The following is a 72089-nucleotide window of genomic DNA, read 5'->3' as shown; positions in this document are numbered from 1 at the left end:
AGACAAAGTAACTGAAACTGAAACCGAAACCGAGACTGTAACTGTAACTGTAATGGCAGGTGTAACTGAAGTGGCTAGTGAGTGGGTGGGGAAAGGTGGGCGCAAAGGTGGTCGATAAGGAGGAGGGATTCTGCTGCGGTTCTGCTCGACTGCAGATCCTGTGGCTACCGGTGAAGTGTGTTCCATGCTCGACTTCTCACCTGCTTACCACACCAATGGCAATAACAACAGCAGAGGGAAAAATCGAGAAAAGTGTGTTTCGGGGGGAGAAAGGGCGGTCAATCCTCTGACTCGCCTGGACATTCTCCTTATAGGGCAGTCACAGGAGTAGAGCTTCATTTTTATGCGCGTGTAAACAGTTATTATTATGTGCGGATGCTAATGTTTATATGACCCTTCCAATGGCCGCTAAATGTGGTGCGAACTCGATAAAATTATATTGGGTTTTATGAATATTAAATATGTCTCTCGCTTGAGCTCTTTTTTTATGGTTAAGAATGGGCAATAGTTAGACTGTTATTAAGCTATTAATAAAGAAGTTGGTTTGAAACCCGAAGAAAGAAAAATAACCAAGAAAATAAATAACCTTAATGATTATTTATTCAAAGCCAAAAAATTATTTATTTAAACCTATATCACTAAAAACTATTTTTTAATGAAATTCGATTGTTAGGTATTCTTGAAGAAAAGACTAACGTTTGCTGTTCAGCTTGGTCTTCTCTGTATTTTGAAAAAAATGGCAATTTGATGAAAGGCTTTCCTCAGCTCCCAACAGAAGAGCAGATGCGCAAACAAGAAACAAAACAATTTCTAAATTATTTCATCTTACACCTGCAGTGGCTTCATTCCCCATTCACCTTCACTGACTTTCCCCTCGCAACTCCACAGCTTTCACCCACAAGTGCCAGGCAGCTCCAGCCAGAACCACGCGTCAGAAAGTGCCAACCCAAAGACAAACCATAAAAATTAATTATTTCTTTTTGTTGGGCCAAAGCAAAGGAGAAATGTGTCCAGCTGGGGAAGAAAGCTAGCCACGTGGAGAAAGGATACCCGAGGAGTGAAGTGCAGCTAGGACGACTGATGCATGGGGAAATTGTGCTGAACTCACCAAGCGTTTATTGTTTAAATTTCCTACATTCTCTTCTGCGCTCAAAGAATCGCTCAGGCACAACTGCACGCAAAAAAATCAAAAAGCTTCTAATATATATAAATAGGTTTAAGTATTTTGAAGTATTCATATTATCATTTTAAAATGAGAACATTTTTTTTAATTCATCCTTAAATCACATTAGTTTGAGATTGGTAGTTTAATATAATAACTACATTTTGTACATATTACCTCGAATGTTATTTTGTATATAATAATGTTTATGATCTGAGAATGTGATTGTGTATATACTTAAAATGTAAAAAGAACAACAGTTCTTAAAATTAAAATAAATTGTTAGTCTAAGACTTATATAACTGGTCATAAGACGTAGCATTTATTTGATTTTTAGCGATCCTGATCATTTACAAATATCTTGTACTAAAACAAATTTGATTTTATTAAAACATTTTCTTGCGGACTTCTTTCAAAGAAAACGTTTTCACATAAAATCCAACGTCTACATTTTACCTTCAAAGATTTAAGTCTTTAATTCTATAGTTCTTTTTTATTTTTCTTCCTTATAAATAATTTGAAGGGAAGCTATATATATTTCTCTCTCTGCCGGGAAACTCCCCATGGGTTTGCCCTTTAGCTGGGTTCAGGCCAACGCAGCTGGTGGTTGCCGCTTCCGGTGAACTCATGCATTTTTCACCAGCAAAAGCAACAGCGTTGCAAGGCAAAAAATAAAAAACAAGAAGGGCGGTAACGGGTTAAACAACATTGTGCAACGGGCATGACAGTGGATTTATGCTTAATTGCCAACGACATGGAGACGTCTAACACATTCCTCTCCTTCAGCACCGTTTTCCCATGGAGCTCCATCCAATTGCCGGCGTATATCTCTGTCACTCGGTGCCCGTGCCCCATCGATCTGCTTTGAATATTCCAATCTACCGGACGCATTTCTTTCCAACTCGACTGGGAGTTAATAAAGTCCGTCAGTTGGGCGGCAGCAGTTCGCACTCCGTTGTTCCGGATCCGCAGCCACATGCTGATGGTGTTGTTATTTCCAGCTGCCAATAACGTTAATTACGGCCACGGCTGTTAATTAAGTTTTAAATGCGCAGACGACTAATTAACTCGAGGCCAAGGACGCGGCATTCAAATGCAGACTGGCAGCAGCGTCAAGGTTGCGATGGACGAGCTTTGAACTTAATATAAATTGCCTATCAATAACTAAGGAGGTGATTAGTTTTACGTGCCTGAAGCTCACTCTCTGGTTCGTGGCTCTTAAATCTGTGGAGGTACTTCTGTTATACTTAACACAAATTTGATGTAAAAATAACTAAACTTAATTCTAGAGATATGAAAAAATCAATATCTTTATCTTTCAGAATGAAATATGCAATGACTCAAGTTAGGTCATTAAAGTAAATGTTTTAAATTGTCAAGAGCCTCTTGTGACACCCCTGAGTAAAGAATATCCCAGTTATATAACAAATGGAAACCAATTCCCGAGGAAACCACAACGGACTGGCTTTGCCGACCCTCCACGAAAAAGGTTTAACCTCTTGATGATGATTACACCTTATATGTTGCAGGAAAAACCAGTCACGCCGCCAGCTGCAGACATCAACTAAACAATAAAGGATGCCTCGGCTCTAAAGTGGAATACCAAACATTTTTTCTTTGTATGCCTTTATTGAAAAATTGCTTCGCCCAAATCGATGCCGCAGTGGGTGTGGATGCAAATGACTGGAGACCAAAGGCGGGCAGTGCTGGCAAAAAAGATAAAATTAAATGAAATGCGAATACGAGGGATCTAGCCTAGTGCGGTGCTGAAAATCCATTAGCTGGAATTGATTTTTCGGTTTGCTTTTCAATCAAATTAAATCCTTGCGCCTGCTGAGGCCGCTGCTGCTGGAAAAATGCCGTGGACCCGTTTTGACCATCAATCATGATCCGAAGTCTTTTGTATGGAGAGGCAGCAACAATAATGAAACAATAAATTGAAACAAAATAAATCATTTAAATTAATGCCAAATTGGACAATGTATAATGGCAGACAATCAAAATGTGTAAGAAATTGTATGCAGCATACACATTTGACAACCTTTCAATGTCAATGCCCGGCGATATTTTTATCGGCGTACAAAAGGAAGCCAGTGGCACCACTTAAAGCCTTGAAAAAAGCTTTTAAAATGAAATTTACATTGCATCATTTCAGCCAACTCGCCTGAAAATTGCCACCGGCCCGGGAAACTCAACTAAATAAAAGGCTGTGAAAAGGAAATCTGCACATATTGGTCATTAATAAAAGTTTTTGCATATTGATACAAAAAGCAAATATTGATAAACAAAAAATGAATACGGCTTACAGCTGCATGGGTGGGGGAAAAACTGAAAGAGCCAAGCGGAACAGAGCATATAAATAAATAAATAAAGCGTGTGTGAAAAGGCAACAATAAAACACGTCCGACAGGTCCCACAAAACCAGGGATGTCCTCGTGTCGTGAATAAATCGCTGAAGGATGTCACGAGCTGTAGATTTATTCCTCACCCAGAATTTAAGCCACCAGGAAGGGAGTTCTGAGCAGTTTCTGATGTCAAAGCGATTTAATTTGACCTCATATGTCGAGTGCGTGCACCACTGACACATTTAACTGAATATAATGTATTACATCCATCCGAAGACAACACGCTCTCACATTCCAGCATCCCTTTCGCAGGGAGTGCGGTAAAAGCGGTCGCGATTTCAAGTCAATTGCGTCGTTATTTATCAGCCATGAATATATGGTCCTGAATGGGGTACAAAAAATACGCAACAGTGTCAGAACACCATGATGTTTTAAGCATTGTACAATTGCGCTGTATCCTTAACTTGGGAAAAATCTGATGGATGATTTCGTTTTTATAAGTCCCTTGTATTTGAGCAAAATAAAAAAAAAATTAAAATACATGTAGAGGAAAATCCAAACAAGTTGAGGTGTAGTGGCTTTTTAAAATACACCTGCCTATATGAAAAAGAATAACTGTTTTTTATTCATAATACAGTTTTAATTGAACATTTTTATATATAGGGATTTTATATTTTCCCATACCTTTTATCTTTACAACTCGTATGCACTTCTATCGCGTTTCAATTCTGGCTAAGAGCAATATCTAAAATCCATTTAATTGAAGCACTCAGAGCTTCTGAATATTAAATTCCATAAATTTTTTGCCTTTGTATACTTGATTTATTTTTATTGGAATTGTACTTTAATGGTCGCCAATTTCCGTTGTTCATTAAGGGCATTGTGCATAAACAACGAGATATTGTCCTGAATGGGCTTTGCGGTTGCCCTTTTATGGCTGTGATTATGTCTTTTGTGTTCAATGTATAAAATCCTGATACCTGTGGTAATTAATTGATAATATTTTTTGGCCTTGTAGGAGTTACTTTGTCAGGTTGATAACGCCCTTTATAACTTTGTATTGCCTTTAGGCACTTAAAGTACTTTGCTTGTTAAACTTAAAGGATGTACAAAGCACACACCAAAAAAATCATTTTGTCACTCTTTGATAAACGAACCAAGTGAATTATATGTTCGAAGTCTACTAGAGGTATTTTTTTCCTCTATCACTGTGGACGGCAGTACACGTAGTGGCGAAGCGCGCAAGAGAGCGTGCGAAGACAACTACTATATATAGCCGCAGAATTGAAAATCTGCCATTATGGTTCGATCGTAACGAGTGATACACCAATCGAAAGGCATCGCAAAAACTAAGATGCATACCAAGACTTTCGAAATATAGATTTGTTAGGGAGAAAAAGCGGTGAAAGTGTAAAAGTAAAAATTTAGAAAATTGGATATGCTGGATACGGTGGGGATAAAAGCAACCGGCTGTTTAGTTAGTTTTATTCTTACTGAGAATACGCGTCGAATGACACCTCTTTTGTTGAAATCCGATGTCCCGTTCAAAAGTAATTCAAAAACAAGATTATCTTCTTCTTCCCGATATGAAAATGTTTGTCCCATTCTTTGTGGGCTTGTATGCATCCCATCTTAGTTTTAGGGTTTTGGAAACCCTATGAGTGTATGAAGTAGCTTGAAATAGAAAACGTTTGTTCCACGACTTTTGGAAAAACCCGCTAGTTTAGCGGAAAATCCAAAAAAAAAGCCAGCTTTACAATGCTTATAGTATCTAAACAACTAATGCTACAGAAACGTGCTATATATCTCTGAAAAGATAATTTAATTGGCTAAATACCCTTTATATAGTAAAGATGTCTAAATATAATAGATTTAGAGTTATGACAAAAAGTTATTTTTTAAAACCACTTTTTGACTATTTTCCCAAAATTGAGTCGAACGATTTCTTTTTAAATATTAAATCATATAGCCCTTGAGATTCCTCAACTTTTGATCTTTAACACTTTTTGCCCTTAAAATTAGCGTTTGGAAGATATTAAGCGATAAAAAGTGCAACTCGTTTCAGCTCCGTATACGAAATATTTCATACTTATTTGAATAAACAAGAAAAAAACCAATTTGATGAAAAATATTCTTATTAGATTTTTTCAAATGGAAAATCTGTTATGGCTTAGGGTCCTTTACTTGCATTAAGCTAATTGAAATAGGAAACTTGATCTATTTGTTCTACCACTTTGGAAAAACCCTCTAGTTCGGCGGGAAATATAAGAAACGACAGGTTTCTCTTGGAATCTGAAACTATACAGCCCTTGAGATTCCAAACTTGTGCTATTAAAATAGGTAATTAAAGCGATAAAACTTGTTATTAAAAAATTTAATATTCATGTTGACGACTCCTAGTCATGGTATTGGGGTACTTAAACTCTTGTTCAAAAAAAAACTTCTGATATCAAACAAAAACACCTCTTAACGAGGTAAAAAGTAGTGGCGAACGCGCCTTTAACAAAAATGTCTGATATCAACAATTGTGACGAAACATGACATTACATTCGATAAAATAAATAAACTATATTAAATTTATGTATTCGGCACGCTACAACAGAAAATTAACGTGTAGGTAAATAAATATGTACTGCTGCGGGCCGAAATCATAAATTTAATATAGTTTATTTATTTTATCGAAAGTAATATCATTTTTCGTCACAATTGTTGATATCAGAAATTTTTGTTAACGGCGCGTTCGCCACTACTTTTTACCTTGTTAGGAGGTGTTTTTGTTTGATTTATATTAGACAGGATATGATGAGAAGGTTACTGTTTGTATCACTGATTGTTTCTACAGTATTTTTAATGGACGGAGATAACCTTATTGGCAGTTCGAAAAATGAGGAACGTGCTTTCTAAAATAACCAAAGGTACGCAAAAAACTTGGAGAGTTTTAAATATATCCTTACAAAACTTATTCGCCGCAAACAAAAATAATACTGCCCTCCTCAGTGTATCAAGTTTTCAGCGATCATGTCCAACACATGGTAATTCTAACAGCTATATGTATAATTTGTGGATGCATATTACTTATTCTTTTAAAGTTCCAAGCAGTAAGGATAAGAAATTCTTGATAAATTTAATGTTAAGATACCGAGACTCCTTAAAATGAGTCTCCACCAAAGAAGGCTGAAAGTAGTTCTCAAGCACTTTATTTCTTGGGCAGATGCATCAACGCCAACTATAGGCTTAAAAAAAAAAATACATCTTAATAGAACAAATTTATAAACTCTTTTGTATGGGATATGAAAACCCAATTTATTTAAAACTTTATAAACAAATAATTCTTGTTTTATTTTAATTAAAGTTAGCATTTAGGCGTAACCAATCCATTTGATTTAAAAATACGTCTTGTTAAATGCAGTTTAGAATTGGTCGATACGTTCCTTAAAAGAGAGTTGATTTACAAAGAAGTGGCGAATCATTGATGATATTATATTCCCAACGTAACCACCTAATTATGCCACGCTCATCAAACTATCCAACCAATTAAAGACATTATTTTAATGAATACATTTAATTTAATTTATAATAAAATATTTACATAAAGAAAACAAGTCAAGTCTTACCCAAGTGATACGCTAATAGCAGTTGAAAAGAATTGGTAATTTATTTACAACTAATTAATTGCATGTTTTATATAACAAGTTAAAGTGCTGCTATTGTTGCACAATCCAATAAGTGGGAGGTATTTGACAATTTTACATTTTCTCATTAAATCGCCCCGCTGCTCTTGGATTTAATTAAAGCTGACGGGTGGTATGAGTGACGTGGCATGAAATTTATCTGCAAAACTCATACGTCATGTCGGCCGGGACGCAGGGGGGATATCGTGGCCCCTCTTTGTCTGCGCCCGTGTCAGTTAGTGTGTCGTGCGGAGTCCTTTGTTTGCCGACTTGTGTGCATGTGTGGGTGGGGCAGCAGCTGCAGCTTAATGATTTTCACGCTTCTGTTGCACTTAAGTTGCAGTTTTCTCTATTTTTTGGCTTGAAACAGGCGTTAATGGCAAACAGAGGCGACAACAGCTGGCTTACAGAAAGTGATAGAGGGCAGGAGAAAGGGGGCCGTGCACACACGCTCATTTGGCCGGCGGGCAACAAATTCCAAGTCATTAGTCGTTGTCCCGTCTCCTCTAACTGGAAAAAACACACTGCAAACTAAATTACAAGGGCTGCCAAAAGCATTATACGAGATTAGAGAAACGAGGGTGAAAAAATGGCGACAACTTTTGCCGGAGGTGCGATTCTCAATTACGGTTTCCCCTCAACACTATTTAATTTTATTGAACGATTTTACATGCTCTTGCACTCGGAAAATTGTATTGTGACTTAGGTATTATAAAGAGTAGAACTCATTTTATATATACTAAATTATTATTTATTTATCAGCAGGAATTATAAATTTTTGGAATAGAATCTAAGAAAGCCATTATAGATTTAATAAATACATAATAAAACAACTTAAATATAACGTTAGAGATTCTCTTTTACTCAATTAAGGAAGATGCGTTATCTTTTATAATAAGTAGGGTGTGCCTTTTAATTAAATTTCTAACTAATAAAAAACTTAATAAAAAAGTGAAGTACGTAGGCCAAAATAAAGTACTTAGTAAAAACAAAAGGATTTCTCATTGAGTAGTAATCCTTAACCTTTAGGTAATCCTTTAAATCAAGCCAAGGTGATCAATAAATTTCGAACTAATTTTACAAATTGACAAAATAAGACCCTAAATAAGAACCAAATAATTTCTTTTTAATACCAATAATATTAATTTAAAGTACAAAAATAATTTAAAATTATAATAATTTGAAAAATTTTACACAGAGCTGTTGTATTTTTTCGTCAAACCCTTGCCCTGTGAGCCAAAAAAAATATTGTCAAAATGAAGCAACAAACCGTTCTGGGAATACTCGGGATAAGGGCCCTGTCCTGACAGCTTGTTCCGCACGCCCTACCCTGCTCAGCATATTTCATAAGTCAGGAATGTTTCCGGACGGGCTTCTTCCCCGGTCGTCAGTGGATCGGGATCGGGTCCGTGCCCGGCGAAAGCTGACTGTCAGCAGACGGCTGACATCTGCAGGATGTGTCCATGGTGTTGCCATCGCTGTCATTGCCCATCAGGCTCATATTGTTGCTGTCGCACGGGCACCTTTGGAGAACTTGGAGAGGGATGGGTGCCGGGACTCCGTTGCCAAGGTAAGCGATGTGGATTTAAGCCACAAAAAGAGCAGGCATGTGTGCTTGAGCCGGGGCACAATTAAAATGCGATGGCGAAATTAATATCCGCTTACTGAGGTATCTTCCTCGCCCTCCTAAAATGACATTTTTCAAAGCTGCTTTCATAATTATGCACTGACTTTGGTTATTATCGGGATTTATAAGCAGATTACCGCACATTTTGGAGATTATTTAATTTTCTTTCCGTTCCCCCCTTAATTATACGGATACTGGTCTCAGCTGAAATGGAGATTTGGAAATGAGTAGAGTTTTATAGATGTATTATTCAATTACCGCAATTAAATTTGACACGCAAATGAGCAAACTTAGTGCATTATTCTAATGGAATCTTAAATATTCATCAACACTCGGTTCCTAAATTAATTAATTTCCTCATTCTCTCGATGTTTATCTACCAAAGCCCCGACTCACATAATGAAGCAACTTGTCCGAGAGGAAGTTCCCCTGTTCCGGGTCAACAGGATCCGCATCCACCCGGTCCAATTCCTCCGAACTCATTTGCATGCGAGGTGCTATCAAAATAAAAATTTAACAATTCCAAATGAGGTTGGGAGGCCAACTTGGTATGCAAATTGAACAAACACAAACCGCAGCAAAGTTTGCGACGGGCCAAAAAACAAAAAGGTGAAGTTCAAAGTTTCCACTTCGGTTGATATGATATGTTGGAGTCTCGTACCCCCTGCTTTTGTTTAAAAAATCTGTTGAATATGCAAATTGCACTTAAACGATTGCGGCGACCATTTTTGTACATATTTCGGAGAACTTTTCGCTCTCTTAAGTAAATTTAATAATTTATCACATTACTTAAGGCTTTAAGCCGCTTTCAGATTTGCCCCCTTTTGGGGTCTTTTTACATATTTCTGTTCATAATAAACGATATTTTGTTCTTCGCACACAGACACGCAGGCATCTAAAATTTCAGCATTTTTTAAATTTGTAGCATCTTATACTTTGTAGGTAATAGTCAAACGAAACTTTCCTTTCCGCAATTTTCCCAGACTAGCTTGACAAAAAACAAATATTTTTTGTAATACCTAAAATATGAATTTGATAAGTCACTAGGGTAGGTTTACGAAACGGAATAAACCTTAATTATTGGTTTCGACAAAACCTTACAATTAGATTTGTCTTTACATTATTTACAGAGATTAACTGCATTTTACCAAGGCTGTCTTTTAGATTTGATACCAAACATGCTTAAAAAATGTCTGGAAATACCATTTTAGACATGTTTATCTATTATGCATTATTTATGTTAACATTTCGTTTAGCTGACTGGCAATCACAACCGAATCAACTTCCACCTCAACCACTTTCAGGGCATTTCAAATTCTGCTCAAAGGTTGGCATTCCACTTGCCTTGTTTTAGTGCCATTTGTGCGTTATTTTTATAAAGTTACCTCATGAATTATTCATAAACGGAGCAGACGTACCGTAACGTAAGAAAAAAAGCGAAAAAGAAAAAACCTTTAAGTTTTCTTTCTAGGAAAGGCTATGGAGTTGGCAGGACGAACTCTGCCGGCTGGCAGGCAGAGTTCGCTGGCAATTACGTAAATCTGATTAAATTATGGGAAACTTTCTAATTGGTTTGTTATTAAGACGGCGATTACCATAAATTACATTTGAAATAAGTAAGCCATTTGGCGGCTATGCAGCAATTGATAAAGCCGTTTCCGGAATGGTTTAGCAAATTATCTCAGTCGAGTGAGCCGGATCTCCGAAACAAAACAAAACAAAGCGAAACCCTTGCCTCATGTTTAATGCACTTGACAGGAACAGACCCGAAACCTTCAAGAAAGCCCCAATTTACAGGCCCAAAGTTATGACTTTTACGCACCATTATCGCCTTAATAATTTAGCCGGCCACGAAAAGGAAAACCGAAAGCTGAAATGGCTAGAAAAACAAGAAAACCTTGCATAACTTATGGCCAGCAAAATGAGCGGTGGTGTGAAGTGGAAAGAGCCTGAATTTGTAAAGAGCCAAATTAAGCGCAATTAGATTTATACAGAACATTTAATGAAAAAACACAAAAACGACCGCACTGATTACAATTTCGCGCTCCAGTGTGTGGAGTCCGAATAATCAAGTGGTTAGAATTAAGTAAGAAATCCACTCGGGCTGCCGAAATTAAAGGACTGCGACTACCGAAAACCCCCTCAAACAATCGTCCAACGCGGTGGCAAAAGGTAAACATTATTTTTTCATCCTGTCAATTTCGTGCTTTTAATTAAAATCCTGCGTGCCCAGGTACAGTGTAAACACGCCGACGCCCAAAGGGATAAGCAAAGCAAAAGGTTCGCTAATTAAAAAAATAGAATTTCGGTGCCCTTAAAGACGTCCGGGGATTCATCCCCATCCATCACTTGGTGATGCATGGCCATGAAGTGTGAAAAATTCGGCCTCATTTTTAAATAGACTTAAGTCGGTCCGCTGGTCTTTTTGCTTCGCTCTGAACTTGGGGCCAATGGCACCGCCTGCCATTTATTTGGCTCATTTCTCGAAATTAATTAAACACTTGCCGGGCGCAAGGTCAAAAGAGGAAATAGCCCCCCTTCATACACAGCTAGTGCCAACAATTAGCCTTTAAGGGGCCACAATCGGGTTGGATGTTTGGCCAAGAAAAAAGGGAAACTGAAATAGAAATTCTGTTGGTTCGGAGGAAGCGGAAATTTTAACTAACTAGGGCCTGCAAGGCCTTCCGCTTTCCCGCCCATCAAAAGCTACACAATTACCCGTTTTAATAAAGTTTCAGCGAACTCGGCGCATAAAATTAAACAATTAAGCAAATACATAGTTCTTGAGACTTCAAATGAGCAGCCTTCAGCTCTTTGAAGAATGCAGGGCAAGGAAAACTTAACAAAAAATGTACTCCGGTTCAAGACGGAGAAGTTAAAAATGTATTTAATTTTCAGTTTAAAATGTCTTCAGAAAAATCTGCAACATATTTATAAGAATCAACCAATCTACCCACTGATGCCATGGTAAAATACATTTTTATTTGCACACCATCCTAAATTTATTTGGTACTTAAGTATGTTTAGTTATATATCAAGGCAAATAAATTTCGCAAGAACCATTTCATAAATACAACATGTTGCTAATAAAAATAATGACTGACGCAATAATGGTTGTAATATTTTTTTTATTTTCCTTATAAATATCACAAATACTTATTCTTTTCCACAGGGAGGCTTACAAATTTGCAAATAGAAAGCGCACTAAAATATATTTACCCTTGTACACACTTGTAACACTTCGAATACATAATTAGTAAAATCAATATATTTGTTTAATTAAAAGTACGACCGTTGCAATAGAATGATATAAATAAATATAAATGGATCCATTTAGAATATTGACTAGTTAATTTTTTATCTTGTTTTTTTAGAGAAAAGCTAAGCCTGCAGCTTCCCAAAAACGGCCAAAACAAGAGGACCTCAAAGCAATGTGGGAGCTTAAGCGTGCCTGATTTGATTAGTCAATTAACAGTTCATTAGTTGTCAGTCGACGGCACTGTCAACGCTTTAATATCTTCACACTTTGTCACCCAATAATCCAATCTTAAATCATTTTCATGGCCTCCAGTGCCTGTTTGCGGGAATGGGGCAAATAAATCGAATATCCATTCACACGGCCACGCCCACACAATGTCAATGGTGAGCGGGCAAAAACAGACCAGAAAACAGAAGCCAGGACCAGAAATGAGATAGACTGCCGACAGAGACGGACTGGGGCCATAAATAAGGATACGGCCAGGACGAGTCGTAGCACGACGTATTCCGGTGTATTTTTAATGCCACAATTAAATGCAAATACAATACGGCGAGGACAGATAGGCAGAAAAAAGATGGAACTCGCAGGCTGACAACGGAGAGAGCAGGCAAATGTTGAAGGATGGCCCAGGGACAGCTGAAGGACACGCGGCCGGACGGATCTGTTCCCTATCAACAGCTTTTTCCTGCCTGCTACCCAATTTTTTTCCTCCTTTATTTTTTTGCGGCTGGGAAAATATTTTTGATGCTGACAACAAAAAACACTGGCGAGCAACAGCCTGCGGAAAATATATAGACAAGCGCCACGCCCCCACAACCAACACTGCCGCCCGCCCCCGGCAAAAACAATGCGCCAAAGTAGCTGGAAGACAAAGGGAAAGAAAAGGAGTGCAGTGTGGCAAGAGGTCCTCGATTGTGGATGAGCAAAAACTGCCCCACCCACACAAATGAGATATTCACTTAAATTTAATTTCCATTATTTTTATGAAAGCATATTTTAATTCGCTTTATTGGCAATTTTCGTCGAGCAGCAAGAACGCCAATATGGAAAAAGAGATCCATATAACATGTTAAGTCCCCCGGGCGGCTGTGGTCGTTAAGTATTTTTAATAATGTGATTTTGCAGAGATGAAAATAACAAAAGGGGAAACTCGTCGGCAGGTCGCAGTTAATTTTCTTTTATTTAAATACTTGAATAACGTTTTATCCTGCACTTTTGGCTAACAAATTAATTAAAGGCCAGATAAAAAAAGTTTATTGTTCAGATTTTTGCAGAGAAACTGTGATATATTCCTGCGCGCTTTCCCAATTATTTCATCAGCGGTTTCGATCGGAAAGACTGCACAATTAATTGAACTGCCACAAATACCGCGATGGTCGGGAAAAATACCCATAATTGTAGCAACCGCACTTTGACACTTTCAGCGATATACGTTCAAGTAAAGTTAAATAAAAGAAGAAACAAAATATCATGTTTCACTTACAGAGACCCAACCATCCCCGAACGATTTTCATACATTTTTATTTTGTTTTCATCCAGAGAAAATGGCAAAATATATTTTCTGACAGCCTGCTTCCGTAGCTCGTGTTTGGAAATGCTTTGTGTACTTTGTTTGCACTTTAATAAAAACAAAGGACGCACAAAAAGGAAATTTTCGCTTGGACAGTTTTTTGTAATAGGCGAGCCATTCGAGCAAAATTTTTGTGGGCTAAAGAAATATAAAAGGAAACAACATCTTCGAGCAAAATGCAATTAAGTTCAGCCACAGGCGCCTGAGGCAAACAAACTCTTCTTAATTACTCGCTTAGTTTCGATATTTCCTACTGTGATTTATAGATTTTCAGTAGCACTCAATCTTGCCATATTTTTTGGTCACGACGCCCTGGGCTCAAATGGTATTTGCAGTGGCCGAAACTGTGGCAAAACGTGACCTGCCAACAAAGGAGATTCGATTATTGCCGGCGAAAAACTTGGGCTGGAAAATTCAGTATGTGCAGGATGGTGGCAGCTCTCAAGCCAGTTTACCTGGACTCACAGCTCTTTGGCAATTCCGTTCAATTTCCCTTGCGCTCGCTCAAATTGCAGTTAATGTAAATGAATGAATATTCCATTAAAAGTCAACTCGGGGAGCGGGAAACTGGGCGCAACAGCAACAGGCAGACGCAGTCTTTAAGCTGCAAAAATGCAAATTGATTTCCCGGATCCCGCCTTATTGACGTAACGCGTAACACGTAAAGCGTCGCGCAGCTTAATTGGGATATTGAATTCGCCTGACGGGGGTTACGTAAAATATGCGCTGTTTATTTACAAAAGGGAGCCACCTCGACTGCACAGCCCCACTCCCTATGGCACTACTCAGTTTCGTCCTCCTTGACCAGCGTGGCATTCGGGTTGCTCAACAGTAGGGCCTCGTTATGCTGCCTCACGTTGTAGTGGAAGAAGAACGACTTGCTGTACTCGAAGGTGGAGATCATGATGGCGCAGGCGGGGGCCACCTTCAAAAGCCTAGGTCCGCATCCCGCAAATAGTCCCCGCACTCCGTGCATCCTGTAAATGGCTGTCAGCCTGCTGTAGGTCGATCTCTTTCCGAAGTCCCTAGCCGGGGAGTCCGTGAAGATGACCCTCTCTCCAAACTCGATCTGCTCGTGGGTCTTGACCACATCGAACGGAGTGGTTACGATGGCAGCCACAGATCCCGCCAAAACGCCGGCCAAAAAACTCAGACTGAACGAGGGCTGCGAGCTGTGGCCGAGATTCTGCTTGAGGTACTCGTAGATGGGCCAGTAAATTCCCGAAAAGGGCACGTCCCTGAGGATCGTGGGCCGCAGACCCCGCCACAGTCCCCAAACACCCTGAAGAGCCACCACGTTCCTGACGAACTGCGTCATCTGGGCGTAAGTTTGCCGCTGGGCTTGCATCTTGGTTCTCACGAGCTCAATGGGACTCACCACAGTAACTGCACAAATCCGGGCCGTGACCCCGGACATCATGGGAACCACCAGCGGCAGACTCGTCTTGGTGTCCCTAAAATAGGAAGGGCTTATTCTTAAAAGGTATCTAAAACAAATTATATTTTTATTTGTAAAAATAAGTCCCAAGTGAAAGCAATTAGAATGATTGTTAAGTATAAACTACATATTTCCCTCTACTTATTCTTCTTGATGTCCCTGAAATAAGTAATAAGTATTAAAAAAAATTATATTCAACGTTTTAGTGCATTATTTTGAAAAACATTTTATTATTTCATTTAATATAACTTTATAATACGAATTTATTGCCAATAACATTTTGTATTAAGTTCGCGATGGCTTATATAATTTAATCTGTTTCTCATCTTTTTATTCTCACAAAAAAATAATTCAATTTAAACATATATCATTCAACTTCGATTTATGGCATTACTGAATTCATTGGATATTTAAAGTTTACAAGGGTTTAAGTTCCATTGCATTTAATTTAATATTTTGCATTCCATTTAAGTAACAAATTGTTTTGCAATACATGTTTGCGCTTACTAAGCGGGAGGAGTGCATAAGAGGCGATTAAACGAGTTGAAAACAACAAGTAGATAATACCACATGATTGTGTTTAATACTGTTTGGCTTAAGGGATTATAGACCCACCTGAATTCCATATCCAGCTGCCGGGGATCCGGACCACTTTTCCAGTGCCTCTTGTACACCTCGAGGTACTTGGCCCTGAACTGCTCGTAGGCCACGAAGTAGATGATGGTGGAGGGCAGGGCGGAGACGAGGGTGGGTCCCAGGCCGGACCACAGGGCGCCCAATCCCTCGTGCCGACTGATCTTGATCAGGGCATCCCAGGTGCTGGTGAACTGTGGCCTCGGCCGCAAGCTGGCCAGCTCGGGCCCATTGGGACCGCTCGAAAAGAGGTGGTCCATCAGGCCGTTCGAGTAGAAGAAGCACTTGTGCGCCGGCGACTGCTGCGACTGCATGCGGGTCTTGATCACGTCCAGCGGGGTCATGAAGCAGGCCGTGATCATGGCCCCGGCGCAGGCCGAGATCACCTGCTGCAGTGGCCGGATCCGGAAGCGTGGATCGCTCATCAGTTTCCGGTGCGTTGAACTGGAATCCGTCGCCCGGTCGACTGCGTCATCTTCTCGCGAGCTCCGATCGGCTTTGTTGAAGCTGCCGCCGGAGACTCCACTTCCTCCACTCCCACCTGTACCACCCCCACCTGTACCGCCTCCACCTCCACCTCCTCCACCACCAATAAAGGACCTTGGACGCGGTCCGCGACCCATCGCAATCTCCGACTCGGCTGGACTCGCCTCCGCACTGGATGCGCCGGTGTCTTCCTTCGACATGGCTGCCTTCTCTGTTGTGCTTGAACAGTTGAGGGAGAGTCGATCTGGCTTCGAAATAGCATTTGTAAATTTACATTTCTAAATTTCACTTTGGGGCCAGAAGGAATATCCGAGAAATATGACGTTTACGGTGGCAACTCTATAGACGGCCAGGTATGAGGAGGAAAAAGTGTTTAAAACCGATTTCCCTTCTATGTTTTTACTAGATAAATAACCATATCTTTGGTGGGCCGTCATATCTAAAGTTATAATGTCTTGAAACATGACTGCAATCTTTTTTATACGCTTTCTTTTTATACTAAAAGCTATAATAAATTAATTTAACAAGAAAATTAATTGTAATTAAACTGAGTAATTTAAATAAAAACTTAGTTTTTATATTTTGATTAAATTTAAATTGAATTTAAGCTGACTAAAACTAAACCCTAATGTTTTTATATTCCAAATGAATGTAAATTGAATTTAAACTGACTAATTTAAACTAAACGTTGCCACTGGTTAATGTTTTTATTCAATTATTCGAGGAGATAGAAATTGTTCATTCACTTCACTTCGCTTCGTGTGATTATAAATTCCATTCAGAAAAATCCTCTTTATTTATATTATTTCCATTCCATCGTTAGCTGTTCGCTCCTCTCCCCAGCCAAAGCAATTAAAATACTTTTGTGCCAAAATGAAAAAAACGCAGCCATTGCGGAATTGTTGTCGCTCCTGCTTTACTTTATTTTTGGCAATTAACATGCAGTACTCTCATTGCTGATGGCATTCGCACCGACTGTATCTGTACTTCCGCCCCCTATTTCCCCGCCCCTGGCAGTTGGCGCCAGTTCGAGGGGGCCGGAGTGTTCATTATGCCAAAAGGGATCCACTCTGCAGCGGAAGTTCCATCCCACATCGACCGCACCTTCAAGTCATCCCGCTTCACAACTGAAAATGTGTCAAAGGTTTGACGTACTCGAAACGGGTTCGTGGGTTTTGGTTTGCCGCTGGGTCGATTTGGTATCTGCACTCGAAAAATAAACGACCATTAATAAATCAATTGATTTTTACATTTCAATTATGTACACTCCAGAAAAGATGAATGGTAGTGAAACATTTAAATTAAACTTGTCTAAAAAAAATACGTATTCAATAAAAAATACATTTTCAAGTGTTTTTTTACTTTAGGTGACCTTTCACAGCCCATTAAATAATAACGTGAGCCATAATTACTACAATTTTTTGTTGCTTATCCTGAAAAATCAACATATTATTGTTTTCCGTGTCACTACCAGCAAACCAAGTTGACTGTTGGTGGAAAAATAATTGACATCAAAATGATGTCACTGTAAGATACCTGTGTGCATCTGACACATGTGCCACAACCTGTCGCCAGTTTATTCCCACTCACATAAATGCACAGCCCAAAAAAACTAAAGTTATGGTAGAACATCATATTTCAAAAACAATAGAGATAATACTTGGCCTATTTAAATTATCTACCTTAAATAGGGACATAAAGGAACATTTGAATATGCGAATAAATCTTATTTTGTTCTGGCACTCTTTCAGAAAAAATTGTGAATTGGTGGTAGCAAAAGCGTTTGAATCGCGTGATTATCTCTTAAGCAGATTTCAGATTATTTTAAATTCAATTTTGGTTTTTTCATGAGTGGGTTAAGTTGTTTTCACAATCCTTTCTTGGCGGCATCAAGGCCAAGCCTAAGACAAGCACAGCATCAACAAGAGAGCCCGGAAGGACAAGATGTAGAGCTTCTGAAAAACACGAGAAAACACTCGCCGAAAGAAAATGGGGGTGGTGGAAGGAGGCAGTGGTTGCCAGAATGTTACCCTGATATGATTACGTTGCTATACAAGTTTGTTGCAAGGCCACGACGAAAAACAAAAATGAGTGGTTAACTACAAGAAACAATACTCTAATCGATTTGCTTCACCAGCCACTTCAAATTGGGTTTTAATACAAATATATACTATTTTAAGTTTGTTTTTATGAGTTAATTTTTTTTCTTCAAATGTAGTAGTGTTTAAAATGGTCCACATAATTTAAATTGTTATTAAAGATTAATAAGCATTATACACCTTTTTTTTACTTTTTAAGGACCACTATTATTTTGAGATACTAACACGCTTTTTACTCTGGCCCGCAAGAGGTGTACAAATTAGCAAAATTGAAAAAAGACAACACTATTTAAACTTGTACATAATGTGACGAGAAAATAAAAAATATCGTAATTGGCACTTAAAAAATAAACCAGCATAATTATTAAAATAAATATTTTCGGACCGTGTTTACTTTTTAGGTTTTGGCAAACTTTGTTGTTGATAAATCAAACTAGTCCTTAAATTTGTACTTTAAATTACAAAAATATTTAAAGTGCTACACAAAGTAAAGTGCACAAATACAGCATACGAAATAAGCCAACTTTTGGAATATTCTGGGAATAAGCTGTAGACACAACCCACAAGGGAAATAAGTTAGCCAGCAAGCGATACCCTCAGGAAGGGTAAAAAATGGTTCGAAAGGGAGACAATGGGAGGGTGGGTAGGCGGCCCTGGAGGTATGTCTCGAACGAAATATGCCAACATGCACATGACATACTAACTAGCGCTGCTTTGCATCACCTACACGTTTACCACCACCCCCTTGTCCCCGCCCATGCCCACCGTTACCAAGTTCCCTTCCGGAATCCCATTCGCCTGCGTGACAACGTACCCGTCATCACATCACACGCAGACATTGTCTTACAGTTATGACTGGCGTTGCTATTTGGAATTCGACACGTACGCGGGTGTCCCAGGACACGTAGGACGGTGTAATCCAGGGGCGTGGGCAAGAGTGGCAAGGGGGGTTCCAGGCGGTTCCAGGGGCAGCATGTGCCGGTGTCGATTTTGACACGTTGCCCGTGTGCGGGAGCTGGTAATTGTGGTGTAAAACTGTAGAATAACAGCACTTAGCTGGCTGCTAATACGAGCACGTGTCTGCTTTGTTGCACAACACGGCGTATGCGCAATGCTCATCCCGCACCCCGAATATTGAATAAAAACGGCACACCAAACACGAAACCAATCGAATTGAACTCGTTAGGCATTCAATTTGCCATTAGCATGCCTGATTAATTACGAGTCTCTGTTGTTAATCAACTTCTCGGGAAAACGACTTGTCGGTTGGAATTAGAGAAACATTTGGCCGCATTATTGTCTATCGACAGCATCATCTGCGCCAAATAGATAATAATTATAATCAGCTTAGGGCTGGGAGTTTTCCATTAGCTGCGCCAGTTCGTATGCATATTGTTATTTAATTAAAGTCGAGAATCAACAGCAGAGGAATGTTTACAGACGCCGGTGGAAAGCGATTGAAGGGACTTCGACTGGTGGATTCGACATATGGTGAGCCAAGGAAAATTCGCAGACACCAAAAGTCACAAAGGCCAAAAAAGGAAAGGATGGGAAAAAGGGAAAGCGGGGGCAAGACATGGGAACTGTGGCACGCGGCATTCACCGCACAATTCCATTACGTAAAGCAAACATCAGATGGCGATGGCTGCGCTGCATGATTGGGTTTGCTGCTTCTTGCGGCTCCCCACCGCCTCCTTTCCCGTGGATGTGGGCGTGGCGCCAGTAAAAGCAACATATTGAATATTGATGCGCATCGATTTCGACTTGAAAGCGGGAAAAGTTCAAGCCAACATCCCACGCACACACTCACAGGCGTGCTCTTTGTTTATAATAAAAACATTTGCAATTTCTTGCAGCCACGCACTGAATGGCATTCAACACTATTCAGCATAGTAATGGTTTAATTTAGTGGAAGCGAGATAAAAACTTGACTCGTTATTACAAAGTTAAGTAGGATAGCTGACTAGCAGGTGTCCGAATGGCTAATGTCCTTTCAATATTCTTCGTACAATCAAAGCCGCAAATTAAAGATTTTTGTTAATAATAGTACTTTGCTAATAAAAAACTATAATATTCAAAGTCACCAATAGTAACATTTACCAATATTAGATGGTTTTTCTGGTATCAAAATGCCCTGTTAAATAAATTTTGGTATGGCCTTCTAAAGTAAAACACAAGAAAATGCGAGCTAATGTAGACATATTAAAAATCGACCCAAAACTTACCAACGATACGATTTAAGTATATAACCAACTTTGCATTATTTTAAAATTGGAAATAATATTATATTTAAAACTAGAATCAAAATGGTATATATTAATATGACGATATGCATTTTTAGTAAGACCACTTCCATTTATAAACTATATCAAAGATTTCTATAAAGAATTACAAGTTAATGTATGCACTACTTTTGACATACAAATTGTTCTTTCATAAAAATATTTGTTTTGCGTGATCCTGATGATTGAACATTTTCTTTATATCCATAAGATTTCCTCAAAGAATTAAGAGGTGATGTAGACACTTATATTCCCCTCACGATTTTCCTTCCATAAAAACCCTTTTTGTATGCTTCTGGCAATTGAACCTTTATGCACTGACTTTCACAGAGATAACTCGATTCCGGTCAAACTTCTGACAGGCGAGTGTAAGTGCACTCAGCGCAGTTAACTGGCTGCGGCGTCTGCGAAGCAATTTGTGAACGCTCGTCGAGCATTTAAAACAATTGGTGCCAAACAATTACGCGGAGGGTGCACTTCCTGGGAAAAAGGGGGCGGAATGCGTGGAAGGAAGCCAAAGACTTCCGCGCCAAATTAGCGACAAATGTGTGGCAGCGGGATGGGGGCGTGGCCAGGGGCAGGGGCGGGGAGCGGTTCCAACTACGACCCAAATTGCAAATTGCAACAAACTTGAACGAAAGTGGGCCAACGATGGCGACAACGGGCGCGACGATGGCCGCTTTGTCTGCGTAAGTTGGTAATAAGCAAATTAAATGCCAAGGGAACCCGGCCCTGCAAAGTAGGCAACAATAAAAATCCAGCGGCTGCCAATGCGAACGGAGTGACTTGGCGCATTAACACCCCCATGACGCCACATGCCACATGCCGCCAGCGGCCAACAGCCACATGCAGTCGAAGCGCAATATCATGGGCGTTAATTGCCACTCAAAGTATGGGCAAGGGATGGGGCGTGGGAAAACTCTAAGGCCATGCCTGACTGGATAATCTGCACTAGCCGAAATTGACCAGAAATAACTGTGAGTAATCTCATTTCCCTAGCCGGTTATACATATGTATTTTTAATCATCAGTAATATATAAAAGAAATAAAAATGATTGAATAAGCTTCAAAAAATTGTTACCCCTCTGGTTTTTTGTTTTAAATGATTTATGGAATCAAAATTATTTAATGCCATTATTTGTAAATAAACTGTCCGACATTTATAGCCTGTCAATGATATTTTCACATTCCGAACGTTTAATTTTGAATTTAGAAAGTTTTCAGATATACATATATAAACCATAAATAAAATTTTCTAGATTTCGGTGTGCAACAATATTATTCGAAATCAAAACAATTTTTTTCAAGATTTAGTTAGGTCTTACGCATTTAGAATTAGGCCAAAATATCGATTTCCCATTTTTATCCTTGCCAACTTATTGATCTCGTAAGAATAACTGTTAAAATAGGAACGAGCAAAACTTAAATGTTTGTTTGCAATCTACGCCACCTAGATTACAATGAACTTTTTATCTAAGCCAATGGTACATATGAGTAATAAGCTTTAAAGACAAAACCCAGACACTTTAACCTATCTTTCTTAAAAAATTTATCTTGATGCGCCTCTTATGCCCACTATATAGGCCAATAAAAAAGTGATAAAATGTGAATGCATATGTTTTAAAATATATTTCAAAATTTTACTACAAATAAAAATCTAAAATAGGTCCCGTGGCCGTTTTTTCCACTGTAATCTGGTGCAAGTCACGTTCTACAAAGTTTCCTGCGCTTTTCTACACTTTTATTTACTTTTAAAGGATCTTATGCGCACTTTCCCCCCAGCTCTCACTATGATTCTCCCTGTAATTGCAGTTTTGCTTTCGCTTTCCCAGGCAAAATATTTATGATAGAGCAGAGGCGAGAGGAAAAATATGAAAACAACGAAAGTCATAAAATACATATAAATAAAATGCGCTCCCCCATAAATCGCAAACGTGTGAGTGTCCATGTGGGCGATGGTGTTTGTGCGGGGGGATTTTTCGGTTCGTGCGTGCTGACTTGCCAAAGATCCTGGCCGAGCAACAGCAAAAACGGCAGGAGCAGCAGCTATCCTGGCAGAAATTTATAAATTTAATAAAGGGAAAACTATGGCAGATGTAAATGCAAATGGGGCCCTTGTTTACATTTGAGCTCCATGCAGTGTGTTTCTGCAGATAGAATGGCATTTATGATATGCGCACAATTTTATTCATTTAAATATGTTTCTGATATACAAAGAGGGTGGTCTCCTTTGCTAACTCGCCCACGCCACCCGTGTAAATAAAAATATGCATATAAATGGAATCACTATTCAATGCTCATTAGCATATTTCACTGGGTTTTGGGGCGAAGGACTTCGGCTTCGCCCCTGTGCACTTGACCAATTTAAATCAATTGCTGGATATTATTTTATGCCACCGAAATTTCACGACCCATTGAACTCTCGACCGCAGAACAAACAAATAAACAATGGATAGGATTAATTAAAAAAAGGTTGTTCCAAAGGGCGTATGCAACAAAAATGTGTTTAATTAAATATTTATATTATTATTATTTTGCCCCATGCTAGGCGATTTCTGTTCACTTGCGAATTTATATTCATTGAGGTTTTCGATGCCAGTAATTTGCATTTAACACATGCGCACTCGCACTCAAACTCGACCACAAAATTACATTTAATTCTCGTAGCCCGAAATTATCAACCAGCAAATCCGTTTATGCACTTGATGTCCTTAATGACTTTTGTTGCTCCTATTGCTGTTGGTGTTTTCAGTTGTCTAGTCAGCCAATACAATTAATTAAACATTTTTCGTTTATGTAGAAAATTGCACTTTTATATCTCATTCGGCCAAAATTGATACTCGGAAACTGATAATATTTTCTGGTAAATTATTCTGTAAAATCAAATAAAATATTTGCATGTGCCATGCATGGAAAACCTGGCTAAATTTCAGTAACCCCAATCACGTTTTGAAAAATTAACTAAGTTAAACAATTTTCACAACCGCCAAACCTATATGATTCTTTTAGTTTTACTGTTTAGAGCCATGGTTTTTTGACAGAATTCCATAAAAACTAAGCTTCTGTAATTGTTGGGCTTTAAGTGATTTACCATTGTTCATCGCCGCATGCAGTTGTGTAATTTGGCACCTATTAAATTATTAAAATTTTCATTATAAAGTCAAACAAGCGACATGAATGAAAAAGGAAGGAAATAACGAAACATAATTTGCATATTTGTTTATTTGCCGTCGCGTTTTTGTTTCTGTTTGCATATACTTGCCGGTTGGGGACTCGTTTGCTCGCATTTGCATTGTTGTGGAATGTTTAACCAGTTTATTGTTCAGGGCTATTCAATCGAAGACCGGTGGCCAGTCGCTTTGTGGCAAATAAAATTGTAAAATTTATAAATAACCGTATAATAATAATAATAAAGTGCATTAATTAGTCACGAGGCACTTAAGCCGCTTAATTACAATCGAAAAAATCTTTTGCAATTAAAAATCGTTGTATAGCATATGCATTTTATGTTAGCCGTGTCGCTCTCAATTAGCTTCAATTAAAAAAGATTAAGTATGTACGCAGTAATCCGTTTGTATCCAATTTAAATTTAAGCCGATAAAAGGCCCACCGAAGTATATTGTTTTTGCCCAAGGCCTTGGGCTGTCATAACTAAGCATTTGTCTCGGTTGAAACCCTGTCCCTCTTTCGTCTTCTTGGCCTCCTGCGTTTAACCAGGAACTAGGGGAAAGTCCCCGAACAGTAAATCAAATCAGGGACCAGAACGCTATAGTAGTATTAATGCATGAATCGTTTCCCGTCTCCAGAAAGTCCCCCCAGCACTCGGCCCTACTTCTGCGTTATTTACGAGTCGCCCGCCCTCTACATATTTGACTTTAATATACTCTCGAGTTACTCTAATTTGTGGTTGTCAGCAAATTTTGGACCACAGTACTGCTGGGGGAAAATCTGCTTTTGGGAATTTAATTTTTCTTATTTCTGTTTTGCGTTTTGCTTGTGGCTGTGTTGCCTGGCAACTTTGATTTGTTGCACTAAACTATTCGGCTCTTGCGGTTTCTCATGGAAGGTTATGAATTATTCAAAATGGTGAAACCCAGTCAGGGGATAAAATGTGCTAAATTGATTCGAATGCTTAATATTTAATGGGGTATAAGTGTTTCCAGCATTCTGTGATGTGATTAAGAACAGACAGCAGATTTGTTGTCTTTCAATTGCCAATGTTCTGGCCAGAAATTCCATTACACGCATATCAAACTAACAGACTTCCATTTAGCACTTTACAACTCGCCACAAAAGTTGGGTTGAGTTTATTCAACTAAAGTACCATTTCATACACTTTGCACTTCACTGGCAGAACTAAAAGAGTGGGCACTAGGAACTTCCCCGGCGAAAGAAAAAACACCGACGATACATGGAATAAAGTTGAGCAAAGAAAGTGCCAGGGGAAAATTTAGAAATACTGGCCACAGCACTCTGATGATAGGCATGGAAAGCAGATGGAAAACTGGGAAAAACCAAGCATCGTGTTTCTCTTTTGAGCAGAAAACAAATGTCAAAACATTCTACACCATGTCAGGTCGTCCAGGCAGTCATTATCGCAATTTATGTGCTCCAGTTTGATCAAACGACTATGATAAAATTGTTTTCGCAGGGCTCTTGTGCTGCTCAATTAGTTCGCTCCGACAGGGTATTTTCTCATAATTACGGAACCTTTTGCCAACGAAATTAGTGCTTCGCACAAAGCAGGCCAAGTGAAATTCGAATTGAAAACTTGAGAACAATCCATTGGGTCAAGCAATTTAATTACAACACTTTTGGGGCGCTGCGGGGGAAAAAGATTTCTTTTGGACTGTTTATGACGGAGATTTTCAATTTCACCCGTAGTTCGCGACAAACTTTCTGCGTAACCTGCGTAAAAAGCAGAAACAACTCGAAGACAGAGCCATTTGCATAAGGGGCCAACGCAGAAACGACACAATAACTCAATTCGCAGCACAAAACCGAAAAAAGAAAATCAAATGTGCCACAAAGGGAATAAGGCATAAAAGCCGACGCAGAAAGTTTTCTGTCAAGGCAGTAAATCCTGCAGGATATGGCCCCAGGCTTAGCAACACAACGCACAACAATTCCTCGGTGTCGAGCGGAGCGACAACTTTGATGTCCTGGCAGAGGGTAAAATTTGAGAGGAGAAAAGCGGAGAAGAGTTAACAACTATGCACAAAACGCCAAATATTTGAAATATGTGTAGCAACAAAAATGTTGACATTTGAACTGATTTCCAGGAAGTCTCCACAGTTCAGACTGCATTTCCCTACTGAGAGTATTCCTCTGCCCTACATTTGGGAAAACTATGCAAGCCAAAGATACTGAAATATCAATCAGTGAATTTGAAAATAGGTTGATTTCAAATGTTGCATTTGGGTAAGTTGTATAGTTATAATTATGTTTACTAGTGTTGGTAATACCATCGATAGCCTATCGATACCATCGATTGCTTTAAAATTTAACGATGGTTTAGCCAACTATCTATAGTATCGATGATCAAAATACTATATCATTTAAATTAAATTGTGTTGTATATAATCTCAGATATTAAACCACTTCCGATGGTATAGATAACGAAGATGGTGCCCCCTATCGGTAGCCTAAACCTTCGATGATGCCGACTATCGATGTTTTTCTAATTCTTTTAGTTATTCAAAACAGCAGAACACTTCTTCTTATTATTTTGTCTTAGCAGAAAGTGTAATAAAAATATTTTAAATACCTTTTTAATATAAATATAACATATATAACAAACATATTTGCCCTAAGAAACTTATTTAGAAAGGGTGCTCTTACTTACCTCGGTCCTTATAAAACTTTCTCGATTTTCTTCTTCCAAAAAGGGTTAGTTTTTTACGAGTGACTCCACTAGCGAAATGTTGTGGCAAATTAAGTTGGCGGCAGTGCGAAATTGCTTTGCCCTGAGAGTATTGGCAACCAAAATGATAGAGAAAACAGAAGGCGAGACATAAAAGGGGAGAAGACATGTCGTAAGTAGCTTTTGTTTGGTAAATTGGCGGCAACAATAGTTGACACAACTTTTGGTGAGCGAGTGGCGAAATTCGAGGCATTGTTATTGGCAATTTCTGGTGCAGCTATTCAACTGTTGGTTGTCATGGGAATAAATGTAAAATCACCACAATAGAAACTGCTTTCATCGTTTGATTTTCTATTTCACTATATTTTCCAGTATATGTATATGTTGGCACGTTGGCTTGTGGTTAACCCTATTTGTTACATTAAGAGTACACATATTTATCTTATAATACTTGACATTGGGATTTTGGTAGAATTGTCCCTTGTTTCCTTCAGCTTATAATATCAGTAATATGAATTTCAATTTTCTTAAGACTATTTTGGTTTTCTTTTGATTATTACATAGTCTTTAAGATTTATTTTAAATACTGTGGCTAACGTTGATTGTTTCGGGTATTTCTATTAATCAATCTACAAGCCAAATAAAATATTCTCTGTGAACGAACTTTACCGTTTCAATGTTTTTAGAATTAACATTAATATTTTGAATTTGAAATGTTTTTTAATATATATATATATATAGAGAAATCCTTACGGCGTTACTCCTTTCATTCTATATACAAACTATCGTTATAAATATTTTTAAAATCTAACATCTAACTTGTGAATAAAATCAATAACTATCTCTAGTTTCCAAGTTATTAAACGTTCGATAAATTGGACCTCGAAGCAACTTGTTAAAGCGACTTTATCTATGCAACATTCTCCAGGAAATTAGTTTCCTTAACGGGAATCGCTGCTTATTTCGATACTGCGAGCCTTCGCTGCAATCTCCAGGGAAACCTCCAGTGCAATTTTCTTAACTAATTTACGACGGCAGAAAGTTTTCTCGCACAAAAACAAAAGCCAGAAGGCCAGCAGTCGGAGCTGAAACCAGTAACCACGAGCAATGCCGCCAAGTCAAAGATAAACTTTACACCAAAATGTATTATTAAATTTACGCAGGCCCCCATAAAATTCCAGACCAAAGGAAACCGGAGAGATGGGATGCCGACAAGGATTGGCGAGGATTTGGCAGGCAGCTGTCTGTCGCCGCATTGCGGGCACGGCGGGAAGTCCTGAAGGACTTCTTGGCAGCGCTCCCTGGTGTTTCTATATATTGGTCGTAATACCCCTCCCCGGCGGAGGCTGAAACTGCTGCAGCTCGGTGCGTACGGTTCCAGTGGACGAGGAGGAGGAGGAGGAGTAGGACTCCGCGGTGGAGCCATTGGATGCCGAGGAGCCCGATGATATTGTGGAATCGGTTCGCTGCTGGCAACCCAAGGGATTTGCGGTGTTCTCCGTTGCCGTTGCCATAGTTGTTCGCAAATCCTTGCCGGAAGACTGGCGCTGCAATTGAGGTATGCGGCTTGTTGTGGCCGACGCCGTTGCTCCAGGAGATTCCCCGGCCACTGCTCCTGGCGGGGATTGGCATTGGGCTTCCACCTGCTGCTTGGTGGGCCTGGGAATGAGCGAGGTCCTCGAAGGCGATTTCATGGGCTGCGCGTACAAATCGCCATTGGGCGCCGACCAGCTGCAGCTTCCAGGACTGGCCTTAATCGCGTAAATGCACTCGGTCCGCTCGCCCTGGGGGGGCGTGGTCTCGTGGGCCGGCGGCACCGACTCGAAGGACTGAAAGGATCCGCTGAGGGCCGTCATGGCCGCCGATTCGGGCATCCTCTTCACGCGCTTCAGGCTGGAAGCCGGTGATTTGGGAACAATGGGTCCCACAATGAGGGTGTTCTGCGAGATTTGGGGCTCCTTGAGCTCTTCATCGTCGGCTCCGCAGTCCCTGGCCACTTGGAGTGGCGAAGTGGTTATGTTGCTGCTGTCCCTTCGCCTCCTGCCCAAAGTATTGCTTATGGTCCTGGGCGGCGGCAGAGGAGCGTTGAAGTTCTGCGGCGGCAGCGAGTTCCTCTTATAGCTGGTGCTCATTAGATCCTGATCCGTGGGCAGGACCTTGGGATAATTACGCTGCCGCAGAAGCTCCAGTTGCTGGGCAGCTGTCAGGGGAATGACCTCCAGGCCATTCGAGTCGTCTCTACTCGTCACATTGATATCTACATCGTCGGCATGGACAAAACTGGTGACCTGCTCATCGGCTGCCAGGATCATGTCCACCGGATCCGAGTGGGTATGCGAGTGGTTCCTCGAGGGATATTGCTGCTGGAGGATGTCATCACTGGGTTCGGTTAGGGCTGAATGTTGTCGTTGCAGTAGCATCTCATAGTGCTGCGGTTCGTGCATATGTTGGGGGATCAGCAGAGCCGCATCGGCCACCTCTATATCCTGACATATTATCAGCCTGCCATCGGATAGAATCGGTTGCGGAGGTGGCGTGGCCGTGTTGAAACTACCCGACTTTGGGGCCTCCTGTCCCGACATCCACTCACAGACCTTGGTGTGGGTGTCCACCGTGGAGCAACTCAGTGATCTCTGACCCGTTTTGATGGCCTCGTAGGTGTTTGATTTCCTGGTCATTTCCAAAACGAAGCTTTCGTCTCCATCGCGGGACTTGCTGCACCTCTTCAGCTCATCGTCATTGGCCCCATCGTAGCTCAGGATGGTTCCGCCCAGCTTGGGAGCGGGAAAAGGCAAGGCCTTGGCCCTCCGACGACGCTGACGCAACAGAAAGGTTCCGTAAATTAGCAGATTGAGAGCTATTATAATGGCTATCAGGGCGATCAGGAGTTGCGTGGTGACCTCCGACTTGGCCACCGTCTCCGGCGGCGACTGCTGCTGATCCTCCCCGCTCTCCAGGGGATTTGTGGAGGTCACCATGTCCTCGAAGTCACCGCCACCCTGCATCTTGTGCACATGTCCGAAGGTTGGAGGGGCATTGTACATATTCTCCGCCGCCGTCTCCGTGGACTCGCCACTCTGACTCGGACCAGCCAGACTGGGTTCCTGGAGAAGCAGCTTCAACGTCCTCACTGGGTCCTCCGCTCCATGGTCCCGCGGTCCGTACTTGCTCATGTGACCAGTAATAACCTCTTGACCAGGTCCGTGCAGCTGCTCCTGAATGGTCGCAATTTGGTTCAGTTCGTCTGGCAGCTCCTTGTTCCAGAAATTCATGTAAATCTGACGGTACTTGTAGCCAACCGTTGGCGGAATGCCTGCAAAGATGAAAAATAAATAGTATACACTGCTAAAAAAACGCAGTAATTCAAAGGACTTAATATTCACTTTAAATATTATTCGCTTTGGTTTTCATTTTTCTCTCATTGTCATACAAAACACTTGTTTTAATGAATAAAGTATTATACCAAAAACGAATCTAAATAATAATTTAGTCCAGCCGAAAGTCTTAGCAACTATGGTCGATTCCTCTCTGTACCTTAAGTTTTAAAATTTTTGCAACAGTGTACAATAAATAAATAAAATTTATATTTGCATTTAAATATTTTTAAATTGAATGCAACAGTGTACAATAAATAAATAAAATTTATATTTGCATATAAATATTTTTAAATTGAATCATGCATTTAAATAGTCATTTTATGAAATACTACGTATTTGAATTTCATTTAAATGAGGGGTTGGCCGCTTCCCATTAAGCGGGCATGGTGGATAGCTCTGCTTTTCTCTGCCGCCACACGAACAGTGAACTGCTTGCCGACCGCTGATTCAAATATTAAATACTAGATTTGGAATACAACATTCAGACATTTATTTTTAATCAGCGTTGGATCCTATTCTGCATCATAAAATTTAAAGAAGGAAAGAATGAGTAGAGCAATGCTCTATAAAATTATATGCATTGTAATACCCTTGCAGAGGGTATATTGATTTCAGTCAGAAGTTTGCAACGCAGTGAAGGAGACGTATCCGACCCCATAAAGTATAAATATTCCTGATCAGCATGACTAGACGAGTCGATCTATCCATGTCCGTCTGTCCGTCTGTTTCTACGCAAACTAGTCTCTCAGTTTTAAAGCTATCGGGCTGAAACTTTCCTTAAAGTCTTATATCTTTGCAGGTAGTATATAAGTCGGAACCAGCCGGATCGGACAACTATATCTTATAGCTCCCATAGGAATAATCGGAAAAAAACTTTTTTTTTAATTATATCTTTGGTGTTTTTTAACATATAACCTCCTAAGCTTGGAAATAAAATTGGTGGGAAAATAATATGAAACAAATTATAGCTTCGGTGTTTTTTGACATATTATCTTATACTATTGGGAATATCATTTTTTGTATTTTTAAATTTAATAATTATAACTGCAAGGGTATACAAACTTCGGCTTGCCGAAGTTAACTTCTTTTATTGTTTTTAGATTAAACTAGATATTATTTTTTTATTCATATACGAATTATTTTATGATATGGCAATAACCTACCAATGTTTAGATACGCCTGAGCCCTCCTATTGAATTCCGGCCAGTCCAGATCGTAGCGGTCCCACTCGAGGGCGTGTGAGTTGAGGAAGCTGCCCTTCCACGGAGCCTTCGGGTTACTGCAAAAACATCAAGGCAACCGGATGGGTTATCTTCTAGTTCACATTCAAGCCCCGCTCCCCAGAAAAGAATCTCATTTTATCGACATAATCCGGCCATTCATTTGCTCATTTAAATGACATGGTTATGGCCAATAACCACACTCGCCGGCAGCCGAATGCCAAAACGTCCTGCTAACGATCTCTGATTTCAGTTCTGATTGCCGCACCCATTTCCATTTTTTTAGCCCAGCCTTTATTTTTATCCCAGAGCGGTGGCCACTTCAACTAATAATATTTGCATGTGCCGCCACCCAATCCGGCTGCTGTGGAATAACAATAAAGGCGGCAGTAAAAATTCTATTCATTTCGCTGTCCAAGCGTTGCAGATTGCGAAACGTGCCGCACTCGGAGGCGGAGCCAGTGCCAAACCAAAGCCACTGGTCGTTACCATTCCAGAACTCATGAATATCCCACACTGCATCCGCATTCGCATCCGCATCCGAATTCGCATCCGCATTTGCATGCAGAACTGTGACTCTTCGTGTTGATGTTGATGGCCCTCCATTCTCGGCCCTCAAGCCTTGCTAACTTTCCTCTGCTAACTTTCTCCAAATGCACTTTTCACATCCGCCTTGTGGACCGCAAGTCCAGCCAGACCAGTACTCACCCGGTCTTTACGAAATTCGTCCAATATGCCATTACCGCCTCGGAAAGCAGCTTTTCCTGCACCGTGTAGTTGCCGCTGGGAAAAGGACCGGCGGGGGCCAGGGGGGCCCCGAAGATAAACGCCAATTCCTCGCCCATAATGCTATGCGGTAACTGTAAGTGAAAAAGTATATATACTATATATCCAAGTGCAGCAGTGCCAGTAAATCAGACCGGCAGGGGAATACTCTAAAGCGCACACCATTAAGGCAGTTGGGGGAGCCATAAATAATAAAGCATTAGGGTAGGTAGTAAACGGTATAGGGATTGCATAAGATGAGTACTAAAAGGAACTTGAACTTAGGGAAACTTTAATAGTATTTATTTCCAATTCTTTAGGAATTTCATTAACCTGTTTCCCTAACTTTAACCTTGGCGTTTAATATAGATTCCTATATCAAATATTTATAAGAAGCTCTGGTAGTAAAGCTGAGTTAAGTCCCACATTTTATTAGCATACAAGCACTTTGATTTGGGGATGGAACCTCCAAGAAACCTCCCTCACAGAGTATGCATAAAACAGCCAAAATGTAAGGCGGTAAGGAACTCGGCGACTCGGAGATCGGTGTAAAATGTGCTCGGCAGTATTTTAACGGCTCTTTTTTGGCCATTGTGACCAACCGGCATCAATCTTCTTAGACGGCCTGCATAAATATTTAGCTAGCCGAAGACAGGGCAAAAACGTGGGAATCGAGGAAGAAACTGGGAACGGGACCGCCGGAGGCAGTCGCTGAATGTAAGAAGGTAATAAAGCCAAGTTTTTATTGTTGCCATGAAAAATGTAACAAAGTCACAAAGCATTTCTGTCTGAGGACATCAAAATGACACTGTCCCGGAGCTGCTGACTGTTCTTTTGGCCTCGGACGATGTCCTCTGCGGCGCTGAAATCTTTTATGGCATTTATGAATGATGAATTTCGCTTTTGATTTTCATCTGGCAATTGTGTGAGAATTTGATGAAACGAGCAAGCGGAATTCAATATTGCCTCCCTGGCAAGGCTTAGTGTAAGCTTTTTGTTGGGAGCTTGGTGATGAATACGCGGTTCAATGGCCCTGCGACAAAATCAAAGCGAATCTTTAAGGTTTTTATGATTGAAATTGATCCGGCAGAGTGGCGTATGTTTATTTTTACGGTTGACATTCTGTTGACATGCCAGGGAAATGGACAGGGGAATATTTTCGAATCAATCAAATTGAGTGCCTGCAAGTGCAAATATTATTCTAACATATTTTAAGCGGTTGAAAAATGTAAATTCCCCATAAATACACATTTTACTGCAAATGTTGACATAAAGCCTAGAAATTTTAATTAAACACTTCCGTTTAAAGGCTGCTCATTCAATATTAGTCCTCGATATGAATGCATAATCAAAGCGTGGCCAAATATTATTTATGGATTTATTCGATTGCCCGAAACGTGGGCACTTCCTGTAACAAATTATCGTTATTGGCCAACGATTCTTGCTTTAAAGTAGCAAATAAAAAATCACCGGAGCGGAGGCGGAAATTCAATTTGGAATAAATGCGTAACTTTCGTAATTTATGCCCCTCCGGTTTCCCACTCTAAAAATACCTCCTTGTGCCCACGGCAACGGAAGCAACAATTTGACTTAGCGCCATTTGTCGTAATAAACCTAATGGAGTTAATGGCACTCGCAGCGTGTAAAATTTCCAAAAATATTTTCCCTGAATTGGCTTAGAGAAAACGACTAAGGATCCGAAACCTGAGGCAATTGCCTGGGCGTGAATTTTCCGAGAGGCTGGGAATTCTTGCCGCACAATTTGCTCGCATCTTTTTATAATTTTATTGGATTACGCAAGAGTTGGGCGAGGCCAGGTCCCTTTAATTTGGTATTTTTGTGTCGGTAATTAAATATATTCCCCCACTGAATTTTTGGCAAAAAGTATGCTGTACATTAAGCGAAAACGGCACGTTTTTCAGTATTTGCCAAACACTCGAGTTTCGGAAACCTTTTTGCGGACTGCGGTCGCAAACTTTCAACCACGCACCAAAATAAAAACTTTAGTTTCAGTCATATTTATTTTATTTTCATAAATTTCTTTTCCTTCCTCGACCATTTCGCATTCTTATCAGAAGAGAAAGTCCATGAGCGAGGGGAAATGCCCAAATAGTCGACGAAAAAACTTTGCCAAGAAAAAAGAAACCGACCAGACGGGACATACTTCATATGTTTTTTATTTGTGGGGTTTTTGCGGAAAATTCTTGGGATGCTGACCGCGTTTAGAATGCGATGATAATGACGTTTGTCTACGTGGGTCTGTGTATGCGGGAAGCCCTTGGAAAATGCTAAATTTAATATGGAAAACTTATTAAACTGTCCTCGAGCCGAAGTCGTTTTCATCTCTTTTCCCTCGATTATGCCCAAATAAATTGGAACTTGTTTTGCCAAAGTTTTCGGCTCGCTGAGTTTATTGCTCAGCCTGGGAAATTAGAAAAAGGCGAATAGAAAAATCTCCAGAGCAGCAATTTTGTTAAATCCCCATGTTGTTTATTTGTGTGCGCATTTTGCGTTTGTCTTCGGGATTAAATTCAATTGGGATGTACTTACGCACAATTCCCATTTTGGTGGAAAATTGTGTTCTAAGAAAAGACTCATCGACTCTTAAGAATTTAGCAAGGCTTTAAGCCCTTCATTCGAGAGAAGTCGTTGGCATATTTTAAGGCTAATGATTCTAGCAATATATATTCAATTTGTTTCTATTATTGTTAAGTGTTAAGTATGTACAGCATTAAAATTACTTTAATATTTTGTATAATTTACATTTTAATCAAATTGGTATGCTAATATATTTGCCAAACCTAAACAATAATAGTTCTCAGATTCAAACAAAAAAGATAACTAAAATTGTTTTGTAAGAAATACATTTTTTTAATTTTACTAAATATTTCTTGTTTACTCAAAGAAGCTGCTAACTTTTTCCCATTACCACTCATAGTACAAATGGTGGATTGTGTAGACTTAATTCAGCTGTCTCTGGGATTTAATCAATTAAGCCTTCCCTTAAGCACAGCCTCCATTTCGCTGGAATTATCTATGCTTGGAATAATTTTCGCTATTTTTAACAATCGTCCTGAGGCGCAGCTTGGTCTCGGCGGAATGGAATGGTCGGACACTTCAAGCCAAGTACGTAAGTAGTCTCTTTGGCCCATTTCGGGGCTGGGGCTGGGCAAACAGGCAAGACATGTGCCAAAAAGTTTCACAATAAGCCCGCGGCCCATGGCAGATAGTCAAAGAAGCTGGCCTGCGAGACGAGGGCGGGGGCGGAAGAGTCTGCCGAGGGGGCGTGGTCGAAGTGAGTGGCTGACGCTCGAGATGGAGTGCAGAAGCGCAGTTTATGCACAAATTCATTCGCATTCAGGCGAGTTCTCTGGGCTTCGGCCCTGACAAACAGAGAATGCGGCAGCAGAAAGACGTTGGCATAAATAACAAATAAGAGCCGGAATGTTGTGCGATTGTGTGGGCCTTAAGTTGTCTGACTGTTTTCCTGTCTGGTCCCCCACAGCAAGGCAAAGAAAAAGTATCTGCAAGAGCGAGAAACGAGTAGGTTGCCTTGGCGACAGCCTGCGATAATTTGTAGGCACGCCCGAATATCCTTGGGATCCGCTTTTCATGTTAAGGCTTCCCGGGAGCAGCATGAAATATTTAAGTGAATTTTATTCCCGCAATTTATTCGCAACTAATGCGATGCCTGGCTGCTGAATCCGGCCATATATCAGGGGGCATAAACATGTTCTTTTGTGTGATTTGGCTACTTTCGGTCGATGGCAACCGTTGGCAATTTATCAGACTTATTTTCATACTTTAATTGCGGGCTATTAAAAAGTTGTTGCACCGCGCTCGCCACAAGCTGTTGCCGCATCCAAAAGGCCATGTCCCCGAGCTGTTCATCTTATTTGCAGTTGCAGTTCCCGTTTGTTTTATGGCCAACTACTATGACCATAAAAATTCGCTTAGCGCCGGGCTGAAGTTGCCAAAAATATAATACGAAATAATAACTTTCCGCTGGGAGGGAGTGTCTCTTTTGTTTTGGATCGCTGTTTGAGTTGTTTTCAAATTCATTATTTCTGTTTGGGTTGTTGTGGAAGTTCTGTCTCCGTCTGCTGAGCAATTTTGGTTTTGCCATCGCCTTTCTCTGAATTTCTGCGAAAGCATAGGCGAAGCTCCAAGGACCCTAACCAAGGGGAAATCGGTGGGAAGATGAAAGGATTTCCCGGGAAATGTTTACTTACTCCACGCGTCCAAACAGCACTCCCCATTTGCCTATCAATCCAATCATCTTAATTACAAATCAATATGCCCATTTAACTGTAGAGTAGCAGAGGTCCGAGGCCAAGACAGCTTCGCAGCAACACAAAGCTATCTCTGCGAGGCAATCAGTAACAAATCCATAAGCATGACAAAGCCATAAAACCAAGCCAAGTCGGTGGGACAAGGGCACAGATAACCATAACCATGGCCAGTCCCCTGCTCCGCCCCTGGAAAGTGACCCCTCCTCGGACACAAATGAACCCTGAGTCAAGAGGATGCCGCCTGCTTAGGAGAAGGACACGAGCTAAACTTGTCTGGCGGTGTTTTTGTTTTGGTTTCAGCGCCTTTTATATTTTTGGGTGCACTCGGAAAAATTGTAACCGGAAAGTTCTGTAACTTTTCTTAGTAACAAAACCAATATTTTAATAGTAATCTGTTTATAAGAGTACATAACTTTGTCAGTATCTAATTTAACTACAGGTTTCCAATTTTTAAGAACCCCGATTGTCTACGAATTTTGTACAAAACTGAAGTTAGATTATGTTCAAAATTAGTTTTTAATATGTCTGGAAATCTTAATTTAATAATATTTCAAAGGCATTTTCTTTTTTATATTTCATTGTTTATGACGTCTTTCAGTTTTTCTAACATTGAATAAATTGAAATGTTACTGGAATTTTTCCCAATGTACATATTTAGCCATTTTTGTTGCCTCGGGGTTCAATGGCTTCAATACTATTATTTCCCATTGGCAGCTGCAAACTTGCGAATTGTTTTGGCCAAAAAGCCAAAAACAAGCGCCGTCAGCCGCCTGTGATGAACTGAACTCAACGGCCCAGTGGCACAAACTTTTCAGCATTATTGTTCCATTATTGGACGGACACAATATGGGAGCGAATCGGAGGGAAAAGGGGACTGGAGTACATTATGGAAACTCATTAGATGCCAACTCATGCTGGGTCTATTCCGGCCGGACCGCGGGCGTTTAATTTAAATGCGCTGTAGAGTATGTAATTGGAATCGCCATTTGGGCATCGAGGAGGGCTAATACTTACGTGGGCAAACGGTCCCGTCGCGCTGTTGTGGCCGAATACGTACATATAATTGCGCCGATTGACATCCGCGTGGAACATCCCAGTCTGCAGCAGCGGACCCACCACTCGGGCGTCGGACAGAATGTCCAGGACCACGTCACGATGCTCCAAATTAGTGGCCTTAATCGGATTGTTGTACATGTCCTGGTATCTGCGAAGAGAGGAGAAGAGGGGCGGGCGGACCGTAAGTGTGGAGCCGAAACAAGCGGAACATCATCGCAACGTGGCGTATGCGTAATGTGCATTGTTAACATTTGGTGGCTCACTGTGGTTATGGGTGCGCGTGTGTTACCCGTTTTGTGTATTTACTCTCGGTGCGTAAAGCTTAATTACGCGGTTGGCTTTTGTGAGGAGCACCCCCGGTGGGACACTCCCAGCTAGCAATGGCCAACAATGGCAGACTAATGCCGAGAATCGCGAATAAACCAAGAACCCGCGCTGATTGCAATTGATTTTTGTGCAAGACTTGCACCTCTATCCCGGAACAATTAACACAAAGCCGGACGTTTTTGTTGACCTGGTCATTTTCACTTGTTACTAAAAGGTTTATCTACTTTCTGCAGACTTAAAACCTTTAAATTTCAGATAAATCATTTAAAACTGGAATACAATGTAATTTATCAACACACTTAACAGCTATATTTTTGTACTCCCCAGCTCAGCCATTTAAAAATTTAAATCACAAAGTGCCGCACCATTTTTAAAATGGCCCGCAATTACCAAGAACTGAATTATTTAAATTTCGTATCATTCTCATTCTTCTTATTGCAATACATACTTAACCAACAATATCGAGTTTGAAAAGAGAAAATTGAAGAGGAAACTTTTCCTTTGGCAAAACTTTTGTTAAGCTCTCAACGCTTCACAAATTCAGCACTTTCGGGAATGCTTTAAATGTGTCTTTAATTTGTTGTTAAATAGTTGGGTAAGTTCCAAGTTTTCCATTGTATGGCTTTTGCCATATTTATAACAGCTATTATTGTTAAATGACAGTATATAATCAGTTTATATTATTATATTTAACTATATACTAAAAACGTTAGAATAGGTAAAAATTTCATAAAGCAGCATACCTTATCCAACTTATGGTTTAAGTGGATCAAACAATTTGAATAATTCAGGTTAAAACAAAAAAAAAGATTTAAAAAAGAAGTCAATAATATGTTTTAGGAAAATATACCTTCAAGAAAGCATGTAAATCTGTTTTCAGAACACTTTATGCAAAATCGCTCCCACTTTTTCTTCAAAAATGTGCTACTCTCCCGTCTACCATTAGATAATTCGGCATGCCTCTGGTTAAGTCCAACACAGCTTGAAATTATTGTGGCGCAGCGGGAAAGACTCTGAGCCTGGGAAAAAATACAGAAATCCCGCTGTGCCGTCCTCTGTTCATGTCAAGCACAACACTTGGCCTTTTGCTAGCAGCTGTTGAAGCAGGTACAACATGCCACAGGACACACGAACAACACACTCACACTCACAACGGAGTGTGTGTGCGCCGAGTTTTTCAACGTCTTGACTTGGCCTAATGTACAAATAAATAGAGCCATATTTTCCACATTTTCGTACGGGTTGTACTTAGTCTCCTTTGCTGCCCGGCTTGTCTGTTTGTGTTCTTTGTGCCATGTTATGCATTTTATTGTCGGCTACTTAAGTTATGCACTTTGACCTCCATTCAGACAGCACAGTCGACCCCCGTGAAGAAGCCTCGAGGAGGAAAAGTCAGCTCACGGCGGGGCGTACGGTGCCACTCATGAGTGTATGGCCCAAGGTGGCTAGCAAGACGCCTTTCGTTTGCTCTACTTGCTGCTGTGTGTGCAGGACTCAAAGGACACACATACAGCAAAGGGCAAAACGCTGTACCAATATTTGGAAGACTAATGTAACGAATTCGCTTTTTTAAAGCTGCTATCTGAGTAAACAAATATGCATCACATATCCATATACTTAAATCTAAATTACAAAAAAACAATACATCCAGTTTTTAATTTCTTAACAATTTTATTCATTCTATTATTTTGACCGCACTTGTATATTTTGCCATCGTTGGAGACACATGTTTGCATTGGAATCGCAGCAGAATCAGAATCGAAGCAGCTCAGCATCGCTTTATATTTATTTGCGGTTTCTATTGTGAAATCCCATATAGTTGAGCAGACGCTGGGAGCATTCTGCTGGCGGTCTACGATGCGTATGCGCAATAAATAAAGTGTGAGCTCAAGAAATGGAGGCAACATCTTCTTCTGCTTATTGAGTTTAAAATCGTTTGCTTAAATTTCAAAATCTACATGTGCTGAGGATCCCGCAGCAGCTCAAAACTTTGATCTCATTACGCTCCGCACAGTGGCATTATTATAAGCTCATCGAAAAACCCGCACCAACCATCGACTTAATTAAAAATGCATGCAAGCCACGATAATTCCGTTTGAGGAGGGCGGACAAACTTTTTAGCCGTCCATTGAGGAAGCCATAAAAATGTGTCATTGCAAATATAATTTGGAAATCAAGCGAAACGCGTTGCAAAAACAAACAAAAAGTCGAGCAAACAAATTCCGAATGCCACCAGACCAGCACAAATGCTTAATTAAAAGTTGGACGAATGTGCATTGGGGAAATCCCATGAAAAACATGGAATATCCCAAAAGTGCGGTGCTGTTGGAGAGGAAATAAGATTAAAGTGCGCCACAAGCAAACAATAAGTGAAACCATTTCGAGACTAAAGCCAGTCGAAAGTTTCCTGAATGCGACCAGTGCCACCGACAATATAATTAAATATAGGTGTGCGTGTGTGTATTTAGACGACAGTTTTACGTAAAACATACACGCACCGCAAAACGACCCACAAAAGCGGCCAAACACACGAAAACACTCAAAAGTAACCGCAGAACTCTCGAAGCACCAATACACAGGCACTCGCACACACACAAACGCCCCCGACAAAATGGCCACCGGAAATATGCACAACAAACACTCGAAAGTATGCAGTGGAAAACACAGCCAGCAAAACCAGAAACAAATAGCAGGTGAAAAGGGGTTAGCAAAGGCGCTGGGCGTCATTTGCTTTGAGCCAGTGCCACGCCCACCTGGGCCCCAGCCCTCCTCTTTTGCACACCATAGGTGGAGACCAAGGAATGACCATTCTGGGAACACTCGAAGGAGCGATACAATTCGGCATCACATTCAAAATTCAATTTTTTTGTCCACTTGTTATTTAAAAGAAGAAAAATATTTGTACTTATTATTAAGCACTAAGCTTATTGTGAAGCACTTTATATAAGCTCCTTTGAATTTATTTTTGTTTCAATTTATAGATTTAAAAAAAAATCCACAATAAAGCATTTATATAACTATAGAATTTTATTAATAATAATATTTTTAATAGTATAATGGTAAATTGAAATGTAACCTGAAATGTAATTTAATCATAAAAAAGCTATTCTTTAACCGATAGGATGCCAAATAAATAAATACTATGTATGACAAAATTACTTATTCTTCATTGTGCCATATTATAATGGTTCCTATCAAAGAATTGTGATATGATATGTTGCTATTATTTTGCTCAATAAGAGCCTTTTAGTCCTGAAAAAATCACAATCTCCACAGGCCCACGAATTAAAATAAACGAGCAAATTAGCACCTAACCCTCCGTTCTTGCGGTCTACCATTCACAGATCGTCCCCTAACTTGGTTGCACTGTGTAGGTTGCTGACTTCCGCTGCTCGTTTCTGGAGCGTGAAGCAACACTCACATTTAATTTCCGAAGAGCGTATGTGACACTTTAAATATTTCCGCACTCAAACAAACACTTCTCCGCCAGAAACACACACTCGCAAACAGAGGCGGCGTCGGATGCGAATGCGGATGCGGAGGCACATACACAGATACAGATACAGATACAGCCTGGGACAGACGGAGGTGTTTGCCGTACTTCAGGCCGGAGTGTCTGGGGTCTGGGTGCAGAATTTTGCAGTGCCCTAGATTTTTGGCAGCTGCAAGGCTGTAATGAATTTGTTGAGGAGTTTGCTAATGAAGTACGACGCTTTCTTCAAATAAAAAGCAATTTGATTTGAAATTGCATTAAGCGGAAATTGCTGGGAACGCTCCTAATGGCATTCAAACGAGGGGACAAACGTTTGGTCTTTAAATCTGAATCTACCCCTGGTGAGAAAAGTTGAGTCGACTTTAAGAGGGCCAGACCTCAAACATTTAAGCCCCATCTCGAATCACAGTTTGCCCTGTGGCCTGGGAAAAAAGGGGAAAATCAAATCCATTTAATCACCCAGAATCCTCGCACCCGATACACCCGTAAACAAAACAAGCAAAGCGAAACAACTCGCATCTCATATATTCCCGTGCGCATATAGACACGGATGCGGACCACTAACTGGCGTTAATGCCCGACCTCTGCGGGGAATAGTGTGGGTTCATGAACCCCACTTAACGTGGCTGTGGAGGGTCGCCCATCAAGTGCTCAACCGCTGCCAGGCTAAACAGCCAAGACACTGGAGGATGTGGATGTGTCCTCGAACCGACACCACGACCTCCAATCAGAGCCTTAATGATAGAGCGAGTGTGCCGCTGAACAGAGACGGGAAAGGATAGCAGTCTGTATCTAGGCACACGACATGGCACCATTCAATAAATATTCAAAGGCCACATAAAAGAGGTACAGGCACATTAAGTTTATTACCCCATAAAGTGGGTACGGATATTTAAATTATTGATTAAAGTTGCTTTGGCTTAAATATAAGTTTAAAAGGGCATTGGCAAAATAAGTGTATCATCTTGTACGACGTAACCTGATTACTTAAAACTAAGAATATTTTGACTTTAAAATACAAAGATCTGTTTTATTCAAAAATTAAATATAATAATTTGTATTTAATAGCTTAACGTTGGCTTAAAGAGTAATCTCCATTTTAGGCAGGGATTTAGCTTTTTGCATTTATTCTCCAAAACAATGCTTATAGCATCGCCACAAATAGTTTTATTTCCATATAGACAATGCTGCTCCCAAAAACATTTAACTTTCCGTACACAAACTTACCACTAATGCACTGGTCGACATGACATGGCAATTGTTGAATTCAACAATTCACAGCATTCGGTAATATGCCAGATTTCAATTATTTATTGCGCCCGCGTGGGCTTACAACAATTTCTGGTCAGTGCGGAATATAATATAATGTATTGCGTATACGCCCCGTTCTGCCCAAAAAGCGTTTACCGAAATTGCTTTGCCGCATACTGCGGCCGCTCTGTGCGTTAGTATGGGTGGCCGCATGTTTGCTGTGGATAAGCACGTGTATACACACACGCCAGAGGCACACACACACAGAGAGCCCTCAGCGCTGACAAACGATTATGAATAACTGCAACACGCCGGGGAAATGCGACCACTCATAATGGCGGGCGGACGGGAAAGTATCTCGACGAGTGCCTCTGGGCTCGTGTGTGCGAATATTTATGCCGCTCACAATGCAATAAGCACCATTTTATTACACTTCAACTTCTACACTGAGCAGCAAAGTTGAGTCGCGTTGGGTAAGCAGCGGATGCAATAAGTTCTCTGTGTGTCTAACGCTCGGAAGTGTGGGGGAAAACATTGGAATGTTCAACTTGGCCTTTTGCATATTTTTGGAAATGTCGGAAATGTGAAAAAATAAATTCTAGTTTCTATATATTCTTGATTCGGAAATGTGAAAACTAAAGTAAAGAAAAGTACCTATGAAACATTTTCTATCAATTTTGAAAAATATTAAGAAAAATGTTCTTGCCTTTTAGCTCTGTTTTTTATGAAATAAAACTGTTTAGATCAAACAATTTTAATTAAATTCAAATCACATTTATAATATTGGTTAAACTGCATATATAAGTAACTAACAATGAAATTAAATTATAAAATCTATGGTACTTCATATTTTTAAATTGCTTGTAGAATTTTAATCTTTAACGAACTTAAATGATTTACGTCAATCCTTACTCTTAAAATACCTGAAACCTTACAAAAAGACTGAAGAGGCGTTTGCACTTCATGAATGAAATTTCCACTCAAAATGCTGGCAATTTCCATATTTACCCGGCAAAGAAAAACACTGAAATATGCAAAGTAAATAATTGCTTGGGTTTGAGAGCGGTGCTCCGGCCGGTTGCATAATCGAAAGTTCTTCAAAATGCATGTCAGCGGCAGATTGCCCCGCATCGGGGGCGTGGTCAGCGGGGGCGGGCTGCAGGAGAACATGTGCATGTGGGCCAGGCCGTCACAGGATGGCCCAAAACAATCGCTGAGCCGGATTGAGTTTGAGCTCGCGTACACACAAGGGGAGTGGCAAAAAGCACGCATGTAATTTATGATGTTTCAGCGTGTAAACAACACGTTCCGAGCAGTCGAAAAAAAGAAAGTAGAAAGTGGAAAGCGGAAAGCATGGGGAACGTACATCTGCACTAGCTGCAGCAGCGTGTAATTTACGAGGGAAGTTTGGCAAATAAAACGGGAGCAACTGGTTCAAGATGCTGCTGCTGGCGAATATATGGATATGGATATGGAACGAGAGCAGCTGGAAACCGAATGCATATTTAGCAGGCGTATTTAGCCAGCTTATTAAAGCGCAAAGCGTACAGGGTAACAGCAGACAGTGCCATTTAAAAGTTTATGGCTTTTGCATCGCCCACCCACGCCCTCTCCCCCCAAGGACACGCCCACATCATTGTCCTCGCCGTAAGCGTTCCATAATCGGTGTTGGAAAGTCAGCTATCAAAGTTTGGAGTACGGAAGTTCTTTTGGCCATTAAAGAGTTTTAAATTAAATGCGTAACAGGTTCTTTTTAATTGAAAAATTTGCAGGGTATAAAACAAATTTACTTGGTTAGTGGCCTGTTAGGGTTAAATTTTGCTACGGTCTATAAACCTCTTTTTAATGGTTAAAAAGATAACAGTTACAAATTTTTTAAGAAGCAAGCATTTTATGAATTCTTGTTATAAGCATAATTTTTATATTCTTTACTTGTGTGTCATTTATTTCCAGGAAGTGCTTAGCCCCTAATTTGTCACTACTTTAATTCCCATGTGCATATGATAATAACTCACACACGTTTTAAATCCTTGAAAAAGACCATTACACATAATTTAGTACGAAAAGTTTACATAGATAGTAGCCTTATCTCAGCACCCCTTTTATAATAACTGCTGCCAACACTGGCCATAATGTATGCGGCTTCCTGTGGCACGCCCCGCAGACCATAAATTCAGCATCCCGAACTCGGGGACAGGCGCCGCCTGTCGCCAAGGATCACCGGGCTGACCCTAGCGCTTCCCTGCATATTTTTGTAAATAATATTATAATAAATAAGTTTATGCTATTAAGCGTCTGCTGGCGGACCCCCGGCATTGTGGCCTTCTCCCACGGGCATTGTTATCTACAGGACGCGTGTCTGCGCGGTTTCATTGCAGAGTAAACAACTTTTGTGGCCAGCCGGGTAATTAAGGAGCCCGCTCAGCGTTGCGGTTTATAAATGGCTGAAATTAAAACGACAATATAAAGCTGTCAGCGACGCTTTGAGTTGGGTCAATTGTGTCTCGGGCGGATAAGCCGGGGATTAAGCGACTAAGCAACAGTTTACAAACCGGGAAGACGACGGGGATTAAGCCGGCGATGGCCCACAATAAAACGCAACAAAAGTGAGGCGACAGGGAATTCTTGGGTACAAATGTATATTCAATTCAATTACACAGCAGATGTATTTGATTTGATTTCCTCATCTCACAATCGGTAAACAAATTAAACTCTCAGGGAATTCAATTTGATTGAATAATATCACAGAAGGAATTCCTTTGGGAATCCACACCTGCAATTTTCCCTTTTCTATGGCAATCAAAGAAATATCTTGAGATGAAATAAAAATTAAGCCAGCTTAAACATTCTTGCCTTTATTTCTGTTCTTGTAAGTGGTGCAAGTGAAAATTCACAGACTTAAATCCCCACCGGAAGTCGGCTGTGGCCCGAGGACAAGATACGGATACAGCACTAAATAATTGCCTTTTCACTCCGACAGATTTTGCCTCCTAGCCCCAGAAACAACCAGAAACTGCTAGACATTTTCGATGGGGCCATAAATCTTAACCGGCTGAGCGAATGTGTGTCAGCTTAGCGTTTAAAAGAACAAGCAGAATGCTACGGTAATGCCAAAATAGCCAATTTCATGGCTAGTGTAAATCAAACACACCTGCAATTAGGCCCTCACATACACGAACACCCACCTGGAGGTTCGCCTGAGGAGCGGACAAAGCTATTTAGGCAACGGCCCCAGAAACAATTTCTGGCAATTGCCGGGCAACTCATTAACATGCTGCACTGAACCTACACTGGGAAAAATTTGTGTCTATAAAGAGCAGGAGATGGAAATCAAAACCAAAATTCTAGGAAAGTTCGAACTATTTTATAAACTAAAGCCAATTTCTGAATGTCATCTTTATATTGGCATTAGTTTAATTTCTGTATTTCGAAAATGATAGTTTCTCATTATCATGTTAGGTTTATCATGAATTTCCCACTGAATGGAGTGAATAAAAAGCTCGTTCGTAAAATTAACATCACATAACTTTCTCTAAATGATAACAAACTTAAACCTTAACATGACATTGAGAAATCGGCACTTGGTAAATAAAATAATCATGGCAGCGTGTAAAATGGATCCCCGGAAATCATTATTGAACTGAGTAATTCTTATATTTTTTCTGATAGTAGTCATTTTCAGAACTTTAGTAAGAATGTCCTGAATATTTTATGCAATTGTTTACTCTAAGACCCATTATCTTTTGGTATTGCAGGCCCATTATCATTTGTAGCACTACTGATATTGTAGTTCCCTAAAAGTATTGAAGTTTTCCAATAAAATCAAAAATGTATAAAACCGATGCCACAACATTTTTTACCCTGTATTTATGCTGCCGGCCCTCTCGGTTCTTAAGCCATTGTCTGGCCCTCGTTCTGTTGTTGCTTGACGTTGGAGTAGCTAATTTTTAGGGACCACAGGTGGATAGGGGGTGCAGGGATATTCCCCTCCGCTGTTGTAGTATCTGTAACTGTATCTGACCAGCCATTAAACGCAGCCATGGAAACACGCTTCGGGCATGCTAAAAGGGGTCGGATAACAGGTCTCACCTCTGGACCCGACCCCCCCAGAAAAACTGGGGGAGCCGGTCATAAACCAAAAACTGTTGAAAGTGGCGCAATGCCTAAAAGTTTCCAGCGCTGGCTAAAACTTGCGACACTGCAGCAGATAAAATGGCCTAACAGGAGGGGATATGCACATAGAAAAAGGTGCATTCGAGGGTCCTTCGCATTGCCACTTTGAGTTGCTTTGAGTTGGTCCAAAATGAAATCGAGGCACGCCGGCGGAAGCAATTGTGTGCGCTTTAAGGCTCCTCAAAGGAGGATTATGGGAAATCATAAGCGGGCTGCGGCAAAATGAAACGCAATCAGCTCAAGAGATTGCCGGGAAGTCATAAATATGTATGAACGAGAATAATATTACTTGTACGCTGTGTCAGGGCAATTTCAGATTAAGGCCCCTAGTTGAGTACGCCCGATGAAATAAATTAAAAGAAGACCCGCGTTCATCTTTGAGATTACATTCTATTACACTGTTAACAAAGATATGTTTTGGTAATTATACGTTTATTATTTAAATACATTTATTAAAAATAAATAGATTAACTATCTTTCTTTATTTCTTTGAAATCACCTTAAATGTTATTTGAGGTATCTAAAAGTATGATGTGAATAAAGTATGGTCTTATTTCTCATTGATTTCAATGTTTTTCTGAGCTAAAAATATATTGTTGCATACTTTAAGACACCTTAAATGTGTATGGCATTCCCGCAGATATATAGATAAATAAAAACTGGATTTAAGTTATTATTTTAACTTCATTTTTAAGGGACTCTTAACACTAAAATATTTATTGTAAATGTCCTAGGTGACTTAGGTCCTCTTTTTCGAAAGTGTAGGCGCAGAGTTTACCGCCCTGTTTAAATAATTCGATTGAAGTGGGCCCTAAGGATCTGCGGGCGTCCTGCGGAGATGCAGTCAAAGGTGTCAAAGGTGTCGTGTCGAACATCTGAACAACAGACAAGTGCAAGGATCCGCGGGCTGAAGGCCCGGAATGTGGCACTCCGCCCATCCTTCAACTTGAAAGACACCCGGAGTCGAAAAAGTCAGGAGTGGAAATGAAATGAAACGAAACAAAAGCACGGCCGTCCGTCAATGACTGCCTCCGTCCACTTTTCCGCCGTCCGATGGTCCGAATGCTGTTTGGGCTGCCATTTAATTCAATGACGGACAACAAAGCACTGCCACTGGGATGCAGTTAACAGAGCAGTGAGAAAAGCGCCAAATATGTGCAAGCAAAGCCTGAATGGCTGCCACGCCCACCCAACACCCAGGGAAAACTATCCCGCCCACCTCCCCCACCAACGTCATACAAAACAATTTCCCCTGGAGAGTTTCCATGTTCAGTTATTCGTATGTGAAAAAGCGCATCTGTTGTTGATTGTGTGAACTTCCTTTCAATCGTTTGTATGTCCTTCTTTTTTCTCTCAGTTGTCGTTGTGTTTTTGTTTGTCGTTTTGTTGTTTATTCTTATGGCCGCTGTTGTTGCCTTTCAAGCCGTTACTGTTTTCGTTTTTGTTTTTGTTGCTGCGGGTGTTATTGCTGTTATCCGCTTCAGGCGAATGCCAGCAGCTTAGATAGTTTTGGACCACTTTCCACCACTCGAGGGGTACTTCAAGTTGGTAACGAAGTTTGCATCAAGGAGGTTTTCTATGGCTCTCAAAGTGGTTGTATAGAACGGAATTAAAAAGAACAAACCGCCCAAAGGAGTTCAATATTTGAATGGCAATTAAGCCAAACAAATATATCAATTACTTTTTGTTTTCATGATTCAAAAGATTTTTTTGGTGTTTTCTATAGGTTCTGTAGAAGAACAAAGCCTAAAAGAAAAATACAAAATGTAAATATAAAAAAAAATTTACGATCTCAACAACAAAATATATTTAAGGCTATACAAAATTTAAGGATTTATTTAGAAACATTTAGTTATGGAAACTCACGATTAAATAGGCTGTTATTATTTTGTTCTGTCTTTCAATTGAGTACAAACTCAATTCAAAAATGTGTAAGAATCTGCCGTATTCAAATGAAATGGAACCAAAAATAAACACTTCGATACAAAGAAATGAAATATTCGTATTTGTCTCAAACCATTAAGCAAAAACCATGCATAAATTACGCATATAAATTACAATTTATGTATCACTTTCCATTTCTTCTTTTAAAAGAACAAAAGCTTTATATAGTAAAGTTTTCATCCTCTTTGTTACTATGTTTTTCTACTCCTCCACACAAACAAAATCAGATAGCTCTTAAGCTCCTACAAAGGGGAACTAAACCATTTATAATTCCAAATTTTAAATTGAACGATTTATAAGCTCCATTTCAAGCATATTGGATTCACCTATAAAGAGACTATTGTTTGTTAAATCTATATAAAAAAGCACATACAACATTCGCTTTCGACCCGCAAAGATTTTCATTTCCACATGCGGCATCGTCTGGACATTCCGTTTATAATCCTTGGCGGGCATCTTTAGGAACAATTGCATCTTTTGTGCAAATAAGTTTATAGGATGCTACCGAAAAACTGAGCTCAGGACCTCAGTTTTGGACCAAGAAACGTCGACACTGAATGGGCGTGGGCGGGTAGGATTTTCCCCGGCTGCCAAGAGGTCACTGCTGTGCATTGTGCAATTTATTTATTGCACACAAAACTTTCCCGGAGAAAGGAGAGGGGAGCGGGAACTTCTGCGAATATGAGATAGTCAGTGGCATTGTTTTCCCCAAATGAACGGAGTAATGTCAACCCGCGGGAACGTCAGCAGTTCCAAGTAATAAGTAGTCAGCTGATGACATAATAGTGCTCTCCCGCGGCACCAGGATCTGGATCGGTTGAGTTAGTCGTTTATTATAATTTATGGAGGCACTTTCAAGGAGCCTGCTCGCAATAAAATCAGCCCGAAGCACCGAAAATTTTCAAAACGAATTTCGGCTCCCGAATAAATTTCAATTTAAACTAAACCTTAAAGCTGGTTCCTCCGAATTCAGATATTTAGATCCCAATGACGTCAATACCGAAGTAAATTGCCTAAACATCATTTCTGGCGGGCGTCGCTAATCCGCGGCACTTAGTAAACAAATTGCCCCACATAAACAATTCTAATTGAGATGAACGATATGGCCGTGTACTTACACCCACAGGCATGCAAACCAGTCAATCGGATCGCCGGCAATCCGACCACTATGTTAAAAGCGGAGTAAGTTGTACGGCCGCGGGCCGTGGGCTTTGGATGGCCGGGATGGGTTCCGGATTTGCATTGCCCACCGTCATAAAATGGAGCATAAATTTCACTTACTTCTTCAGCGTGGCAGCCAATGCCAAATCGGGGCGTACATCAAAGCGGCTCTGCATATAGAAGCGCAATAAATTATCGCGTTCATTTTCACGTAATCCTTCCTCGAGTGCTAATGCGGCCAGTGTGTGATAGGATTCTGACTCCGTGATGCCGAATAATAAATCATAACTGAAAGAGACAGCGAGAGGTGGGTGAGTGGGAGCGGGATGGAGCAGTCAACATGCATAGTTTGTGTTTGCCGCTGGCGGACGGAGGCTACTTCTGTGCACTGAGAAAAAGCAGGTGGTAGTGTCACTTCCTCAAGGTGTTAGTAATGGTTAGTCAGCACTTCCGATTGGGCATTTCCTTTATAGGGATATCACTTGTGCAATGATTACCATCTATAATTCCATTATATTTGTGGCTAGTGGAGAGGGACTTCTTACTAAAAGGCAGCAATAACAGTATATATGAATTTTGTAGTCTATAAAATTCTGCCCTTGATTTTTATTATTCGATTTTAGAGAACTATTAAATAAAATATTTCAAGCTGGGTTTTCTTTTGAACTATTTCCGCTTTCTACTTTCCATTTTTAGTTATATTAGTTAGTTATTTTTAAGAAACTAAATGGTTAGTTAACAAAATATGGGCAAAAGTAAATATATGAATAACTAATTAAAACTATTTATCTGAGCGCAGAAAGTAAATTTTATGAGCCGTAGTCACGTGACCTAATTAAAACACCTAAACTACGCTCTAAACTTCAAATAACTATAAAGTGAAGTGCCTTGAGAATAAGATTGCCGTTAAAATCCAAGCTAAGGTTCTAAAGTTTTTGGCACATGTTAAGATGATATTTAAGTAACTGACTAATTAACTAAATAACTAACTAACTTGTGGACATATCTAACTTAGAAATTGGAAGTAAAATTGACAAATACTCTACACGCTCAAAAATATTTTCAAAATTCTTATGAATTAACCAATAAATCTGTGTGACTAAGATAATGCTTCTTTTAAATATTGCACCCTAAATCCCGATTCATCTATAGTTTTCTCAGTGGACCTTCAGCATGGCAGGAACAACAGCCCAATGAATTCCCATAAAACGCAGTTAAAAGCACTAAAATAAAACGAGCTCTCGTTCCTGCGGCGTAACTTGTTACGTCGCCTGATAAATGGTGCCTCTGGAACTGGAGCTCGTCTATGAAAAGTGCTCTACTCTATACTTTCAGCTCCGGTCCGGAATGGAACGGATCCCGACCACGCCTCATTGGATCCCCTTGGGCCGCCCAGCTGGGCATTGTCTTCCTGTTGCGCCGTGGACATGGCATTAAAAGTTCCACTCAAGTTGGGCCGGAAAGTTTCGCCCGATAAAAGTAAATGCAAAGCTGCTGCAAAAGTTGCTAAATTGAATGGAGATGCCAATGGAATGGCAACTGGACACTTGAGCGTGCTCGAGCACCACTTTTCCTGCACTTTGCGGGAACTCCACTCATTTGGGAAGGCTTTAATCCGTGGCCATCGCTGATTAAGGTGATTAAAAGCCAAAGACGAGGGGAACCGCCCCGGACAACATCTCCGGTCGAGTGAAACGTGCTTCCACCTCAATTTCCCAACTCGGCGCCCGAATCCCTGTCTGTTTGCCGTAATTAATGGCGCTTCCTGGCAGCTATTATTCTATTTTTCCGGCGCTGCGTGTCAAACACGTTTGACTTGCAAAAGGATAACAATTAAAATCAAATTAATCACGCATTTTATTAGATTATACCGTGTTAGGTTGACTGAATGGCCAAGCAGCACGTGCCCTAATGTCCTCCGGGGAAAAGCGAGTGCCTGAAGGAGGTGAGTCCTGCCCGAGGATTTCCCACGGAGTGCGCAGTCCTGCGAGGAGTTGAGTTATTACTTGTTGCCCAACTGATTGATGGATGGGTGTAATTTACAAGGGGGCAACGGTGCCCAATCCCTCAAAGTAGCTCTTTGATTCGACCCCGTCCATTATTTGTATTAGGCTTATTTAATTTGTTTTTAGGCACACTGTGAGAAAACAAATAAAAGTTCGCAACATCCAAAGAAATCTATCCTAATAATTATTACTATAATCTAACTGAAATTAGCCAACATCTACTGGATACTGACACGAGTAAAGGCCATCAATAAAATCTAAGAACGGCCCTATTTTAAAGAAAAAAATATTTGTATTGTAATCTTTTGTTTTGTCGAACTACGAAAATCAATTAATTTATAATTATCTACAAAGGTAAAAACTAGCCAGACACGCAACAAAAAATATATTAAATACCTTATGCGTACATTTCTTTACTTTGTTGAAAAGAAAAATGTTTCAAACAAGAAACATTGTCTGACAACATAAACAAATCACGTATGTATTTTGATACCTTTCTTTCTTTCTTTCAGTATTTTTGTCAATAAAATCCCCCTATAAAAATAATATTATAAGTGGTAATTGTTTTACCCTATGCACATTCAATAATACTATTGCCTTTTAGTGCTTCACCTTCAGTTTGACCGCAGCTGAACCCAATTCACGTCTGTATATATCGCCTGGGGACCTTCCGGTGTGGACCAAATGGAGGGCCCAATGGGTATTGAAATGGATGTTTTTCGTTTGGATCCCATCAAGCCCAACAAGTGACATTCGAGCCGTAATTTGCTGGATGATAACTGAGCCAACGCCAACGCAAAATCGGCGTGTTAAATGGTTACCCCGGGCCTCGATTTTCACAGTCGATTTGACTTCACCTGAGGGCAAACACACGATTCGAAGGAACAAATACCAGACGTCTAATCAAGTAACGCACAATAAATAGTCCGGTGAGCTGTCTGTCCGGGCCAAATACGAAAAAAGGAATGTTTGACAGCTCCCCAAAGCACGGTTCGCCAGTAAATATCAAACGCAATGGAATTGGCAATGGTTTAGGTTTGCTTTACGTTTTGGTTAGGGAAAAAGCAATCGTAATGGATGAGGGAATGGGTAGGGAATGGGTAGGGAATGGTAGGGAATTGCTTAACAAACCGGCTGAAGTGCTCCGTATAATGCCCCATGACCTTGTACGGTTGATTTGGTATTACATGTCCATCGACAATTGGACCCAATGATGTTGAAAATTGTGTGAGCGCTGTCGGTATGTGCAAGATATCCTGGTAGCTGCAAAGAAACAAGAACGGCACAAAATGCGTTAAAAGGTCTTACAAACGAGTTGGGTATACATAAATGTAGCAGTAGATGGATATGTGTATATCCTGGAAGAGTGACTGCCGCTGGGATTGTAGCGGCTCAGCCGGCTGACAGCGGTCACTTTTCACTTTGATTTGAAATTTCTAATAAATTTTATGTGTGATTTGTAGCTGGACAGTCACTCGCACGTACCACTCACACGTGGCACACATAAAGCGAAACGAGATGGCCTACAAGATACACATATGGTCTTTAGGGCATTGCCAAATGACTACGCAGAAAATTAACAGGGCCCGGAGTGGCAGACCACTTTTTAGTACCGAAATCGTAAAGAATATAAGGTTTAACAGAAAGGAAGCTCTTAAGTTACTGAAATCCTTCAAACAATTATTACAATTTTTTAAAATTTTAGTTATTTTTTTTTTTTGCAAAAATATATATTGTTTATGTTTCTTTAAAGGTTAACATTTCTAAACAAATATCCAGATTCTCTTTTTATATATTTCAAATTTTTACCACCAAAGTGTTAAAAACATTAGTTTCGTGTTACTCATGTATGAATGTACAATAACCTGCCAATTTATATAGCAAAATCCCTTAAAATAACACATTTTGCTTATCGCTTTACAAACACTTTTCCCAGAAGTAGCCACATTTGTATGCATGAACACCATTTCAGGAATTTAACTTTCACATAAAAGAAATTCAGTCTTGTTTCATGGAATGCTGAAGCGAAAACATCTTTAGAGTTACTTCCACTCGGATTAATCTGCCAGAATGAAGACTTCGCCTTCGGTTACGTGTGCAAAATTATAACGCCCAATTCGAGGCAATAAACACGCTGCCAGCAATCCTCTCAGGTTTATATTCCCTCTATTATTGTACTTTGCATATTCATATCGCATGTTCAAATTTTCTTCACAAGTAACCAAATGCCTTCCATCAACGTCTGTGCTCTTATCAGTGGCACTTGCGTTACTTCCTGTAGTTATGACACTTTTTCGAAAAGTATTTTCCCCACTCAAAGCCATAATAGAGCCGCAATGCAAACCAATTCCCACGCACATACTCGTCCGGATTTACACTCGTATTTATAGAATGTGTGGGTGGTGTGTTGCCAATGCAGACGGGAAACCCAACCCTTTTCCGACATAAAAATGCCACGTGGATATGAAATACAATCAGCACACACACAGAATGCTGCTGCGATCCCTGCTCTGAAGTTGCTCCTGCTGCAAAGCATTTCCGTTCGGTATATTTACGCTTTTTGCTCTTTTTACCCGCTTGACTGGCTCGTTTGGCCTTCGATTGGGCCAGACCCACCGCTCCCCCGTATTGATACAAAATTGCAGTGGCGAAATGGTTCAGTTGGGTGCAATTTCTGGCATAGTTTGCATAAAAATCCACATGCCAGAGCTCCAACTGAAGTGTCGATGGCACAGAAATTGGCACAAATTAAGAAAAGGACCGACAAAAAGAATATAACAACAAGGGGGATAGACGAATGCGAAAATCTGGAATATTTTGGCTGCCGGAGTTGGACAATTGTTATCTGGAAAATGCAGACCAGGAATGGACCAGCTGAGGTGGAAGTGCTCTGGTAGAAATTCAAATGAACAATCTGCAAGCTTAGCTCAGCTCGGTTTGGAGTAACCTTGGAGCAAATGACAACTGAAAGTCCCCCGTTTGCATAGTCATATTATTTGGTGCGCCTTTCACCATTGTGATTCTGGGAATGCGCCTGAATAAAATCCCAAGCTCTCTTAATCATTCAGTCCTCTTTGCGTGGATTGAACTTGAGTCAAAGCAGCTGTGGGAAAAATTCAATTGGATTCCTGGCATCCATTCACAAGCTAAGCCGAAAAAATACCGAAAATTGCCAGCTGTCGGTGGATGTGTGTGTTAATTCACTCAACACCTCGGGATCCCATTCAAGAGGGACATTATCGTAATCCATTTAAGCTAAGAGTTGACTGCAGCAATCGATGCAATGCCATCAAACACTTTCGAAACCAAATAAAGCTTTGATGGTCTTCAAAGAAGTTTAACTTTGAGACACTCGAAAAAAAAACAGAATAAAAGTGACAATGGTTTTGAAATCAATAAAGTATGCACACCTTTTTGAAAACAATTTTTAAATATTTTGAGCTTTGAAAAAATTGTCTCTTTATTTGTTTTTATTATGCATTTAATGTTAAAAAAAACAATCAACTAGTTTTTATTAAATTAAGTGCTTCAATTTATAAGTCCTTATTTACCTTTTAGTAAGAAAGCAAAGAAATCTAAGAGTAACAAGGAAGAACGCTATAGTCGAGTACCTCGACTAGCATGAAATTGTGCCACAGTCTTGGGCGGTTTGTAAGCGTTAGAGTGGGCGTGGCATATTCGCGTAACAAACTTGCGCTGCGCTCAAGGCTACGGAATCTAAATCTGAAATCCCATTTCTCTATCTTTGATATTTTCTGAGATATCCGCGTTCATACTTACGATTTTTTGAAGTTTGTGGGCGGTTTGTGGGCGTTAAAGTGGGCGTGGCAAACTTTTTTTTGAGTCAATCGATAGGTATTGATAGAACAACACATTTTAGTTAAATTTTTATTCTAGCATCAAAACTGTAGGAGCCACAGTTTGGGCGGTTTGTGGGCGTTAGAGTGGGCGTGGCACTCTGCTGAAACAAACTTGCGCTGCGTAAGAAGCTTAGGAATCTGCACGCCAAATCTCAATAGCCTAGCTCTCAGCGAGATCTCAGCGTTCATCCGGACGGACAGACAGACGGACATGGCTAGATCGACTCGGCTAGTGATCCTGATCAAGAATATATCTACTTTATGGGGTCGGAAACGCTTCCTTCTGCCTGTTACATACTTTTCGACGAATCTAGTATACCCTTTTACTCTACGAGTAACGGGTATAAAAATGCATAAGACCATGCATCTCAGCACAAGTCCTTATAATATTCGGTAACTAATGATTTTTGAAGTGAATGCTATAAACAAAAATAAAATGGGTTATTAAACTATAATTACAGCGCTTTAAACTTAAGTTACAAGAGGGTCTTGGCTTTTTTAGTGCATGGAAAGCTCTGCAGCACATGTCCCTGGCTTTTGTGGTCATCCTGGAGTCTTGGCTATCGGCACATGGCCAAGTTTATTGCCCAAGTCTGCACCGCACGGCCACAGCTACGTGAGCTTGTGTTTTCCTCTGACTTTGACAATTTGTGGAAGCTAAAACAGTTGAGGCAGCTCCCGGAAAGTAAGTTGTGCCCAGCGATTCGGGGTCTTGGGGCAGAGCCCTTCGTCGTCGAAGTTGTCGCTGCTGCAAAGTTGTACGCCGTGGAAGAGTGTGATTTATGATTTTCGTATGGAGAGGAGTTTATTTCTGCCCTGTTGTTGCTTCTTATTAGCTCGGCTGGTGCAAAACTGTCACAAGTTGAGCTGCAACTGCGATTAACTCGTTAGACACACAATATGTGCGATTTCTCTCTATATATTTTGTATGTTGTGGCACAGATACAGATACATATTCTGGATGCTGGGAGCGGGATGCACAATTTGTCAGTGTGCTGGTGGCAGGAACGAAGATTGATGGTGTCCTTAAGGCGGCATGTAGCTACTTGAACGACACACACACACTCTTGCAGCGAGTCCTGTGCAGGCAAACCGAACATTTATTATGCCCCAGTTTAGCCTTGTCCCTATCACGGCTATAGTTTTAGTTCTAGCTCGTATTTGTGTTCCTGGCCCTGCTTAAGCCGTCTGCATCTGCTTGCTTTCTATTTAATGAATTTTTAATATGCTTTGCCTTTTATTTTGTCAATTAGAAGCGCTCGACTGGCAGCATGCAAACACACGGTGCCAAGGCTGAGGATTATTTGTGGGCCAGCAGGGCGTATACTCGATATTGCCACTGGCTTTCCTCCCTTTGTTGCATTTTTGAGACGATTAAATATATAAAAAATGAATGAGCGCTGCCCTATTTGATACAAAATATGCTCATAAATATGTTATATATTAGGAATTAGTCATTTTTGAATATATTACTCAAATTTTCAGCTTAAATTTACATAGTTTACATTTCAGAAAATCTCCTAATCGAATCAAAAATTACAAGCAATAATCAGCTTAGCGAAATATTTGCACAGATTGAAACCTAAAGGAATTTATTGCTCATTTTAAGGCCAAGTGGGCAATCAGAAACATAGGTATTTAAATATACAATTTAGACAATAGTTTTGGCAAGCTCGGCCAGAAGTAAATAAAGATCACAGGCCCTGTTTGGCAGGCAAACACATTAGGCTGGGGCAATAGGCAAATAATTTGAATAAATTAACAAGTTGGAAAAGCACACATTGAAATCAATGGGCAGGATTTGGGCAGAGGCTCTATTAAATATGTAGGAAGCCTAAGACCCAGAGACAAAGACTTATGTCTCCGTGTGTGAGAGTGGGTTAAACAAACGCCACCGTGACTCTCAGCTTGTTTGCACAAGTAGTTGTTACCTGTTTGTGTTCCAGTGGGTGTGTATGAGTTGTGTGCCTTTGCAGCAAAAGCGATGAGCACATTTGCTCAGTAATTCATGCATAATTCATTGCATTCATTTAACACTCGCTCTGCCTGGCACACATGCTACTCAACCACCACCACTCACTCATTCACTCACTCGTTCATTCCCTCACTTATTTAAGTAAGCTGCCGCACGAGGCTGCAATTCTCAGGCTTAAGCCGAAGCTTAGCTCATTCATTAAAACATTCCGAAATTAACTTTTAAGCTAGGGTATTCCTACTTCCTGAAGGGGTTTGCCGATCTATAAGGGTCAAAACACACGATAATATATGTTTTTAAAATTAAACATTTTTTTTAATATTTAATTAAGTTAAGAGTTGTTTTTTGATTATTATAATCTTATACACATATTTTTTTTAATTTACCATTTATTATTTATTTTTTAGTCGTTTAATATTTTTAATGAATATAATTTAGTATAATTTTAAATATTGAAAATGTTCAAAAATTGTAGGTTAAAGTTCATTTCCGACTAAGCTAAGGATAGGTATAAAACATTTCCGATTTACATTTATATTAGCTTCTTAACTTTGCATTCCCCAGAGAAGTCTATGAAATGTCTTGTGCTCCAAACAACTGAATTCGACAACTTACGTCAGCAAAAGTTCTGACTTGGGTTTTCAAGTTACTGTGCCAATTTGTATTAAGGACAAGAAAGCAAGTAGAAAGTTTTCAAAGACACACATACGCGGACAAAACCGACTGTTGCATCATAGTGTTTGTTAGCGGAAAAGCTGACAGTTTGTGGGTGCGAGTGTGCTTGCGTAATTAACATAATTACTATTATTGTGCCGTTGTTGATTTAGTTTTACATATTTAGTTACATGCGCCTTTTTTCATTTTGTATGCAAATTGTTTTTTAGTTCTCTCTCGTGCACTCCGCCGCGCATACAAATGAACTTCTTTCCACTTTCACCCAAGCGCAGAAAGCCCCACACATGCATTAAATGCTGATAAATAAAAAAGTGCATTTAAGTCGGGTTTGATTCCAAGCGCTTTTTGTGTCGATGCTTTAATGGAAAGGGATACTTTCATTCTGATGGGATAAGCCGCTCAAATGCGTGCAATGAATATTAAATGTAAATAAGTCGTAGAAAGAGGGGCTGCTTGAAAGGAAATATTTTCACAAAATATGGCATGGTATTAAGGTATTTATTAATAAATGTTGAACATAACTTGAAGAGGAAATAATATAGTTCAAACTATCTCTATACAGTCAACGTCCTTCACTTCCCAACAACATTTTCGGAAATTATAATTCGAGCATTATATTCAATTTTCGTTAGAAATTGGAATATCATTACTCCTATCAACAAAATTAAGTACTACAAATTTATTTTAATTTAAATACATGGTAAAGTGGCTTGGCCATAATGACGGTGAGTTTTCAAAATATTAGGCAAAAGCAATTCAAGCCAAAACTTGAAAAATTAAGCAATTAAGAAGTAATTAAATTGAAGGCCTGCCTTCATCAATCACCACTGTTATGGGCGTTTCCTTTTGAAGAAGTGACCTACGGTCAAAGTCGACACAAGAGATTTCGAGTAATCGCCATGCAAATTTCGAACCATTGACATGGTCATTATTCCTGATTAGTCAGGGTCCTGGGAACGGACTTCGATGAGGATGTTGAGCCTATAGGCCTTTACGCCTCATTGACGTCATGGCGATGCAAACTCGTAAATTTACCGACTCATTAGGCACAAAGCCGCCAAAATTCTGTTGGGCTGACGAATTGAATCAAAGGACACAAAACACTATTCAAATGAAGATGCCAGTGCAAATGAAGTAGTGGCGCTCGTATTGGCCACAAATGGCACTGGGAGAAAAACAGTGTAACTAAATTCTTTACTAAGATTACCTGTACTAAAACGGTAAGTTTTGGCTAAATTAATTTAAAGTGTATTTTAACTTTGTATTATTATATAAGCATCAAGGCCAACTAAACTTTTGTGCCTTTTTACAAAAGTGTTATTTCTTAAAATATAAAAATAATACAAAAAGTAGGTATACGGGTATTTAAATCACTTTTAAATGAAGTTGCTGGTGCCTAAAAGTAGGCAGTCGTTTTACTGAATGCCTTTATTGTACTCCAGAGTTTACAAATTATTATTGCATACTTTTAGTCATTTAACTAGACAATTTTTTGAATTTCCGATTTATATTCATCCTTTGAAAATAAACCAAATCTAATTTTAAAATCATTTTTCCCTGAGTGTACGCACTAAAAGGCATTAGCCGGCATTACGGTTGTTTATAATGGTCCGCCTATCGCTCATGCCCTGGCTGGCGGACCTAAATAATTCAATTGGTCGCGGAGTACTCACCGACGATGGCGCAAACAATCGAGCAGGACATCATCGTCCTCCGCCTCCACGTGCTCGTTGAGCGGACAGTCGAGGGCATGGGCTATTTGCATGGTCAGTTGCAGCGACTGATTGCTGGCGGCCCAGTCGGACATCGCGGATCCGGACATCAGGATGGCCCGGTGGAAGAGTCCTGCGGTGACAGGACACACAATAAGCCTCCGCAATATGTTCTCATCGAATTATGTCAGTTGTAATCCACCCGCGACTCACCTGAGGCCACCGGCGATACCATTAGGTAATTGACACACGCCGCTCCGGTACTGTGTCCCATCAGAGTGACACGTCCGTTGTCGCCGCCGAAGGCTTCTATGTTCTCCTTGATCCAGTGTAACGCCGCAATCTGATCGAGCAGTGCGTAATTCGCTATGTTATGCGCATCGATGCTGGGCCTCAGGAATCCTTTAGGCGGATACCACATAAACGGATTAGATTAGAGGGAAAATCCATAAAAAAAGACGAGCTTACCCAACACTCCCAGGCGGTAGTTGACGGTGACGACAATCACCTCTCCATAACTGGACAACACGGAACCATCGTACGGATTGCCGCTGTTCCACTCGAAGGACTCCCCATGCAGATAGACCAGAACTGCATACTTCTTGGGAGTGCTCTGGGGTTCTGCAATTTGTAAAATTAAGCTATATGAAAATCGTGCTAATACTCAAGAGTACCCAGATGGGTTACCAATTTAGTGATGACATTTTCATAATTCGTCCTTTATTTGCTACCATACCTATGAATAAAATGACATATTGAGATATATTTTCATATTGACTAGTTACAGTATTAGGAAATATTATTATCAAAATTTACAAAACTATGAAATATAATACAAACTCACAATTCAACCACAGTAATTTACAATAAAGAACATAAAGGACATTTAAAGCTGAATGAAGAATGGAAATATTAAACTACGTGAATCAATTGGAAAGTTAATGTATTTGCTTAAACACACACATAATTCAAAATAAAGCTTTTACAGATGCTGGCTTTTTATAATAAATAATTAGCAGTTAATTTGCATAAAAATAACCTGAAGAAATCGAAGTGATGGTTTAAACTTAAACACAAACGCATATTTATTTTCAGCATTTATACAACTTTAAGTTAATGAATGACATTGTATCTCCTGATAAATATAATATATGACAATGCAAAAATTGCCTTCATTGGTATGACGCCTATGACAGAATCGTATTTTGCGATCTCGAACTCACCTTCATGCGGCACATACAGATTGAGATACAGACAGTCCTCGCTTTCCGTTCGCAGGTAGGGCAGCAGTCGACTCAGGTGTTTATGACGACCGCGGGACATATTCTCGCTGCCGTGGGGCGAAAGATCTGGCAGTTTCTGCGGACACACTGGCGGAAGATGCCGCGCTATCTTTAAGCCCTGCCATGGCAATGGGGCACCTGAAACAATAGACAAGTTTTAAAAAATAACAAAAAAATATATAACATTTGGATTTATAAGAATAAAAAGACGATCATATCCTTTAAAAGGACCTGTAAAATCAAATTTTTTGCATTGATTATTATTGATAGTTTCACTATCCACATTATAATCTACAAAAATTATCGAGATCTGTCTAAATTCATAAATAAACAAAATCTTTTGAGGACCAAGTCATACATAAGAATGTTATAAGAATAAAGTAAAGTATATGTATATTTGGGTTGGCTAATAATAATGATTATAAATTAAACTTTAACCCAAAATTTAACGAGGTAATTGGTATTGGGCAACCGTGCTACTTAATACTGTCTACAATATTTTCGAACTAGCTTCCTAATCTATTTTTTCACATTTCCGAATCAAATTCCTTTCGCACCTCACACAAATCCTCGAAAGTTCCATATTTCCCTGCAGATAACTGACAAAGAGGGCATACAAAATGACATCCTAACCCATTGTGGCCAAACACATTTCGCTATTTCCTCTCACTGTTTCGCAGTCATTCGATTGCTTTCGAAGCGCTGTGGCCAAAAAGTCAATTCCGTATTTATGTAACACGGTCAACAGGCACTTGAAAACGCCATAAACAAGCAAGCACACACCCTGCCTTCACGCCCCAGAGCTCGAACTCCCTGCACACAAGTGCCATCGGAGGCCAAAGGACACTCGGTGCTCGGTACTCGGTATTTGGTCCTGTCCGGGTCCGATTCGTGGCCAAGTTGACTGCGGTTACGCTTTGGTGTTGCAGTTAACGTCAAACCGTGCTCGCAGATGCGGAGAATCGTCGGTGAATGGCCAACCACGATTTGGTCAAGTTAGTTCGGATTCTGGTCACTGCTTCCAAATCCCAAATCTCAAATCCATGCGGTTACAACAAGGACGCAGAAGGACGACCCACCCGCACAAATGCCAATCCATCTCGGGCGAGAGTCTGCAAATCCCTTACAAGTTTTGACACCACATTGTTACGGCTTCAGATTGTTTTGCGGTTATTTACCAGCGATCGATATGCAAATGGGAGGTTTAGGCAAATTAAGTGGCTCCAATCACGATTGAAAATATTATTCCGAACTCGTACATGCTTCGAGTGGGCTCAACCAATTCAATAACAATATTAACACAAGGCAGGACTGGCAATAATTAGTTCAAGCCCAATAAATACTACAGGGAAATAAAATGGTATAATTAAAGTACGTATTTTTAATAATATTTATTTATTTATTAAAGATCATAATAAAGTTTACAAAACTAATAGTATCATAGGAGGTGTAGTGCTAGATACGAGGTCTTCGGCTACGTTTTTATTATTTTTAATAACATATAACTTTCCCTTTCTCAAATTCCTACACTGATAATAAAACGAAGTAAATCCATGAATTTCATGTTCAGTATACATATTTCTTGCTTTGTTGTTCATTTTTTACGGCTTATGAAAATATTTAACATAAAAATAATAGTTTATTTATGCAATTTAAAATTTGAAAGTAAAATAAGATTATTGTTTTTAATGACCTTAAATGATCAAAATGACATCAAAAATAATATCTTTTACCTTGATTTAAATATTTCAAAATTAAATCACACAATTTATTATGTTTTGTATTCAACATTGTAAACGTTTTTGTATTTAGTTCAAATATTTAATACGATATTTTGAATTCAATATGCAGATATTTTTTTGCTGTTCCATTTTTTTATCAGTGTTAACCATTTACTATTGAATATTTACCTTTATTTTTTGTCAATAAGTGAGATAGTAAAAGCATATTTATAAATATAAAAAAATAAACTAATAAACAAGTGGGTATATTGCATACTTCAAATAAGTTTTCTGTGCAACATTTCAATTTCAACAAGTTTATTCGTCAAAAAGGGTGAGAATTAGATCCCTCAAATCAATGCCAATTTCAATTTCGTTGCCAGCTCGACGCCCAAAAAAATATGCAACATTTACACTTTGACACATTCGTGGCGGGCAAATTTCATTTCGTCGCGTTATTGAGCCCATAAAAATACGAAGAAAAGAGCAAACCCCAAACGTGGATCCAATATGCGGATGCGACATTATTTGCATTTTGTTATTAATAAATTTCGCAACAGGCGAAAGGAAGAGCTTCCAGTCTGCGAACTAGGAAAACTCCAGCGGAAATGGGAAACACAGAGCAGAATCGAAAGCGATGTGTATTTGTTTGGTCGCTGCGCACAAACAAAATCTATCACACAAACGTACAGGACTCTGTTTGCATACGGGTTTGAATGTCCTCCGCTTTGACAGGCTCCCTACACATTACGCATACGCAACGTGAGCATATTTGCATTGGCTTATATTTGCGGGGCGAATTTCAAGGCAAGTTGTATCAGCGACAGCATGTTTGCAGTGGCACCCACACAACAACTTCCCCCGACAAATATGTCGCTGCCACCCGTCTAAAGTTGTTGCTGCAATTGATGTTGCTGCGGTGCGGCGATATGTTGCTGCTGTGTCGCCGCCGTCCGTTCGGATTGAGTGCACGGCACTCAAGTGCTCAATAAACTCAGCGCGACAAACGGCGAAGTGCAAACTGCCGACTGAAAACTGCCACTGGAAACTGCTACTGAACACTGCAAAACCAGCCCATCTGACACGCAAATCGCAAATCGCGGCCAACACTTTCGACTGCCTCTGGGGCGTGTTAATTTATTGTCTTTACGTAATGCAATTCAAAGGCCTGAAGCCACACTGGACCTACACTGAGCAAACTGAGTCGTAGCTGCTAGGTGAAAAATTGTATAATAATAAAATATTTTCAATTATACTACCTAATTACCTATAAATCGCCTACATTGGTATGCTTTGATTAATGCATTAGCTGTATAGGCTTTATTTATGTTCAAGGTTACCAAAATTATACTTTATCTGTCTGAGAAAAGTTAAAAGGCTATATTTTGCTAGCACTTTGGTAATAAATGTTCCGTGTCTTAAAAGACATTTAAAACGTGGACATTTATTAAGAAAAATTGTAAGAATAAAATTTAATTTAATTACCTTACACATGCATTTTAGAGAATATAAGTAATATATAAAAGTTCCTTTGTGATTTCTAGAATAAATAATGCGCTGTAGGATTATAAGCTCAATACTTTGTAAAATCATTTTTTGTAGTGCACACCATTGGGAACCGGACAGCCAAGTGGCAAGGAGGAAGTTGTGGTGCCAACAGCTGAAGCTGAGCCTGTTTATGCCCCGAACAATAGGACCAGAGACTTAAAGTTTTGCAAAGTGTTGGCAGCTCGGCGGCCACAAATCTCACAGGCCAGTTGGCAGCAGCAACGTAAATCATGTTTTGATAAACAAACTTAAAATACATATAATACCAGCAATTTTCACTCTTAATTAAACAAGCAAAATATCCATGTACAAAGTCCGAAACATAATCGCACAGCATATGGCCAAATGAATGGGCAAGCTGGGAGGGGAGAGCTCGGATTTACATTGCAATCCTTGTAAAAACAAGCTGCAATAATAATAGCCATTTGAGACAGGAAGCACACACACAGAGGGACGTGCTCTCAGGACCAACATCCTGCCAGATCGGTGTTAGAGAGGGCACATGTCAAGTCCTGAAAGCCCAATGCCGGGCCGGCTTCAACGATAATTGCTTAAATTGCAGGCTAAATTCTAAGTGCCCCACAACGCTCCCAGGACCAACGGAGGTTTTCGAAATGGACAGCAGGAGAAATGCGGCGGCATGTGTCGGCTGTTCAAGGAGTGTTCGCCCCGCCCCCAAAGACCCCGTCTCCCATTCGAATCCTGGGGTTGGGGTTTTGGGGTTTCGAGGTTTTCGGGTTTGCCTGTTGGTGCTGCAAAGTGGCAATTTGCCATCATATTTGCGGTCACAAATAGTGCTGGCTGCCTGCGCGGGAAAGGTACAAGGAAATAAATAGCTAGGATTTTCCAGCTTATTGAGATCCCGAATGAATTATACAAATTGCTATTCTCAATCATATATCTATTGTAATTTTAATTAAAATATTTTCAACAGTTTAAGTATCACGTTTTAAGCCACTTTTCGAGTTAATGGACATAAAAGCGATGCAAATAAACTACAATGGCCTTTTGTTGTCGATAAACATTGTTTATTTCAAAACAAACATGCGGCTATCAATATCAAAATAAACACGTGTTTACTCGCTTCTGGCCAGCTTTAAGCCCTGAGGATTTGCATTCTTTCGTTTTTGTTGATATTGTTAATGATTTTTAAATGATGATTGCGCCGTGAGAACTTGATTGTTTATAGGAAAAAATTGAAATTTCATTGAATTGTAATTAATTTTTTTTAGTAAATATTTGCATAATCGGGGTTTAACTCATTTGAGCTCATTTGTATTTAGTTGATTTAAATATCTACTTTGCCGGTCAGCTTAGCTTAAAAGCGGATACAAATTAAAGATTCCGCTGTCATAAATATATTTATTTATTTGTTTTTACTCAGAATGTATCTGTTTCCGGCCTTGCAGTGTTAGGATGAAAACTGGCTCTTTTACGGACATCCTTGGCGCAAACAAAACCATTTGCCATAGAAAGTGAATTTACAAATTTGCTCAGAAATCTATATATATCTACATAAAGGCGGAGTCCCGCAAATCTCTTTGGTCAAAATTCAGGTGGAATTCCTTTGCAAATCAAGTTCTACCCCAAATTACCCAAAATTATGTTAATGTATCTTTTCGTTTTGTGGCTAAAAATTGACTTTACATAACACCATTTATTTGTTGGAGAGAAGTTTAAAATTTTTTTTAAGTTCTAAATCTTTTTAAATAAAAGTATAATTTTAATCAGTTGTTTTATGCAAAGAACCATATACTTGTATCTTTAAGCAATCTGCCTTAAGGTTTCTAAGAGTTTAATTAAAATTTTACTATTAACTATTGTTGGTTTACAACGAAACAAATTATAATTTTAAAATTGTGTGGCACTTTAAACTAATCAATATTTGTTAATACATATACTAGCTAATTAATCTGAATTTTTCAAGTCGAATATCTTTTTTTTTGGTTAGCATGAAACATGTTACCAGTTCTTGTTATTTTTATACAAAAGGGCTGTCACAAAGAGCCCCCCTCGATACCATCCTGAATAAATTGGCGGCTCCGAAACTGACAGTTTAATATACACTCACCTGGTGGCATGAAGCGGCGACCGTCGGTGGGCGCCTCCGCGTAGGGCAGGCCCAGGAACTGGTCCACCTGGCGCAGTCCGCTGGTCACCTGGAAGCGACGCGTGATGCCCATGAGGCGGCCCTGCTTCACCTGGATCTCCTGGGTGTACTGCAGCTTATCGGGGACCACATGTCGCCGCCCCGGGTGATGAGTGGTTGTCGCCTCGTCGCGGCTTTTATCGGTGGCCAAAAACGCGGCCGACGGGCTGTCAGTGCCATTGGTTTGGGTTTGGGATTGGATTGGGGCTCCCGGGGTCGGGGTCGTTTCATCCTCTGAAGCGAAAAGCCTGGCCAAGCTTTGCCTGAAATGCAGCTCCAAAGTGGGCGGCGGGGCCTTGGCACGTCGCACTGCCTGATGGCCAATTGATCTGCCCGGATCCGGCTGAATTGTCGTCGTGATGTCCCCGATAACCCGTGTTTGCTTTGAGGTTTCCCGCAATTTCATTGCGTTTTCCAGTTCATTTCCTTTGTGCAGCTGCTTTTCGGCGGCCACACCCCACGAGCGAACGTGGCTTAATTGCAAGTGATTGCCGCCGACTGTGAGCAGAAATAGCCAAAATGCTGCCAAACGAAACTTCATGGCTCTGCTTTTCCGCCCCGGGACTTTTCCGCTGCTGTCTGCTGTTTTCGATATTAATTTTGGCCCTACACTCCCTGCTCCGGCGAAAGTTTTCACATTCCGCTCGTGTTTGTCTTTCCTGTTTGGTTAATTGTTCTTTTCGCCGGCTTTTCGCTGTGTTCCTTCTTTGTTGTGTCCAACCGAATGGCTCACATTTTCCGCACTCTGTATTTACATGGATTCTCTTTGAGCGCCTTAAATAGTTTCGACACTTTATTTACTTGCAGTATTTAGCATGCTTCTTTGTCCGGTTCCCTCGTATTTAATTTCATTTCCAGCAAAAGTTTTGCCTGCTTTTGTACGCCTGAACATTGTTTGCGAAAAGAAAAACACCAAGAAAAGGTCGGTGAGAAACACTGAATAAGTTAAAGCCGCTCGGCAGTTTAATTATTCTTTAACTTTGGTTTCACAAGTTTACATATATACAGGAACCCATATTCAGTGACAGTTTTCTTGGATATATTAAGGAATCGAAGCCTAAACAACTTGTAATGGTTACCAAAAATAGCTCTTAAAGTAAATTATGAATTTAAAAGAAATTTGGAAGACGACAAGGCATTCTGCTAAAGTCAAATAGTAATATTTCAGAAAAAACTTGATGGAACTTGAAGTAGAACTTATGAAGGCCCCCTTAAAGTCAATTCAAATCTAAAATTAATAGCCCGTTCTGATTGAGTCATCGTTCAGTTCTCAGTGCCACTGCATTTTCCAATTGACATGCCCTCTCGTGTGTGGCAGACAATCAATGTGCTGTTCATTTTCAGAATTTCAAATATTATTTTAGGACTTTCGATGGAATGGTAGCAGTCATTTATTTATAGTGGTCCATTAGTTATGAATGCCTTTGGACTTTGTACTTTGTCAAATCGATTCGATCGATGGGAAGTGAATGGAAATGAAATGAAAGGAAGTCCGACACTTCATTCGAATGCTTTTCACGTTAAATGTGATAAGAAGTTGCCATTAAACCGAACATTGTATACAAATATGGGGCGTTGAACAAGCGCTCGTCATTCAAGTCCTGACATATGGAAAATGAGCTCCGAAGGCTTTTCAGAATGTAGTGCCGTGTAGTTTCACATTTGCGCAACGTAAACAAAGAGCATTCAGAAATATATGGTATGGAAAAGCCAGTCCGCAACGAAAGATTTCCCATGACGATTAATCATAAAAGCCGAAATACCAATGAAAATTCAATTAGGTTCCTCTGTTTCTTTTCCATCTCGATTTATGTCGACAGAGCAGCGAAGTGAGCTAATTTCGCTATAAAACTAAAACAAACGCAAAATCTAAAAATGAAAAGGAATTCAAATGTTTTTTTACGAGCACGCTAAGAAAAGCGCAGTGACGTAGGGAGGGGGTGGCACATGGGCGGCACATGTGTGTGAAAACCTAAAATGTGTGACGAGTGGGGACAGTGTGTGTGTTCGTAAGTATATATCAAAATAATCACAACGCACTGACACACTAAAAGCATTTTCACAATAACAACAAACTAAATGGAACAAGAAAATATAAAAATGTACAAAAATATTAGAGAAAAGGGCGCATGCCAAAGTGTGAACGCCCTTTAAGTTTGTGGTATTAAATTGGAAAAGAGGAAAATAAATTACATTACGTTCTACATTTTAAAATTAGTGCCACTTTAATTGGGTTCGTATTTATAAATGTGACTCATTTCAAAACATTTTTTATTAGGCAACGACCATGTCATTAAAAAGTTACCAGAAATAAAGAGATTATTAATTTCCCAGGCTAAGTAAAAATTCCTTAAGTAAATGTTTATTGAACTTTAAATATTATTTCTATTTGCCAACTATAAAAGTATTGGTGATATATTTCAACACTTCCTTATTTGAATTTAGGGCATCAGCAAATGGTGAACAACACAGAAGATAATAAAAAATCTTTTTAAGTGATTTCGTTATTTATGGCATTTTTTCCGACTTTTTACTGCCCTTGAGTGAGTTTCTCCGGACACGGGTGTTTGCATCACAAACACACATAAATGTCAAGGTACATATGCTGAGAACATAAAATTGACCTTTGCTAAACGGGAAACGAGGAATGAACGGAAAAAGTGGTGTTGAAGTGGAGTTTATCCGAACACTTAGACAGCCCTGGATGAAAACGCCATAAACTCCCATCAACTCGTTTGGAAGCTAATTGAGTCAACATAAACGGATGTTGCTTTTTAGCTATCTTGTTGTAGCAGTTGTGGTATTTTTAGAACCAAACGAAATAGAAAATCAATGCTATTTCTGTGATGTTTTCTTGGCAATCTGTCGGTTTAACGTATCCACTAAGTGAAAGTAAATTAAGACAGCTGTCGGTGGCCATTAAATGCAAATTCCGAAAAACGAGAGCTGAAAGTGCAGGAGCTACCCATACTTGCTGCTGAAAATGGGACCAATAAAAAGTAAATAGAGGAGAGAGATAGAAACACAGTGGCAATGCAAATTTAAACAAAATACACAATGTTAAAAATAAACAGCAAGTGCTTAAAAATAAAAACGAATGGGCAAAAATATTCACGGAATGCCGCTGTATTGTCCGCGCACTCCACGAAATGTCGTCACCAAAGGCAAAAATAAATAAATAGAGGAGTTCGCTAAAATAAAAGAGAAATCACAAGACAAACTTGCCAGTTGGCAGCTGGCGAAAAGGAAAATGCACCGAACGGAAACAAGATGGCAAAATGGGAAAATCAGCGAGAGTTGCAAAGCGGGAAAAGTGCAATTGGAACTTAAGTAAAGTGATTTGATTTGGATTACTCTGTCGCGAAGTCACTTATTTTCCGCCGGTCCACTTGGCCTGGTCAAAACAATTCGCGGAATGCTTTTCTTGCGCTGACGAAGTCACTCAGTCGAATCGAGCGATTTGTGGGTCAATTGAAGTGTGCTGCCTGCCTGAATAAACTTTAAATTAGAGCGCAAGGAGGATCCTTATCCGCAGACCGCATAATCAATGGCGAAACACTTTCGACATGGTTTCAGAACAGATGTGACACTGTCATAAATTATATTCCGCCAGCGATGTAACAATTCCGGCGAGAGTTCCGCCAGCGCTTTTGTGATGCAAATGCCGACCGAAGGGCCACGCAGCAGGAGTCCCATGGGTTAAGGCCCCTTAACCCACGGAAAACAACATTGTACAACCCACGGACACAAGGCAGAATTTGCATAATTAGCACAGAAATGTCGACGCATCGAAAGCTGTCACTTCTGACAGCCAAATGAAATGGGAACTAAAAAGTACACGCGTGCAACAACAAATTAGTTGCAACTAATTTTAGCTGAATTGCAGAAAAAACAAAAATTTGGAAAGCGGCAAATGCAAAACCGCGACAAAAAGTTCAACAAACCCCAAGCCAAATGCAAGAGATCGTGCCGAATTATTTCGAATTATAGGATTTATTTTTGGTCTCCCTCGCAAAAACACACACAAGTGGGCGGTGGGCATGGCGTACTGCAGCGCAAATTAAGTGAAATGTTTATTTTTAAATAATTCGGTTACTCGAAACACAGGCAAATTATTTAAATTTGTTTACACAATTGTTTGCTGCACTGAAAAAGGATTTGGTTTGGCATTTAGTTCTAGTAAACTTGTGCAAGCCTTGTAGTTAAAGACCCAAATAGCAAATTTGGAATTCGGATCATTCGAGTTGGCATCTAATAAACACCTAGAATGAAATTCGGTTCGTCGGATAATCTGCGCAAAATATTCGTATTATATTTGCTTGCTATTATTATACTTTGCTTATACATATGTTGAAATGTTTACGAGCGTCACACATCACTGAATTTCGGAATATTTCCTTTTTTCGCACAAGTATGGGGAAATTTAACGAGTTTCACAAGAAGTTTATTCCTGCACTTGATTTACACGATGAACATTGAACGGAAAAAGTGTGTAATATCTTTTTCACATTTTTACATGTTAAATATTTGTATATTTCTCTCGGAGGAGGACATTGTTGCTCATTAATTAAGGCAAATCGACGTTTTTATTTCATGAGGACGCCAATGAAGCGCATTAAATATTTTCAATATTTATTTGCACGGTCTATTTGGCCATTGCATTGCCGATAATTATGCGCGTTGTCGATTTTTCAACTTTTGCATTTACCAATTTTCGCCCGATTTGTTGTATCTTTGATCTGCCCAAAGATGCGCCAAGCAATTTTGGCAGAGGCTTTATTTTCGTTTGTCACTTTCTGCGGTTTTGCACAAATAAATCGAAGATGTTTTCGATTATATTTCATTCAGCAACGATTGCACCACACTTAAAATAAATCACTCTGCGAAGACTTTTCGTTTTCGAACTGATTAACTTCGGTGCCTTCTGCGCGTAAACATTTTCACTTGGGCTCTTGGCACGCGCTCTGTTTTTGTCCCCCTTTGCAGATATTTTCTGGGCGTTATTTTTGGATCACGCGCAAGATTTATATCACTGCTCTTTGGCTCGGCATAAGACTTTCCCCACAAGAACCGAAACGAACACGGGTCCAATCCCAACCGACACGATCCGCGTTCCAACTGCAACTGCTCGGGGATAATTCCGGCGGAAGAATTGCTGGGCAGCCCCGGGATCTTTTCTCTTTGACAAGATCTTCTCTTAGTTGAGAGAATTTCACACACGTACCAGAGAATCCCAAATAAGTCATAGTATATTCCGATTTGTTTACGAAATCTTAAGAAATTAGCTAAAGCCAATGAGAAGAGTTTTTCTTGAGGTGTGAGCAATTATTCAAGAGCTAATTACATTTGACAATTGCAGAACAGTTTTAGCTTTCTTAATATAATTGTATAATATACGCATTATTATATTATATATTATCATTTTTATCAAGTATTTAAATATAAGATCGTATTTGTCCATGTATCTTTTAATATTTCTTTGGCAGAAATCAAAGTCAGTTTTTATGACCAGATGTTATCGTTTGTATGTTGTTAAACGTTGATGCACTAGGAGCAGTGAATAGGTTATTTGGAAAGGTATTAAGATAATTTGCGGAAATTGGCAATTTATATATTTGAGATTGCATATCCCTTTATATAGTATTCCTTTAACTTCCTGGCGATTT

At 39.9% G+C, this 72089-nt stretch overlaps 2 protein-coding genes across 3 annotated transcripts; both read right to left on the bottom strand.

Moving 5' to 3' along the window:
- Positions 1-14344: 14344 nt before the first annotated feature.
- On the bottom strand, positions 14345-16508 carry LOC119560419 (solute carrier family 25 member 40). The gene is made up of 2 exons (XM_037873856.1): positions 15688-16508; positions 14345-15088 (listed from the first exon to the last, which is right to left on the bottom strand). The coding sequence occupies exons 1-2, from the start codon at positions 16389-16391 to the stop codon at positions 14416-14418; spliced, it is 1377 nt and encodes a 458-aa protein (XP_037729784.1). The 5' UTR covers positions 16392-16508; the 3' UTR covers positions 14345-14415.
- A 10298-nt stretch (positions 16509-26806) lies between these two features.
- LOC119559776 lies at positions 26807-71536 on the bottom strand. Of its 2 annotated transcripts, none has more exons than XM_037872854.1 (12): positions 70686-71536; positions 66346-67307; positions 60946-61143; positions 60191-60343; positions 59936-60124; positions 59684-59855; positions 52632-52763; positions 49615-49782; positions 37104-37293; positions 31741-31892; positions 30976-31091; positions 26807-29748 (listed from the first exon to the last, which is right to left on the bottom strand). In XM_037872854.1, the coding sequence occupies exons 2-12, from the start codon at positions 66962-66964 to the stop codon at positions 27746-27748; spliced, it is 4092 nt and encodes a 1363-aa protein (XP_037728782.1). In that variant the 5' UTR covers positions 66965-67307; positions 70686-71536; the 3' UTR covers positions 26807-27745. The 2 variants fall into 2 exon arrangements, with proteins under 2 accessions (XP_037728782.1, XP_037728781.1); XM_037872853.1 differs by having other exon boundaries at positions 71132-71536.
- Positions 71537-72089: the final 553 nt, after the last annotated feature.

The sequence above is a fragment of the Drosophila subpulchrella genome, unplaced genomic scaffold (assembly GCF_014743375.2).
Source record: "Drosophila subpulchrella strain 33 F10 #4 breed RU33 unplaced genomic scaffold, RU_Dsub_v1.1 Primary Assembly Seq354, whole genome shotgun sequence".
Taxonomy (NCBI): Eukaryota; Metazoa; Arthropoda; class Insecta; order Diptera; family Drosophilidae; genus Drosophila; species Drosophila subpulchrella.
The sequence above is the reverse complement of the archived record's forward strand: the minus strand, read 5'-3'. Positions and strand labels throughout refer to the sequence as shown.

Coding starts and splice junctions, on each gene's coding strand:
- LOC119560419 (XM_037873856.1), bottom strand. CDS start 16,391: ATGTCGAAGGAAGACACCGGCGCATCCAGTGCGGAGGCGAGTCCAGCC. Junction 15,089..15,687: donor CAGCTGGATATGGAATTCAG/GTGGGTCTATAA, acceptor TTCCTATTTTAG/GGACACCAAGACGAGTCTGC.
- LOC119559776 (XM_037872854.1), bottom strand. CDS start 66,964: ATGAAGTTTCGTTTGGCAGCATTTTGGCTATTTCTGCTCACAGTCGGC. Junction 60,344..60,945: donor TCTGTATGTGCCGCATGAAG/GTGAGTTCGAGA, acceptor TACAAATTGCAG/AACCCCAGAGCACTCCCAAG. Junction 60,125..60,190: donor CTACCGCCTGGGAGTGTTGG/GTAAGCTCGTCT, acceptor ATCCGCCTAAAG/GATTCCTGAGGCCCAGCATC.